Source organism: Saccostrea echinata, unplaced genomic scaffold (assembly GCF_033153115.1).
Source record: "Saccostrea echinata isolate AGI-Se365-2 ecotype Australia unplaced genomic scaffold, CSIRO_AGI_Sech_v1 ptg000001l, whole genome shotgun sequence".
In the NCBI taxonomy this organism is placed as follows: Eukaryota; Metazoa; Mollusca; class Bivalvia; order Ostreida; family Ostreidae; genus Saccostrea; species Saccostrea echinata.
Window position 1 is genome coordinate 27,120,952 of NW_026889750.1, and position 72,089 is coordinate 27,193,040.

The 72,089-nt window shown below is 33.1% G+C and overlaps 1 protein-coding gene across 2 annotated transcripts; it reads right to left on the reverse strand.

Annotated features, from left to right (window-relative positions):
* Window positions 1–6,163: 6,163 nt before the first annotated feature.
* LOC133188334 (thrombospondin type-1 domain-containing protein 7A-like) lies at window positions 6,164–47,793 on the reverse strand. 2 transcript variants are annotated; one of them, XM_061323724.1, is made up of 25 exons: window positions 47,778–47,793; window positions 40,464–40,563; window positions 28,284–28,467; window positions 25,544–26,234; window positions 25,154–25,405; window positions 24,371–24,477; window positions 21,503–21,688; window positions 21,142–21,341; window positions 20,192–20,396; window positions 19,228–19,414; window positions 18,386–18,501; window positions 17,994–18,203; window positions 17,244–17,438; window positions 16,864–17,032; window positions 16,455–16,579; window positions 15,796–16,256; window positions 15,271–15,537; window positions 14,915–15,032; window positions 14,600–14,745; window positions 13,453–13,566; window positions 13,082–13,181; window positions 11,981–12,178; window positions 9,019–9,228; window positions 8,710–8,791; window positions 6,164–7,732 (listed from the first exon to the last, which is right to left on the reverse strand). In XM_061323724.1, the coding sequence occupies exons 3-25, from the start codon at window positions 28,393–28,395 to the stop codon at window positions 6,217–6,219; spliced, it is 5,967 nt and encodes a 1,988-aa protein (XP_061179708.1). In that variant the 5' UTR covers window positions 28,396–28,467; window positions 40,464–40,563; window positions 47,778–47,793; the 3' UTR covers window positions 6,164–6,216. The 2 variants fall into 2 exon arrangements, with proteins under 2 accessions (XP_061179708.1, XP_061179700.1); XM_061323716.1 differs by lacking the exon at window positions 47,778–47,793 and adding an exon at window positions 45,020–45,194.
* Between the last annotated feature and the right edge of the window lie 24,296 nt (window positions 47,794–72,089).

Here is a 72,089-nt window from a genome sequence, read left to right on the forward strand (position 1 = left end):
ATTTGAACACAATTTACTTTAAATTCAATTAAATAAACCCCAAAGCTCTGCAGCTTGATAAGTTAGCATTTCAACATATCTATTTAAGGATCCTCTTTGCAGTATAGGAATATGTATTTTGGACACTGAGAAAATTATACTGTATACACTACCAGAGGATGCTTCCACATTAATATTATCAAGGATTGCTGTTCTTGAGAAGAGGAGTTTTAAATATTTTTTCCTATATAATCCCTATTGTGGACCCACCCTACCCCAGGGGACCATGATCTGAACAATTTACAATCTACACTACCTCAGGAAGCTAATTCACCTAAATTTCATCTTTTCTGGTGCAGTAGATTTTTCCTACATATTTCAATGTAAAACTTTGATTCCCTATTTTGGCCCCAACCTACCCCCAGGGAACATAATTTGAACAATTTACAATCTAAACAACTTCAGAAAGCTTTCACATAAGATTCAGCTTGTCTGGTCCAGTGGTTCTTGAGAGGAAAATTTTTAAAGATTTTACCTAAACATTTCAATAAAAAACTTTGATTCCCTATTGTGGACCCACAATACCCCCAGGGGACATGATTTGAACAATTTAGAATCTACACTACCTCATGAAGCTTTCACTTAAATTCAGGTTTTCTAGTCCAGTGGTTCTTGAGAAGATTTTTTAATGACCCCACCCTTTTTTGCCTTTTCTTGATAATCTCCCCTTGGATGGGGCTTGGCCCTTCATTTTAATAATTTAGAATTCCCTTCTCTTAGGAATGCTTTGTATCAACTTTGGTTAAAATTGGCCCAGTGGTTCTTGAGAAGTTGAAAATGTGAAAAGTTTACAAACAGATGGCGAACAACCGGTGATCAGAAAAGTACACTTGTGCTTTCAGCTCAGGTGAGCTAAAAACTCATTTAATTTATAATATGTATATATAAGTTGGTCTATAGACCTTGACCTTGAAAAGGTCAGTTTCATAAATTTTTACAGTTTTAATTAAAATATTTACCTCTTTAGGATTTGTCTGATCAAATCTTTTGTTTTTATTATTAGCTTAACATAAAATAAGTCAAGCCTTTATTCTGACAAGTCAAGTGAAGTCAGTCAAGAATATTGTTCACAGCAACATTTAGCTCTGCAAAAGTTTGATGAAAATACTGTATACAGGGTTATTTTCGTCCCGTGTTATTTTCGCCTTTCAACACTTGCAAACAATTTTGCCCCATTTTAAATTCGCCCAGTGACAGTTCTGTTTAAGAAATAATACTGTGTTTTTTTGAATTTGCCCCGTTTTAAATTCACCCGTGAGTAGGGCAAATGGGGTGAAAATAAAACGGGGGCGAAAATTTCCCTGCATACACTTCCTTAAACTTTGAAAATGGGGCAAAATGTGAAATGTGATGTGAAATGCCAGATATTACATGTGCTACATTCCATGGCCGTCCAAAAGCTAGGGAATAAAAACTTTCATTATTGAAAGACCACACACAAACTGTTCCAGTAAACATGTGACACTTGCTAGACAATCATACTTTTGTAAGGAATGAAATCCATTTCATTCTACATGTGTTGATACCTTTGCTTATTTACCTCAGTCAATATGGATAGAAAGGAAAATTAAGTTAAAATACTTTTGTATATTTTCCCCTTTCTCCATATTGACTGAGGTTTAGATTTTTTTAAGCAGGTAGGTTAGGTTTCTCATAAAATATCTTAGTGCACTTCTCTACTGCTAGTATGTAGGACATTATATTTGATTGTGGCTTAATTGTCCCAAGAACTATTTAGGTAAAATACAAGTACTATTATACAATGAACAAAAAATAAATAATAATTGTGTTTATCCCTTGTGCTGAAGTGATTAATGTGCAACACTTGAAAAATTATAATTGACCAACTGATCAACAAAGGTTAATAGTATTACAGTCAAACCTCTTTATCTCAAACTCAACAGGATAAAGATTAAAATTCAAGATATGCAAGAATTCAAGATAACAAAGGTAAATAAATTTAAGAAAGAGTAGTTGGGACTGCCAATGCATTTTGACATACCCTGATATTTGAGATATCAGTATTCAAGATAACAAAGTTCAACTGTATATTGCTGAGAAAACTGGGCTCTTAGCAAATCCGCTGTACTTAAGTACCTTGCTTAAAATTTAAAATACAACTAAACTCACAATCTAATGTTATGTTTAGAATGAATTTTAAAGTTTCAGGAAGTCTTTATGCCCCTGTAATTGAAGATTCCGGGGTATATACACTTTTTTTTTTGCCTTGTCTGTCTGTCTGTCTATTTGTCCACAAAAACTTTAACCTTGCCCATAACTTTTGATTGGTTAAAGCTATGGCTTTCATATTTCACATGTGTATTCCTTGTGACAAAACCTTCCTTTGGATACCAACATATTTGACCTCTTGACCTTCACGTTTGACCTACTTTTGCAAATCTTTAACCTTGGCCATTGCTTTTGAATAGTGGGTGCTCGGGTTTTCATATATCATGTGTATTCATTGTAACAAGACCTTTTCATGAGCGTAAATATTTTTGACCTTGACCTTTGAGTTTGACCCACTTTTAAAACAAGAGGCCCATGGGCCACAATGCTCACCTGTGTAACTTTGGTCTTGCTGTTTTTCACCTGATTTCCCCCTTTGTAATACCTTTTGTGGCCCCGCCTTACTCCCTGGGGTCATGATTTGAATAATTTAGAAAAGGCACTACCTCAGGATGCTTCCATATAAGTTTCAGCTTTTCTAACCCAGTAGTTCTTGAGAAGAAGATTTTTAAAGAATTTTTCTACATGTTTCAATGTAAAACTTGGATGCCCTATTGTGACCCCACCCTACCCCCCAATGTCATGATTTGAACAATTTAGAATCTACACTTCCCCAGAATGCTTTCCATAAGTTCCAGGTTTTCTGGCCCAGTGGTTCTTGAGAAGAAGATTTTTTAATGACCCCACCCTATTTTTATCTTTTCTTGTTTATCTCCCCCTCAAAGGGGGCTTGGCCCTTCATTTTAACAATTTAAACTCCCCTTTACCCAAGGATGCTTTGTACCAACTTTGGTTAAAATTGGACCAGTGATTCTTCAGAAGAAGTTGAAAATGTGAAAAGTTTACAGACGGACTTACGGACAATGGGTGATCAGAAAAGCTCACTTGAGCTTTCAGCTCAGGTGAGCTAAAAACTTTAACCTTGGCCATAACTTTTGAACAGTAAGTACTACATTGTAGGGCTTAAAAAATTCACAGGTATATTTCTTGTGACAAGACTTTCTTTTGCAAACAAACAATTTTGACCTTGACCTTAGAGTTTGACCTACTTTTGAAAAAACTTTAACCTTTGCCATAACTTTTGAACAGTTGATGCTAGGGCTTTTATATTTTGTAAGTGTATTTCTTATGCCAAGGGCTTCCTCTGAGCACCATAATTTTGACCTTGACCTTGGAGTTTGACCTTCTTTTGAAACTTTGACCTTCACCATAACTTTTGAACAGTTGGTGCTAGGGCTTTTATATTTTGCAAGGTATTTCTTATGGCAAGGGCTTCCCCTGCACCATTAATTTTGACCTTTTGACCTTGGAGTTTGACCTTCTTTAGAAAAACTTTAACCTTTGCCATAAGTTTTGAATAGTTGGTGCTAGGGCTTTTATATTTTGCATATGTATTTCTTATGACAAAGTCTTCCCCTGCATACCATTAATTTTGACCCTTTGACCTTGGAGTTTGACCCACTTTTAGAAAACATTAACCTTGACCATAACTTTTGAATGGTTGGTGCTTGGGCTTTCATATTTACCAGGTATATCCATTGACACAAGTCCTTTCTTTAGGTAACGATATTTTTCACCTCTTGACCTTGGAGTTTGACTTGCATTTGAGAAACTTGAACCTTCGCCATAAACTGTCATACAGGGGCATCAGCGTCTTGTCACTATTAGCTGTGCAATGTTCAGAAATACCAATGGCATCAATTTTTTATCACTGACATACATGTTAAGTTGTACATCTCAACATTTTGAAAATATCAGCTGCGAATAATGAAGTGGTTTCTGATATGCAAGGTTCATAAAGAAAAAAAATTGAATTCAGAAGGGTGAATTGGAATCCCAGGGTGTGGTCTCTTTAAGTTTTATACAAAGGAACATCAAGCTTTAAATATTGAATGCATTTTCTGAAGAAAAAAAAAACTTTAACTAAAAATTAATTAACCATGGCCTAACATTTTGAATAAACCTACTGTTCTTGTCTTCCAATACTCATTTCTGTGCATTTAAAAATGCTTTTAGCTTAAAAGTTTTCATATTACAGAATTTCAGATTCCATATCGTTAATCTATCCCTTAATTAGCATCTATTATCATTGATTTTTTCCTACTTCAGACAGGAAATAAATGATCTTCATCACAGTCAGACAGAAACATTTGTTTATAAGGCAGTAACCCTGGTTGTATTAATTCTTCCAACTTTCCTGAGATTTTATTGCCTAGACACATAAATACCTATTTAGGAATAAACAATAACAGCTGAACTTACTTAACTTCATTTCACAGATCTGTTCATTTTTATGAGTTTACATTTACGGAGATCATTAATAAGATCTTTACTTATATGATTCTGAAGCCCTTGAAGGACAGAATTGTGGTTTCCTTGTATATTTTCTCTCCAAATGTAATTTAAAAAGGGCAAAAATCTGATAAATGAAAAGGAAACATCTAGGAAAAGGTCTTCTATATTAATGCTGATGCCAGATGGTCTACGCTACCAAGGTTTATAAATGGATGTTCCATAATGGCGAACTAAGCTCTCAGACAGAGCATACACCTGCTCACTTGAATAAAAATTTTCTGCAATTATGAAAATGGTGGAGATAAAAAAGTAATCCCAGCAAATTAAGTATACCATATGAGGCAAAATTTGAAATTATTGTTGAAGATGAAGATTTTACAAATGGAAACAGTGAATTAAACAAAATAATGGACAAATCTCTCTTAGCAGATTAAGGGGTCACTATTCCCTATATGTAACATTTCATGCTTTTCTCCAATTTCTGTTAAGTCTCCTTCATCATCAAGCTTTATAGAGCAGCTTCAGATTTCAATAAACTGCTCATTTAATTTTTTTTTAATAAATTTAACCCATCTATCTATCTTTTATCTGACTGATCTGTCTTTGTCACAATAATCACAGAAAGATTCATGTTTTTTACAACTTTTCATGGCGAGTTTTAATGACTGTAAAATTTCCTTGATGAGAGTCATAACAGGTGTAACATAAAGGTTGGCACTTGTAATTTTGCTGAATTGAGTAACTAAAATTGACTCGGTCTGTCATTAGTTGTCTTGACTTATGGCTATGCAGCTCAAGAACATCAATACCTACTCCCAACCAAAATAGTCTGGGACCATCTGTCTTAAACACAACTTGAGAAATATTTTTTTCTGAAGTTTTTTTTTTTAATCATTGCATACTCTAAACAATTTGACAACTGAAAAGATAATTGTGCAAGTGTTACATAAAACTCTTTACACACAAGATTTATACTCATTCATTGACTGAAAACATGCAAGTATGCAGAATTAAATAATAACAAAAGTATTGCAACTGTTATCAAATATACAGTCAAACCTCATTATCTCAAACTCAATTGGGCTGAGAAAAAAAAACTTCAAGATATCCAAGGGTTTGAAATATTGAAGTTAAAAGTGACTGGGACGTTCAAATTATTTGGACAAATCTATGGTATTTAAGATAATGATGTTCAAGATACTGAGGTTCAACTGTACTTGCTGATGAGTATCATGCTTAACTGAAGTCTGTAATACTGTCATTGCAAAAATGCACATGCAAGTATACAAAAGTTTACAATAACTCAGTACATTTAATAATGATGAAAATGTTAGTTATGGGAGATCTCATATGGAATCACTTGTGAATGGTCTTCATACAGACTGAAACTTTGAACAATGGACCTCAAAATGAATTTCTTTCATGAACACATACATGTATGTTATGTTTTCTCCATGAAAATACTTCATATTTGACAAAATCATTGATTTTATATATATATATATATATATATATATATATATATATATATATATATATATATATATATATATATATATATATATATATATATATATAAATAAAGAAATGTATCCCAATTTTTGTTTAAAAATTTGTCAAAGACCAGATTTGGTGTGTGATTTGTAAGTGGATCTAGACAGGTGTAATTTTGTGACTAGATTTTTGGGACTCGACACCCTGAGAAGAACTTGTGTATTTAGGTGTATTGCTTTTCTTTACTAAATCCTCAACTGGCTGAGTGCCATCGTCATTTCCATGAATTGAGTTTACTGAATGATGGGAATTGCACTTTGGGGAATTTGATTCATGTGATCTGTCAGGAAACACATTTGAATTGTGATCACTCTCACTAGGGTCTTTTTCTTGGTCAATTTTTTTCTGTCTTGACAGTCTTTCTCTCCTCTGAGCAGTATCACTTCTTTTTATTTCAGGTCGTTTCTCTAATAGTTTTGTTTCTTCTCTATTCTCAGAGTTTGGAACAAATATAGAGTACCCTTTGTTAGAGACTGTGGAGTCTTGATCCTCTGGCAGGAGTTGCTGTAATTCCGCTTGTTCCTGGGAATTCCCCAGAAGGTCTTCTGATTCTTCTCTCCCCTGGTGACTTGATCCATCTGAAGAGAGGGACTGAACTTCTGGTTCTAGAAGCTGATCATCACCAACAGAAATCTCTTCGTGCTGAAGAAAATCTTCACTTTTATTTGTATTTTCATCTGATTTACTCATTGAATTCATTTTTTCCAAATAGTCATCCATGAAGTTTGACATACTTCCTTCCACAGGAAACCCACTGGAACTTGGGAAGGCCTGGGTTTCATTAGAATCTTGATATGTTAGATTTGTGGGTTTTGTTCCTAGCTCCACTAATTCATCCACAGAACTTTGGGTTGAAGTCTGTGTTGAGCTATGTTTGGCAGATTTAGAGTAATCACTAGATTTTGTTGACCTCTTTTTCAGCATTTTGCCCTTTTTCACAGAGGGTGAGTTAGTGCGTGAACAAGCACCTTGCGAGTTAGAAGTGGGTATAGAAATAGCTGAGTCTGACTGACTTCGTTTGACCTGAGACTTGGTCGAGTCAGGACTAGATGTCTCAGTATCTAACGAGTCACACTGATAATTGTCAGTATCTCGAGGCAATGTGATTACTTTAGAAGAGCGATGGTTCTCCATATCAAAGGTATTCACTGCCATGTAGTAGCTGGGTGTGTGCACAAGATTACTCATGTCATTAAACTCAGTTTCTATGGATTCATCTTTCAAAGAATCTCCTTCATGATTAATCAGTCTGATGTTCTCAAGGGGAACTTTAACACTAGTCTCATTAATCTTTTCATGCACATGCAGAGCATAAGAAGGTTTTTTAGACATGCAAGGGATTAAGCAGGAAAGTGCATGAGCGAAACGGTTAGCAAAGCTTTTACGATTCCACGAGCGTACATATGGACCTACATCATCCACCAACTGAATCTCTGCCCGCCCATTACTTGTGGTAACCATGGTGTCTACAGGAGCTGGAATCTGACTGCAGACATTACAGTTCTCTTTTCCCTGTCTAGACACACGTGTGGACGTGTCTGTGCTCTCTATGTCTACAGACTTTTTCTCCTCCTTTTGGTCACCATGAGGCCTTGGACCATTTTTAAAGAAATCGCTGTGCAGAGAAAGAAATGTACAACATATAGACGACAGAGAAAATAAAATGTTGAATATATTTAATGGGAGTACCAATCCTATGTATCGAAAAAACATATTTATACTGAAAATGCTTGTTGCTTATTTATGTTTACAAGAAACTTATATTTTTACACCCAGTACCAAAAAGTAATTCATTATTAACTGGATATAATGAATAATAGGTATAACAAAGAAATTTCAGCCATTCCTGGTAATTCACTGTATATGGGCTTACTTTATCATTAAGAGATTTCACTTTGTATTATTTATACCTACTTAATTTATTAGGTACGTGATTTTAGATTTATAAATGTAATATTCAATATTTCAAAAAAATACAGTTTCATTATATCATATAGAGAATATATTTGTAAAATTTCATGAGGAAGAGAATTTTGTTTAATATCACTTCAGGACCTCCCCCACCCCCTTCCCAAGATATTTAATTTTTACTATTTAACTTTATCAAATTTTGTTTAAATCTTTGGATAACTTTCAATTTCAATAATATCTTTAAATAGTAAATCCAGAGCAATCTTATTACAGTCAAACCTCATTATCTCAAACTCAATAGGACCGAGAAAAAGTTTGAGATATCTGAGGATTTGAGATATCAAGGCTAAAATACTTTATGAATAAGTGTTTGGGACTTCCAAATCACTTCAACATATCCATGGTATTCGAGATATCAGTGTTCAAGATACTGAAGTTCAACTGTATATCTAATTTTTTATTGCATTATTTTAGGGGGGAAGGGGGGTGGGGTGATATTCCCATTAAATTTAAATGAAACATGAGGTACGTATCAGACAGTAATAAAATTAAAGAAATTTTGTATTCAAATGATTTGTACTTAAAAACTACGAAAAAACATAAACACTAAGAAAATAAGAAGACAGAGCTGCAGAATGGGCAGCCACTAACACAGAAATTAACACATTACAACAGCAATACCTCATATGGTACAGAGCCAGGGCCACAAACACAATGAATAATGTCCCAGCTGCTACCACTGCATACATCCAGTAGTTAGTGACTGAAAGTTATAAAATTATAGCATACATTATTTAAATCGCTTAATTTAAATGCAGTTTACTTAAAATTACTATTCTGAGTCATTGTTTAATTTTTTTAAACGTAAAATTTTCATGAACTTTTATTTTGTTATTCTCATAAGAGGATTTTTTATTTCCATATCACATGATAACATAGTATATAATGTAGGGATTTATAACGTGAAACCCAGGATAAAGTGAATTTTACCTATTTCCTCTTCCTCAGTTTTCTGTGCCCCTGTCTGAAGCGTGTCATTCTGCATGATACATGCCACCACTAGACCCAGGGCATTGGTGACGGGGGTGAAGTCTGGCTCGCATCCACAGATATTTGTGTCATTGCAGATCATTTGTGGCCCAGTACAAGGGGGGTCACAGGACAGAACTGTAGGGGGGCGGGCAGACTCTACACAGGCCGCTAAAAAGAAAACAAATAAAGTGTACAAAATACCCCGGTAGACGACATCCATAATGTTAACAAAAGAACCCCCCCCCCCCCCCCCCCAAATTCCCCCTTTTAAAGTCTCATGTTTAAATGAAAAAGACAGTAGTCTTGTGATGGTAAAAAAATAAGTTCACAGAGTATACAATCTACATATGTAAGTGTATTAACCTGAATAATTTGCCTGCATCCACCTCATGGCCTAAATGAAAATTTACTTTATTGTGGCAAAAGAAAAATCTGCATTAACTCTCAACACAATGTGGCATTACAAAATAAACTACCATTTAAAAAAAAAAATCTTAATAATATTTACTACAATGCATCTACTTTGCTCTTCTTGAGGATAAGAAATAAATTCTTAAAATCCTTTTTAAAATACTGTAGATTAATCAAGCCAATTATGTCAATCATATCCTTTCTCTCTAACTTTCCTTTGCTCTCACTCTCTCTCTATATAGATGTATATATGTATATGTATGAACCACCAAAATTTCTGGATAAGAAAAGACATTTACACAAAGTCTTACCCATTTTCTTGTAATCCACTATTCACCATAAGGAAAATTTGTCCATAAAATACAAAAAACAATCACAATAACTGAAACGAAGAAGAGACAGAACTCCTCCACAAGATAGACATGTCGTCATTAATTGTACCCTGTCTATTACCACTCTTCCTGAATCTTTAATGAAAAAAAACCCAAACCATATCAACCTCTGATTGTATGCGGAGACACAAAATGAAAAAGTCAATCCTCTCTTAAGATCAATGAAAACAAGCCATTAACTACATTGGCTTGCTTTAGTATCAAATAAAGGACATCTGAACTGTAGTATAGGAATCTAATTAAAGTATGATAGATCTAATTGTGTCGGCTAAAAAACATGTTAGTGTAGAGCTGCACATCTGTTTTGTAGTCACTATTGATAAATCAACGGTTATCCCATGGGCATCTTACATGGCCTTTGATACCTAGTTGTATCTGTAGCGTAACTAATTCTACACTTTAAAGAATCAAAAATCAAAGGACTGGTATTAAAGTGAAGTACAAAATACTACATATTTTATTAATTAAACAGCATTTCTTTTCCTTGATCTCCTGGAATTTTTCAAGAAAAATAATGCAATTTTGGTCATTCAAATTAAATAAAATTCTGAGAACAAAGTCAATTCTTAATCATGGAGAAGTTTGCTGGCTAACAAGGAAGACTGAGCTAACATCAAGAGGAATACCTATACATGTAAAGTGACTTTTACCTGGTAAGTGATTGTTAAATAAGAGAACACTGTATAATGCAGGTCAAGAGGAAATTAAACAACAGTTTGTTACCTTTTTTTCAGTGCTACATGGCATCAACTGTATGTAAACCACCATACAATCCTTTTCATTTCTGAGTCTAGACAATTTTGTTTTTACATTTATGAGCTGTTACCCTGTGGTTCTGTGCAGGCTGTGGCCAATATAATAACACCACAGACTCATCAATAAAAAGATGGCAACTGCCCAAGTAAGCTTAATGGGAGTCAGGAACAAGACTGGTAAAATAATTTAATTTCCATTTACTATAATGACACTTTTTTTTTAAAGATTGAAATATATTGCATTATATTTTAAAATTTGGAAATTTGGAAGGAAAAAAAATTACCCCAAGTTTAAGAAATGTTTGTCATATATATATGTTTTATTTTAAATAACAGCATTTTATCAATTTCTTCATTTTAAAAATATCCAGAGACAGAAAGAATTCTCTAGTCTGTCATCTCAGCATTTTATCGAAATTGATTGAAAGACAATGATTTTTTTTTAAAACCATCACGAATCAAATGTTAAATGTATCTTCCTTAAAAAATCTAAGTTTGAGATAAGTGCATGAAGAAAAGGTTTCCTTATTTGACAAGATCGAATCCCATGGGTTAAATTCAGTGGATTAATTTTCATAAGTCTATGGAAAACTATTTTTTTTTGCAATTATTTACTGGCAACGCTGACACCAAACTGTCCCTTAAACACAGAGGTCTACCAAAACAATGGAAAAATACCACATTTCTGCAACAGTCAATGCAGAAGTCCATGAAAATTTAATAATGCTAACACTAGGAGATAGATTTTCAGAAAAAGTCTGGCTCATCGTAAATATAAACATACTTAAACCAGTGACATATTTCATTTTTATTCCTAAAAGGCTTATAAATGCGAAAACAAAAACAGCATTTCACCTGAAACAATTATTTAGCTATGATATACTTTATAATCTATTCCACAGAGTAATAGCATTCGAGATAGTGTGACATTTTTCTGATTATGGTGTGCAATTTTAGGATTGCTATTCTGAATTGCTTTATCTTGACTTGATTTTTTTTCCAAATACATGTTATCAGAATATTTTGAAAAGCAAAAGATAATTCCAAACAGTTTTTCTCTCTAGCATACATTATCTTCCAATTTAATATACCATATTCTAAAATCTCTGTTTTCATTAAAATCTGGTGAATGTCACTTGTTTCTATTTTGTTCTCACTGATGCCAAAACGACCAAAAAAGATGCCTTCTCCTGATGATAAATCAGAACATCATGGAAATGTATTCTACTGAAACATACTATAATCTGCTAAACATTTTCCCTTAACGATTGAGTTCAAAATCAAATGTTTAAGAATTTCATTCCATGCCATTGTTCCTGATTGTAATTAACCCTCCAATACAAAACTTTCTATATAACTTACCCTCATTTACTCTAATTCCGTAAGTTGTCTGACAGGAAACCTCTCGCATATCTTCATACCAAGGGGAGGCAACCCATACAAATTCTGTACACTCCATTGCAGGACAAGCTTTAGCTTCCCACAGCTTTTCATTACAGGGTTGAAGTCTGCTTTGGGAAATGATGGCTCGGGATCGACTGGTTCGCCCCAGTGTAGTTCCTATATATAGACTCAAAATATTTAATACTTGAAGCACTTAACAACGATGGATCTAATTCATTTTTGCAATAGATTTTTTATTCAAATTTTAATATGAGGTAAAGTGACTTTTGGTGAGTTGAAATCAATAAAAAAAATCATATGGTCATCAATGTAGATTTTTAATGGAGAGCGTTTCAAAAGTTGTTGATGGAAATCGATAATTACAGTAACTATAGGAAGTAATGGGGAATTGCCAGTGTAGGGTATAAGAGTGATCCTTGAAAAAATTTCTGCAATAGAATTTTTATTCATCTTAAAAGACAATGTTAACTAGACAATTTACCAGCAAATTATGCCAAAAAATAAATGGGTCATCAGCTTAGATTTTTCAGGAGGGGGCATGTCAAACTCAGGTGTAGGGCACATTTTGGGTTAAATTTTCAATGAAAATACCTTGGCCAAATGAATCATTAATTTATAAAATCAACAATTGAATATAAATCGAAATATTTACAATATTTTTGAGTTTGAATATCTTCAAAAGAATTAAAAATATATATTTTTTATCTTCTGCAATACATAATTAAGTCAATTTGATTCAAGGCATATGCACGGTTTTCTGCCCAGTGGAGCGAAATTTTGAATTAGGTCCGTCGTCCTTAAAGCACAAACACAAAAACCAAATAAAGCTTTATTTTCTATGCATTTTAATACTGATTTTGCATAAAGTTGAAAAGTGTGAAAATAACAAGCTAGTAAATTCAATTGAAATAATACTAAAAATTGCAGAACTGAAAAGGGAGTAAAACTACTTTTGTTTAGAGAATGTGAAAATAACCATTTAAGCAAAATCAAAGTAGAATATACAGGAATAGCCAAAGTGGTGAAAAAAGTTGTCTATGAGTCTGCTTATAGACTTACCAATAGCATAGTCAGCACAATTAATGAAGCACTTGCTCCACTCCGACCATTCAGTGTATGCACATTCCCATGGACACAGAACCTTACATTTTTGTTCACTCTGTCAGAAAAGAAAAAAAAAAACATAAAATTTTTTTTTTCTAACAATCAAAAAATAAAAAGCTTAATATTTTCAAATGCTTAAACATAACATTGTTAGTCTAGACTTTATACAATATATAAACTTAAAACACAAAGCATTTTAACCCCTTCTTGGAAAAATTTAATAGTGTCCAATTCAAAAAGTGAACAATTCTATACAAGAATTAATAGAGTGTGTAACTAAAATATTTCAGCTAAAGGCTGAAATGAATAAACCATGGATTATCTACCTTGAGGACCAGGATGTCAAGGTCAGGAGGACACTTTTCAGGGTCAGCTGGCAGTCCATCGTCCCCCAAGCATGAAACATTTCTTGTCTGTACACCAGCTCCACACATAAATTTCTACAAAAAAATCAGTAATAATATAGTTAAAGCTTAATTTAACTGGAATGAAATGAAAATGATGTATTTATGTTTGTGTGCTTTTTTCCTCATGTAATTACTAGGGAACAGATAAAAAAAATAATAGATCTTGGTACTGTGGAATAATTTTAATTCATGGGAGTCGATGTTCCTGGATAAGCAAAATTCTATTGGTTCATGGGGATGTTATTTCCTGTGTAACTTGTATATACAAAAGAATCAATGATCAAATTTGTTTAAATAAATTGTTTGTCGGAATGTAAATTCATGGGTAAGGGTAACCCACATACACTGGTCCCCCCCCCCCCCCCCCCCCAAAAAAAACAATGATGATTTTACAGCATTCTTTTTAAAGTACAAACATTCCTACAAATATTCTTTAGAAATAATTATTCAAGAGTTCTTCAATGGGCAGGATACCAGAGAACTTGAAAGAACAGGATTCATTTTAGTGCACAGTAATTATTTTGCTTATTCAAAATCACTGCTGAAATATAATATTACATTGTACATTAAAACAAAGTGTAAATACTTTTTGCTCTAAATAAGATGTATAACCTGTATTTCTAAAGAGGCTGAAATAAGTACATGTACAAATACAAGCATTTCATTTATGAAGCAGATCTTTAGTACAAGTTCATCCCGAATTATTCCATTTTCCCATTTCCACTATATGTGTCATCACTTTCATGCAGTGATTCCTTTTTTGTTTCTCTAATATGATAGAGAACATATATTATGAAGTCCTGTTGTGCTATGTAATATCTGTGTGTTTCATGCAGTAATAATGTTTGGATAGTTTTGAAGAATTTTAGTAAAGGGAGAAAAAGGTTCCATAATGTGTGCTTGTTTGATACCATTTTTCTCCATCTCTCATTCCTTAACTTTTTAATTGTCAATAGACAACAAGCCTTGTGTCTACTGACAATTAAACAGTTAAAAACTCAAGTTGGAGAAAATAGGTAAGCAACTCACACAACTTATGGAATCTATATTTCCATGCTTAACTGACCTGAGGCATGCAGGGAGACCAGTCAGAGATGTTCCAGCGATAACAGCCTTTGGGGTAACAAGGTTTTGACTGTACAAGGTCAGAAGGACATTTACGGCCATTTCCTGTGTACTGCTCCACTATGACCCGCTCCCGAGTACTCTTACCTAAAATATCAATCAAATGTAAGACTATAAAGTGAAGGAGTAATCATCTAAAAATCATTTAAAATTCAAAAAATTCAGTTTATGAAAAAAATGTGCATGCATGTGGATACTGAAACTTTACTTGGTATTTTAATCTTGTTCAATTAACTTGGAATAAAGGACTGATTACCTAGTCCACAAGTCTGACTACAAGTTGACCATTGGGACCATTCAGACACCAGACAATCCACATCACATGGGACTTCACATCTTTTCATCCTCTCACTCTGGTCTGGGGGGCCAATAATCTACAATGTATTTAGGCTTACATACAACATGTATATAAACAATCTATTCAAATCAGATGTTGTAAAACATTCAAATATTGTATTTCTGCTATCCAAATAATCATTATGTGAACCTGATGAAGATCTCTGAGAGTTCTGAAGAAATATGAATGTAACTATAGACCTCATGTCTTGCAATTTTTTTTCATATAAAGAGTTCAACAACTCCATGCCTTTCATCAACATGCACAGTATTTACCTTGTTACAAATGCGGTCGTCGACATCTTCCTCATTATGAGTTCTACACACGGGGAACCTCTCCTGAAGCCCCACCCCACAGTCGTCCTGGCCGTTATTAATGAGACAGGAAGTCCACGGCATCCATTCCCAGTGGTAGTCTACACAGTTAATGTCCTTGACACAGTCCTTGTACTGCTCCGTCTCACCACATCGGGAGTGGTACATGCTGGCATGACGCATAATCTTACGAGATCGGGACTGTCTGTACATACTATTTAAACAGGGCTGAAATATTTTAAATTCTAATCAAAATACATATACAGTTATCCCAATTCTTCTTGTTGAGAATATATTTTAAAATATGAGCAATGAAATAAAGTACACTGACTTTTTTAAAATGTTTTTTTATGGATCTAATTTTAAGTTCAGGAAATATAACAATATAAAATAGTAAATTAACTTTTTTGTAAGTTATAAATGCATTACACTGTAGCTGTTCTAAGAGGGACTGGACCAATCTACTTCAGATTAAGAAAAACTTACCCTGGGGCAGTCTGTCCACTCTGTCCAGTCTGACATAACACACTCCCCTATACAGGCCATCCTACAAGGCTGTTCACTGTGAGGCTTGACCTGTCCGGCACAGTTCTCCTCTGTAGTTATACCTGTGGTGTCTCCATTCACGTTAATGGTTACACAGTGAACCACCCTCTGCTGGGTCCCGTCCCCACAGGTGTGACTGTTGCTGTTACACATGCTCCATTCATAAGCCTTCCATATGTACTGTGAACACTCAGGGTGACAGAGTCTGGTCTGTGTTTCTGTCTGTGTGCTGTCCAGGCTTGGGCACTGTCGACCTCCTGCTGAATTTAACTGCTCTATGTAGCGGGACCGTTTCTGAATGCCTGGTCGACACTTGGAGGGGCATTTTGACCATGAGCTCCATTCTGCCATTTTGCAGTCATTAGGACATGGTATATTACAATGTTTAACTTCCAAACTCACTGTCAAAAAAATAAACCTATGTGAAAATTTGGATAAACTAGAAAAAAAGGCAAACCAAGCATTAGTCTGATAATAATGATCATGTATTCTAAAGACAAGAAACCAATAATCAGCTTATAATTTAATCTCATATAAATCACATATCTTTGAGCGAAATAACTATTGTACATGTATTTTTTGCTCAATTTCATTTTTACCTGCTTCTGTACATCTCCTGAGACTGGTTGCCACAGAGCTGGTCTGGCAAGCGACATAGCGAATCTTCTGACCCCACCCACAGATTACTCCCTCATCTTTAGAAGGCTCTCTATTTTCTCTTTTCCTGATTTTTAATGATTCATGTACATTCAATGACATACGGTTTAATGTCAAATAAGCAAGGCAAGGAATTAGAAACAAATACTTAGTTTAAGTTCAATCTTTTAACATCAGTGACTCTATACTTGAATCTTGGTGAAATGTCAATACTCCTAACAAAATTACCTTTGTAAAACAGTGTACTGTTTACACAAGTATTGCTTCTTTTGAAATTATGCAATGATAAATTCTTCACGAACATTTAGGAATCTACAGTATTATCCTGTGAAGATTCTGGAAAATACGTACGATGAGGATATAGGTCTGAGGAGTCCTGATGGGGATTTGGGAGGATCCAGGATGCACTCTGAGAAGTCTGCTGGTAACTCCTGGGTGATTCTGTCACACAGACACACATCCTGTTCATAGCGAGGATACCTCTTCAAATCACTACATTCTGGTGGTGCATTTCCCCCAACTGCAAATTTGAAAAATAATGCAAAAACCAAAGTTTTCTTCTCTTGAAACTTCTCAAAATATGATCTAAGAATTTTTAAGCAATAAGTTTACCATTTTTCTGAATCATTAAGGGAAAAGATCCTTAATTAGTTCAAGTTTTATCAAAGTTTTTTCACAATTTTAGATTTGTGCAAAACCAAGTTGGATATACTGTTTAAAACCTGACCTACCTTTTGGTCTCCTTTGTCTAAATCTTTTACTTCCACAACCCTGTAGACAATCTGACCAAGCTGTCCAATCAGTGAACAGGCATTCGTCTTCACAGGCGACATAACACGGCTCAGCTACAGCCGGCATCTGACCCACACTGGTTAAACAGTTACCTATAGGACTCACTGTACCATCGTTTTGCTGACAGGTCACATCTGAAAATGACATTACAATAAAGTACCTGTTAAGGTAAATAGTCCTTGTGAAAATCAAGAAGATACAGTCAAACCTGTATTAAGTAGTAATGAACTTGAGGAAATTTCTAAACTCTCTTCAGAGAGATGCTCTTTAAATGTAGATTAAACTGTACAATAATCATTCTAATGTTAGTGTAGTTCTTATACCAGGGGTATACAGTATAATATTTACTCCCAAAATTTAAGTATTAAAGAGATTTTTTTCTATATCTGGTCATACATCATACACATCTCCTGTTTTTGTATAAAACTGTATTATGTATCATAAAAAATATTTAACATACTGATACTATACACCTTGTCCACTGCATGTCAAAAAATAAAACCCTCATTTGATGGGCCAAACTTTAAACATCTGTTTTCCATTATATCAAGTGATTTAAAATTTTAAAACATGTATATTCATTAACCTACATTTAAAGCATGTATGTTTTGTGACAAGCATATAAAAAAATAGGTTAGTTCATCTTTCATTTTAAATTAAGACCCTAAGTCTCTGGTAAATGCACTTACTCCTGGCCTTTAATCCCCTGCCACACTTTTCCTTCCTGTGTAGGATACACTCACTCCATTCGGTCTTGTTCCATTGGTATTGGTTACAAACTGGGAGGTCAAAACACACCTTGATCTCCTTCAGCAAGTTGGGGCACAGTGCCCCACCATTTTTGGGGTGGATCAGGATATAGCGTTGGCGACTTTTTGATGGATTGGCAGCAGTGTTGGCTGAAATTAATCAAAAATAAGAGAAAGTGTTGGATTTTCTATTTGAATTTTTTGAGCTAAGATGCAGTCATGAAACATACCTTTGACGTATTGCATGTTCTGCCTTATAAATGCAATCTTGAACATTTTTTGGATAGTTTTATTATCCAAGAGAGGTAACAGTAAGAGAGATTGTTACTTACCTGAAGTACAGGTGGCAGAGCATTCTGACCAGGCAGACCACACTGAGACTTTACAGTTCTCTGGACATGGCACTACACACACCTGTCTGGCTGAAGGCTTAACTTCCATGGCACACCTGATATAGTAATGGAAAATTCCCATCATCTCAAATAAGATTCATTACAGTACATTCTGATACTACTTCATCAGAACTGATAGCTTAAATATGACAAATTAAAAACCAGTGTTTGAAACTCATGGTAGAATTAGTTAGGCATTCAGGGCTGACTGCTACTGAAAGTTGTCAGCCCTGCAAAAACTCTACTAGCCCTGCCAAAACTCTACTAGCACGAGAAAATTAGAGTCTTTTATAAATTTATTTTTTAAAAAAGATGGGGCACGATCACCATAACTTCCATCCCGAATCTATAGGGTGTTGAATTCTATCCCTTTGCTTGTTATACTTAGCTACCGATACTATTAGTTGATTTGACAGATATTTACCACATATATGAATATTTATTTATGGCAAATTATGGCAAATTTTGGCTAATTTTAACACGTTCAGCTGTGCATTGTTAATTGCAAATCTGTTCGCGTGCTGCAAAATTTGTGGGTCTCAGGCGGTTGGACGCACGGGTATTTCAAACACTGTTAAAAACGGAACATTGTACCTTCTTTACTTGAGGGGACCTAGCAAAAACTTAGATGTTCAAGGATTCAAGATATTGAGGTTATAATACTTTGATAAAAAGTGGTTGGGACTTTCTACTTACTTAGACATATCCATAGTGTTCAACATATTAATGTTCCAGAAACCAAATTCAACTGTGCTATGAATTGGTCTTTATGTTGAGCTTACTTGATGTCAGAGACAGAAGTTCTGTTGCTGTAACAGCCCAGTGCCCTGGACTGGACCCCCCTTCCACACCCCCTGCTTGGATTGTCCAGCTCACAGCGTCCCCAGGGCTCTGTCTGCCACATGTATGTGTCACACTCAATCACTGTAGGACAATTCCCTTGTTCTCGGAGTGGGGCTTGACAGTTTACTACAAAAAGCACCAAGTAATTCATCATATTAAAGTATTTCATCATATACAAATACAAATAAGTAATTTATCACATAAAAGTAATTCATCACTAAAAGTAATTTATCACACACAAGTAATTCATTCATTTAAGTAATTTATCGCACACAAGTATAACATCACATACAAGTAATTCATGCCAAACTTAGTTGACATGTAAACTATATATAGTAACTCTTATACATGTACTGTTAAGGAAACTCAAAATTAAAGTATTCAGAGTAAAAATTGAAGCATTTGATAAATGCCACTACCAAAATCCAAAGTCTGGAAAATTTTTGAGAGGAGCAGATCAAAAACAGTGAAAGTCATTAAATCAAAAAGGATTACAACTGACTTATACAAGTATTAGAAAAAATATGGTGAGTTATAAGATATCTGTGCATATATCTTTGTCATTAAACGATAAAAAATGCATTCCTTTGTCTATCATGACTGCAATAAAAGCAATATGGTATCTCTTTAACATGCATCTTGATAGCAAACATGAAATAAAGCAGAAATCTTTTTTTCTATCAAGTAACTGGATACTTGAATGGAAATGGACCCATTAACCCAATTTGACCAATTTAACAACCCTAACAATTTTAGAACAGAATTTCCTAACTAGTTAACAAATTTTTGATCCAGAGAATTTCATCAGAACATACCACTTTGTATCCTCTCTGCAATTTTGAACACAACCTGAGATACAAGAAAACATAATTACTTTAACCACTCAGATGGATGAACCCTGACCTTGTCCTGATGCCTGAGCGAGGATGGTCCTGGTGCGTTGTTTGAGCGTGGGTCCTGGCATCATGTTGTTTTGACAAATCTTGGGACACTCTGACCAATCACTCCACTCAGATACCACACAGTCATCTTCACAGGACACCACACACTGAACTTCATTGGGTGGCTGCTCCATCAGCTCCAAGCAACTTCTGTCACTTACCCGTGTCTGTAAGAAATATGGCTTTGAGATTTAATTATATGGCTATATAAAATCTACGTAATCAAAACATTTGTTGCCATCAAATACTTATCACATTCTCAAAGATTAATACCAAACTAATTTAAGAAATTTTATACTTTAACATCATCTGACTTAACCTTGACAATGTTTAAGTGGTTTAAGGTTATGACAACTTTGGTTATGACAATATCTATAAGAAGTATGAGCTTTGTACAATCCTTCACTCAAAATGGCCTAGATATTTTGTTTTATTATGAAAAACTGTGATCTTATCCAAATGACCTTGGCCCCCTTAAGGTCATGACACACCACAGGTTATAAGCAAGCTTTATGTTAGGTTTGATCTATTAGATGAAACATTTTACACTTTTGATGACCAGGACCTTGTCCTTATCAGTTTAGCATAAGATAAGGTAACATTTGCTTTATATCAAGATGAGTTTCTAATAGTTCTCCACTGAAACCATAAAATTTTTTAAACCAAACAATGCAGCATGTTGATTGGACAGAAAAGAGAGACATAGTGATTTGCTATGCACCACAAACTTTGTATAGAAAACACTAGGGCTAGTCTCTTTTTTTTTTTTTGTTTAATACACTGATCTTTTTTTTTTACATTGATACCAAAGGGGACAATAATCATGGTATTTGAATGAATAATCTGCAGAACACTGACATTCTTACAGTAGAATCAGTAGACTTTCAGCACATTATTAGGCAGTACACTTACATTGTTACGATTGAAGCAGTAAACACTTTGGTATGCCACACCCACACCACATGGAGGTATCTGTGGTAGACATTCACCACGTGAGACCTTCCATGTGTAACAGGGTTCTGGATCACAGTTTTGAGTTTCACTCAGATGAGGACAAACTTGTCCTCCTTGAACAGGTTCAGTTCTAATCTGTCGAGTTCTGTAGCGTTGTCCTTAAAAAAAAAAAGGTAGCATCTTATACTGTTTTCTAACCATTAACTTCCAACCACTTCTATTTTCAAATCACAAATCATAATCAAATTGAGTTTTTCTTGGAAAATATTTTATTTGACAGATACAATTTAATATTAACTTAATATAATTTTTTTTTTACCAGTTTTCTTGTTGTTGCGACGTCTCCGTGCATACATTTCACAGTCGGTCACTTTACACTCAGACCACCGACTCCATACAGACACAGTACAGTCTGTCTTACACTGGGTGGGGCAGGTTTGTGAAGTCAAGGGTCGCTTGTCAGGACTACACTCCGATTCATCAACAGGGGTCTGTTTTCCATATTCTACAAAACAGAATATAGAATTTGCCATTCATTACAGATTCATCAATATTGAGATACGAATTAACTATAAAAACAGCTTCAACTGTCCATGAGAAATGTCATCAGAATGTATGTACCCATGATAATAATGCTGTGACTATTTTATACCTCTTGCATGTGCATATGCAGGAAGTATGTGAGTACTGCCATATAAGACAAGAGGCCCATGGGCCTCAATGGTCACCTGAGTATCATGAGTTTTTCAGGCTATATCCACAAAATTGAATCTGGCATACCTCTTCTACCTGAAGATGCTTCTATATAAATATGAATGTCAATGGCTCTGTTGTTCTTGAGAAGAAGACTTTTAAAGGTTTTTCCTATCAACTCCTATATTAAACCTTGATCTCCAATTGTGGCCCCACCCTACCCCCATGCTATCTATGGCTTGCTGTTCTTGAGAAGATTTTTAATATAATTCCCTACCCTATTTATTCCTATGTAAAATTTTGATCCTCCATTGTGGCTCCATCCTACCCCCAGGGGGTCTTAATTTGAACAAACAGGAATCTACACTACCTGAGGATGCTTACATATAAATATGATCATCTTTGGCTCTGCTGTTCTTGAGAAGAAGATTTTTAAAATTTTTCCTATATATATTCCTACGTAAAACTTTGATCCTCTATTGTGGCCCCCAACCTTCCCTGGGGGGTCATTATTTGAACAAACATGAATCTACACTACCTGAGGATGCTTCCATATAAATATGACCATCTATGGCTTTGCTGTTCTTGAGAAGAATTTTAAAGATTTTATTAAATATATTCTATGTAAAACTTTGATCCCCCATTATGGTCCCACCTTATTCCCTGGGGCTATGATTTGTACACACTTGAAACTAAACTATGTCAGGAAATTCTAATAAAAGTTTCATTTTTTCTGGCCAAGTGGTTCTTGGGAAGAAAATTTTTTAATGACCCCACCCTATTTTTGCCTTTTCTTTATTATCTCCCCTTGGAAGGGGGCACTGCCATTCATTTGAATAAATCTAAATCCCTTTTAGCCGAGGATACTTTGTGGCAAGTTTGATTGATATTGGTCCTGAGTGACTCAGGTGACCTAAAAATGTGTCAACTTTTGCAAAATCAAATGAATTGACGGAACAATATTCCTGACATAAACTTTTCATCAATAAATACTTCCAATGCTCACAGAAAAATTACAGTCATATCCTATAAATCAATGGCACCAAAAAAACCCCTCAAAACAAACAAATGTATCATAATTCATAAAAAAAAGAAGTTCATAAGAATGGAACATTTGATTTTCATTTTCCCAGACTTGACTTAATTATCCCTACTTCCTTGGTACATGACAGCAATTACTTTCGAAATAATCAAGTGCATCTTTGCATATATGAACAACACCCAACATCAATAGGGAAGTACCAGGATATAATTCATCATTTATCCCCCGTTTAATTCATGACAATACAGGTTTTAATCTAAAATATGGATTTTCTATTCTTACTGCCTCCAGATATCCTGACAATCATAAGACATTAAATGAGCTCCAATATATTACACAAGATTTTGTTCTACCCTCCCTGCTAACAATAAATGTTCTCAAGTTATCAACTTCATCAGCAATAATTCTGATTTATTCTACTCAAACACCTTTTTTAATGACAAAAAATATTGTACAAATGAAATGATAGGGAGGCTTAAAGAAAATCAATTTGTGCATACTAGATACACATGAAAGTCATGGGGTACTGTCGTCATTTTTAAAGAGAGGGTAATGTTGGGGAAAAAAAAATAAGTTTTAAACATTTTGGTCTCTACTGGTTTGATTGCTTGGGATATGTTGAAATGGAAAAACTATGGTTTAATACATGAAGTTTTTTGTTGGTACAGTAAAACTTGTTGAATCCGGATGTTGTGCATTCCGGCATGTTGTTCAGTCCGGCGTAATATTTCAGTCCCGTGAATTTTCTTTATAATTTATGTTTAATAAATGTTGTTCAATCCTGATCTTGCCTATTCTGTAAAATTCTATTCTGTAGCATGTCTGTAGAAAAACTTGGAAACTTATTCATAACCTCCTTTCTACTTTCGTTTTGCGTGCACGACGTGCAATTCCAATTACTTCCCTTTGTGTCGCTAGTTTACAACGACCATAGCGACAGATGATTTTGGTTCAATATTCATTCCATGTATAACATTTGAAATTAACAAACACAGTGTCTAAATATTCAAACGTGTTAATTTTAAAAGAAAGAAATTAATTAGGAATCTGTCCCTAACAAAATAATATTTACAGCTACGATGAGGTTTTGGAGTGTATTTAAAACATTTAACGATTTTCAAATTTGATAAATGACCAAGAGATATTATATTTCGATACTGAATAAAAAACTTAAACAGAAATGAAAATTCTGAAGAACAAACAGAGTTCAAAACAAACGGAAGTAGACGATTTTTTTTTCAAATGAAGCGTTAAAATGACACATTTGATCAAGTATTTATTTAACCACTCTTTGTTTATATCTATGTAATTTTTAACTTGCTATAACGGTTCAATTTTCTCCAATCCGGATGTTGTCTAATCCGGCCAAAAATTTTGGAACAACTGTTCGCCGGATTAGACAAGTTTTACTGTAAATCATTATTCACAACTGAGTTGAATGTAGATACTTACGATCAATTTGGACGCAAATGATGTGCCGTTCCTGTATTCCTGTGTTACACTGTTGATGACCCTGGATTGGTTTACACTCAGACCAGTCAGACATTATCCACTGAGTTCTGCAAAAAAAGTAACAAAACATGCATAAAAGCAAGGCGTGCACCACACGTGCACCCCTATCATTAAAGTGTTATAAAAATAATAAGGCCAGTGACCATTATCATGACCTTTCTACCACTAACCTCCATCATACCCAACCTACCACTTACCCCTATCATGACCTCTCTACCATTTATCCAATCATAAATGTGAAAAAAGATTGTAAACCATATTTAGGGAATATATGTCTTGTCATTTATTATTTGTGACTGTTAATGCTGATTTAACTGTGGCAAACTGAGTTTTACCAGCGATGCTTCAGTGGAGCCGGTAAAACGGATGTTTGCAACAGATAAATAAGCATTAATGGTTGCAAATAACAAATAAATAGCTAGGTATTCCCATTCTAATTCAATTTACGCATGCTGTTTGATGTTTACATCTTATTTTGATGAGTTTTGTTTTTTTGTTATATGAAATATGTTAACAAAAGCTTTATGCATGACATATGTTTTTGCATATTCTATTATGATGTCACAATTAAAAGCTTTTACTATCATTGAACATCAGTGTATTAGCCAATCAAAATTCCTGCTTACCTAACACAATGAGTGCACTTCCTTTAGAACTATTAAAAAATAAACAGTTACCTTGGACAGTTGACCTCCTGTGTACCTATAGAAACTCGTCACTTACCTTGGACAGTTGAGCTCCTGGCTGGACTGTATAGGTGTATACTCTTCTAGAGGACCGCAGGGTTTGCCATCCCCAAGAGGGATCTGAATCACGTCCCTTTTCTTGTAGAGGTAGCCTGACTTGACCTGTAGGTTCTCTGTCACACAGGTTTGATTTATAGTGGTCAGTCCCTGCCACGGCCCTAGTATACAGTCCTGACCAATAATGCAGGATTGTTGATATGCTATGGGTTGAAACTTTCCTGTACATTTTCTACAAACAACAATTTTGTAGTATGTAACGATTATAGAATACCATATTGGTCCTTATAATTGGAACTTAAAAGTTTGCAACAAAGACATTCTTTGATCAGTTTTAAAGTAATCATGTAATGCAATTTAATTTACATACGATAATTCTTCTTTCTGACCCCGAATGTTGTAACAATCGAAGAAGCGTTCTTGATTTCCAATATGAGGATTATATGGAATGCGTGTGTTGAAAGAATCTGAAAATGCTTGACAGGATGTCCATGGAGTAAATGATAGGAAATATTTATCTGTACAGTTGCTGCAAGGAGACATTTCGGAAAATGCAGGGCACGGCTTGCCCCCGCTGTTGTTTGGCACTATGATACTTCTAGTCCTACTCCTATTTAGAGACTGACACTCATCACAGGAACTCCATTTGGAGAATTCCCCCACCACACAGTTTTGAGGACAATTGTACTCACAGGGCTGTCTTGTAGGTGGTTTATTCTGCATGAAAGATGCACACACTGAATCCTCTGTCCTTTCTCCAGTACTTGTGTAAGCACAATAAACTACCCGCGTTTGAAAACCGAGATTTCTTGCACATTCTTCCTCTTGGGAATCAACCTGACACTCGGACCACATTCCTGTCACCCATTTCACTTGGTAATCACCAATGGGGTCACACATTTTGTAACAGGACTGTACTTTGTAAGGTTCGTATCCTGCGTCCTTACAGAGGTGGTCAGGGACCACACGTACAGTAGGGTACAATTGTTCACACCACACGTTACGATGCTGGTTGCCTCCAGCTCCACAACCATATTGCTTCTCACACTCTGACCAATTATCTATTAAAACCATAAGAAAAATATAGAAATCATATAAACTATGTCTTGAATTTTAAGTTACAGGTTAAGAAAAATGACTTTTATATTTAAAAGAGTTGTTTCCCTTTGTAGGGTCAATCTGGGTTCAACCCATGTAAGGTACTGCTTACTTCTATACTATATCAACTACAGTCAAACCTCACTGTCTCAGATTTGATGAAAAAACCTTCAAAATATTCGAGAAGGTAAAAACATATGGAGAACAAGAAAAGTTACAAATGATACAGTGAGAAAAATGTTTGTTACACCGATTAAGGGAAATAACTTTTAATAATGTGAAAGTCATTTATTAGGCCAATATTTCCCTATTGATAGTATAGTTTTAATGGATGCCTGTTTTCACTGCGAGACAAAACCATTTACTTGTCACTTTTATTCAAAAAATATATTTAAAACAGCAAATTGAAAATAGAATGAAAACTAATTATTTGAGAACATACATCAAAAAGAAGGTAACATGATTGAGATAAATGTAAGTTTATAATCCCCCCTCCTTAAATGTATTTTAATTTTTTTTTTCAAGCCAAATTTCAAAATTTTAACATATGCACTTTAAGTTATTTTAGTTAAAACCTTATAATATTAATACTTTTTATCTTCAAAATACACTCTATATTTTCAGAAGACTCCCATTTCTTTAAAAGAAATGATTTACAAGCTTAATTTTCTCTTGTTTTATAACATATCCTGCTAACAAGTTTATGTTAAAGCATTTCATAAGATTCAAGCAATAAAATTCCTCACAAATGAGTGCCTCTCAAATATCTTTACAAAATAAAAATGCTATAAAACTCAACTTCATTGCAATAGTATACATGATATATCTATGAGTCTGTTGCTGGATTTTTTGCTATCCTGGTAATCCAACTGTCTTTGATTTAATACAGTGTGTACGGAATAAACTCAGAGGGGTTTATCACAATCAAAGTGATGCCCATCTTCATTCATTGATTAGATTCTCTCAGTTCCTATGTCATTCTGCCTCCCTTGCCAAGTTATATACACATTATATTCAGCATCACCTGAGCTATATATCTGACAGTTTAAACTTAATCTTGATGTGTGGTATACTCACACTCAAAAAGATTTAAAGACTTAAGAAAGAATTTATTTATCTGTAATGTATTAAAAACTGAATTGAAATGTACTCATACTTAATTCATTGTACTCAGGAAATTGATGTTAATACAAATATGTCCCAATACCAATTTATCTGAATTACTATTTATACAAACTTATACTAGTCTAGTAAGTAATAGAATGTATTGGCTCCTGGCACTCATTGTGTCAAAATTGACTCAAAACACAAAAAAGTAAAGATTAAGATGATTAAGATATTTGAAAAATGTTATGTTTTACTCTATTCAGGTTTGTTGTCTGACTGTTTATAATGTCATTGAAAAGCTGATAATGGGATTAAATAAATTTTACAAAAAGGTAAAAAATTGCAACAGAGAAGTATTGATAGATTTTGCAGCGGATGTAGCTATGTTACATATTCATTATTACTTCCTAAATCTTATCAACCATTCATCAGAACTGGGATTTAATGTCATGAAAGCAGTTACCTTATGTAAGCTGGCAAAACAAAAAACAAAAAAAAACAAAAAAAAACAAAAAAAAAACAAAAAAAAAAAAAAAAAGACTTGATTTACATGGCAATGTTCTTTTTTTAGTTTTGTGTAGCTTATTATTTTCATCAAGACTCCTCCCCCCTTCACCTCAAAACTAAATGTAATGATTGTTGATTCAACCTTGATTATCAAGTAGCAGTATTTATTACAAATTAAAAAGATTAAGTTCTTTTGTTTTTTCCCATAAAAAAGGAAAGTTTCCAATTACAATAGTATAAAGTTTCATGTATAATATGCATTTTTCATGTAATTTTAGAATCGATGTAGAGCAGCAAAACTTATGGAGCTCTTCACTTCCCTCCCACTATCTATTGGAATTTAATTTATCAGATATCAATCCTTTGATCTTATCCTTTAGTGACAATAAAATCCATACCTGTCCTCCATCTATACTGGCCATTGGCAGAGTTTGTCACTGTGACTAGGAATGATAGCAACAGAGAGGAATGTATAATCAGTGATGTCATTTGTGGCTTTCCATAGCCCATCTCCTGGGTCTATAACATTGGGGGGTTTCCAATCAAACCGGATACCAGTCAAGCAGCATCATAGATCACAACCTACCAAAAGAAACAGTCTCAAAATTACAGGTACTCCTATGCTACCAAGAGAAATGGATCTCTTACCAAACATTAGATCATAAAGCTGTAATTTTAAAATCTCAAACTTCTGGTGGACCTCACTGTTTGAGATACTGAACTTCAACTGCATATATTATACACTTGGTGTATTAGCTTAAGCATAGGCACACAAAAAATATATGAAAGGTCAACTGCATGCTTTTTATTATTGATCGCTGAGTAGTGTAGATATAAAAAAAATATAATCATGCAAAAAAAAGTATTACTGAAAGAACATTGGCATTGGAATTTTCTGAATAACTGACCAATGAGATTACACAGTCCTGCCCACACAGTGACCAGTCATGGTCTGGTATATCTCACCATATCACAGAAACTAAGCTGTTAAGAGCAATCCCCAACATCACTAATCCCATCTGAACTAACAACAAGCCCAGGTATGCCACAACGTAATGAAACAGTTCTCTGGCTTAATTGCAAAATCAAGACAGCACTGAGGATTCCCAAAGTTGTCCAAATACTTTTGGAAGTCACTGACTCTTTGTAGAGGATGTCATAATCAGGTTCCACTGATAAAATATTGCCAATGATTACCGACTTCCATCTATACTATTTTAACTAGCACATTGGTACATCTTTTTTTTTATTTCAAAAAATACCTCATAGAAAGATACTGTTAATATATATACACTACCTTTGTGCTCCAAACATCATTGAGAATTAAAAAAAACAGTGAATTTGTTAAAAGATCAAAAATACATATGTGTAAATTTATACATGTATTTAATATTTGCATGACATCAAACACTTGGGATAAGGTACAAGAGGAAAAAAAAGAAGCCTTAATAACACACATTTGTGTATTTAAGCCCCATGTACAGAAGAAGTGATAATTATTTTTCTATGCAAAATTCTTTAAATATGATGCATTCAGTTTTGTAATTCCACATGCAACTCCCTATGTAGATCCACCTTTCAAACTTCTGAATGAAAAATGAGCCACTATGCTTTGATGCCCCCTCATCACTCCCAGTTCCCTGTCAAGGACGGACTTACTATGCAGAGAAATATTCCTTGCAAGTCTTATTTCAAACTTATGGTAGGATTCCTTGGGAGAAAGACAGGACACAGATTGAGAAAATAAAAAAAAAAATAGCAGTCTAATCAACTAAACATTACCAGATGATTTCTTTCCAACATCATGAAAATACTTTTCTTCATCAAGAAAAAACGCAGCCATATCATAGGATTAGGGTCTCTCATTGACACATTTGTTTGATTTGTGTAATTTCAATTAATATGATTTACAGCCATCCCATATTGATGTAATTCACACAGTGTTTTCGATGGGAGAGAACAAATCTATGAAATAAAAAACCAACAAATTGTGTAAATGCTTCCATATGACTGGCAAACTGACGCAACAGTAAAAAAAATCCAATGGTTGTGTTATTGCAACAAAGGTTCTTAATTGCGATCATGCTGGCAGACACTACCTTCTGCACTGAAGAAATACACTATATATATCAATAAGATTAGTACTGCTTAATTAACAATGAACAATACAGAGCACAAACACAGTCACCTTTTAATACATATGTATGTGCTTGCAATATATCTGCATGTTTTGTCAACAGATATATGCACCCTTATGAGAGAACAATACCCAAAGACTTGATTCTGACAGATTTCTGTACATTCTTTATGATAAAAATGTATTTCCCTGTTTTCATATAGGGAGTGCAAGTTTTTGTCAAGCTTTAATGTTAGAGAGTTTTGCAATACATATATAAGCAAAACAGAAATAATCCAAGTGACTAGCTTTTTTCCGAAAAGTAATTATCTTCTGAAAGGCCTATGAAAAAAATATGCTTGTTTACAGCATCATCTCAAGCCATGGTCCGGAGTCCGCATATAGCTCTCTCCTACCCGTGGCTGCTTGATCACAAAAAGAGTCGTAATCTTGAATATTTATGCCTCTATATTGTGATGTCATGTTCACCCAATGACAATATTTGTTTCCATCGCAATTGAAATCAACAATTGACATCAACAGTATACAAGAAATGTTTCGCATACTGCGATTGGGTATTGAAAGGTCGTGTTGAAGTTCATTATCCGACTAATATGCTTTACTTGCGATGGTCAAGATTTTAATGACCTATGAAATATTCTCTTATTCAACAAACATAATTTTTTCTTAAGCCTAATCTGACTGCATTCATAATTTTTAAACAATTTTGTTTAATTTTGTTAAGTGATTACATAGAAAATCAAGGATTTTCCTATCATTTATCAGGTCTACAAAATAATAATTCAAAGATTCATATCTCACTCATTTATTTCACAAGAACAAATGAAAATCTCCAAAAAATTGGTCAAATCATGTATCAGCTGCTTCTATCATAGCTGGGAATATTTATTCCAAGATACAAATATTTCTTCATTCGACTGGTAAAAAACATCAATTAATTTATTTGCCTTTATCAGTCCCACTGTTCATGTGATAAAAAAAAACATATCAAACAAATCACATTATTTAATCAATAAGCATAACACACTGAGATAAATATCAGACAGGATCTCACACAAGCCTGTAAATATCTTCATGATTATCACATACTAAAAAATTCAAATATAATATTATCTGAATCTTTAAACCTCACACATTACAACTCAGTCTGCTTATACTCAGGATGTCCAAGGAAATTCTTCCATCCCAATAAACATAAAGATTCCGAAGAAATTACATGCAGAACAGATTAGATATGCATGACTATATACCATCATGTTTGGACCTATTACTGATAATGTTCCATTAATGGCCATCTTGATAAATATCAAGGAACCAATATCTGATACAATTATGTCTGTATCTGCATACCACATCTGAGACATGTAGAAATGACCAAAAAATGAAGCAACTGCTAAAACGTGATATCTTAATCGATTAGTTGATGGTTACAGGCTTATTAGATAACCATCAATCAAATTGTTGTCTTTTATTGGGGATTAACAGGTGATGATGGTTTGCTTGTAGGGAGATATATTCTCTGTGGAAAAACATATTAAGACTTTGGTAAACATCTTGCAACCAATGATTATTCTCTTGGGAGTCCTGCTCAGTGAGAATAAAGAAAACACAGGACCCACAATGGAGAATTATTACTGCAAGAATTATCAACAGGGGGACACCAGTAAGCATTTAGGAGAAAATTTGATTATCTTCTAGAGAAAGAATGAAGAATCCATAAATAATTTTCTACTTGAGCACAATATTTTTTATGCCTCTTTAATATTGCTATGAGTTCTTTTTGAGATTATGAGCTTTCTTCCTTCATTCCAACCTCCCCAATGGCATTTGTAATTGCCTGACCAGCATTTTCAAGGATCAACATTTCATATAAGCAACATATGTATTAATTGGTCAGTTAAGTCTTTTATCCAAATTGTCTGTTGTTAATCAAAGATTTCAACAAAAACAATTCCAAATCACAAAGCCATGCAGTCAGTGGATGATCTGTTATATCTGGTCAAGTATTTACCAGTACATGCTCTTTCCACCTCTGCTCAAAATCATCAGCAGTTATTTTTAGTGAAAGATAAGCTCTTTCAATAAATCACTTGACCATGAGTATCATGGGAGGTTACTCCTACCTAAAAAAAAGGTCATATGTACAATATCAGGGATCACTTAGAGCAGGAATCATTGTACTGCCAGATAAGACCAACAAGCACTGGGTACCACCTTCTCAGGTTCACAGGCATTCAGTTCATTGCAGACTCCAGAAGGTATTGCTAGGTAATTATTGTGCTGCATAACTTGGAGAAAACTATGGGTTATCCAAATCATATCACACAGTGCCATACCAGATTCCCCCCTCTCTGGTTATTCAGGGAATATACTCAATGAAATTCCTAGAATCAAAATATCACTTTGATTGCTCATAACTATTTAAAGAAAGGATTTGGAATCAATTTATGCATATCCTAGTGTTTTTTAATTGCTTTCTGGTATTAACTTTACTGTAAATGCACTTCATCTTTCAGTTGAGAGAATATTGCCTTCAAAACCTCAGATTTACTCCATATGCAAGAAGATGATGAATTTCACATGTCAGAAACATGCAAACATATTGACTTCTATTGATAAACACGAGAAAAAGGCTGGTTAGACAACAGAACAAATGTTGCAGCATGTTACTACCAGATCCATCAATGCTATACTAAAGGCAACCTGGCCAATATTCCTGCTATCCTTGAAATATCACTCTTGCACATGAACACAGCACAGACACACACACAAAGGTCAAATCACCCCAATGTCACATGGAAAAAATCCATTATTTTTTGACAGGGCTCAATTTGTTTTTAACAATTACCAATCAAATCATCAGCCAGAATGTAATTTATACCACCAATCAAGGTGCAATTTGTGCTATCAATCGCTAAGTATTTTACATGTAGCCACATTGCTGTTTACACAGTAAGTATGACATATTAAAACAGTCAGTATACTGTAAGAAACTCAGTGACTTTGACATTCTGTTACTACTAAACACAATGCTATTTTCAAAGAAAATGAACTTTGCCATTCATCGTGTCAATGGCTAAATCATTTGCCTTACCATTTAATATGATACATTCAAGGATCAAGCACAATGCTATAGCTACTAGTCCCTATGCCACTAACATGATGCCATTAACACCCATTAACTTAATACTATCAATCATTATGCTAAACTATATCACCAGTTCACTTTGCCACATTTCATCATTGCTATGCCATTTTACCACCAACCACACCACTAATCATCACTTTGCCACATTTAATCATTGCTATACCATTTTACCACCAACCACACCACCAATCATCACTTTGCCACATTTAATCATTGCTATACCATTTACCACCAACCACACCACCAATCATCACTTTGCCACATTTAATCATTGCTATACCATTTACCACCAACCACACCACCAATCATCACTTTGCCACATTAATCATTGCTATACCATTTACCACCAACCACACCACCAATCATCACTTTGCCACATTTAATCATTGCTATACCATTTTACCACCAACCACACCACCAATCATCACTTTGCCACATTTAATCATTGCTATACCATTTACCACCAACCACACCACCAATCATCACTTTGCCACATTTAATCATTGCTATACCATTTACCACCAACCACACCACCAATCATCACTTTGCCACATTTAATCATTGCTATACCATTTACCACCAACCACACCACCAATCACTATATCATTTACAACAGAATTATTATGTCCCTTATTTTTCTATTTATTAAGCTAGTGAAAGGTCCTCACAAATAATTATTCCACTTCCTTCATCAGTAACTATGCCACTTCCACCAGCAACCATTCTTCTATCTTTGCCAAATACACCAACAACAATGATCCATTTTGCATCATCAAAATCGATTCCATTTGAACAAGTGCCCAGCATACCATTTAAATCATGTATCACAATGGCATTTAGAAATTACCCATGCAATTCTACCACCAATCATAATGTTATTTGATCATTTTACCATTTACCACGATATCTCTGCCATTTATAGGGCCATTCTGAGAGCTCACTGAATGAGAAGCTTATACAAAACTTAAAAACCATCTTCAGATGTCACCAAGTCAAAATGTTCCAATAATCACGTCTTTGACTGTCCATCAAAATTCTCTAACAGCTTGCATCAATCATGCTAAAAAATGGGTGCATGTAGTACAACTGCCCAACTGATTCCACTCCACAGTACTTAAACCAGGAAAGCCCAAGTTCTTGTGAACTAATGCTATATGGAGTCTTTGGTTACCACACTTAATGATCAATTACAAACAGATTTTCTACTCTTATGATTTCTGTGTATTTGTTTCAAGTAATGCCATCAATATCCAACAAAACACTGTTTCTTAACCTATTTCTAAGAGTCTATGATGCTTCAAAAAACATCAAGATGAAAATACAGAATAGGTGTTACAATCAATGGTAACAAAACACTTCAGAGTCATTTACATTTTATGAATAGAGTGAGCACTTTTATTTGTATATATAATGGCAGATGATGGCTCCATTCTTAAATGTTACAGCTATGATATTCAATTAACATTCCAATATTAAGTTCTTTTCTAATTATTTTCATCAAAACAAGCAAAACAAAAAAGAATCTTGCTGGATAACCAGGAAGACAACATAACTCTGAGATTGGAAAAGGACATTCAATGTATGGCTTAAAATTGCAACTATAAGTTTTTGTTCATAAAAACAGTTTCAGATCATCTGAATTCGGAGTTATGCTGTTTGATAAAGTAAAAAATTCTGATCTTTGTGAGAACCGTTTTCTTCAAATAATTTTAAAATAAACCTACACACATTGTTTCTCACCTAAATAGAATTTTTGCAAAAAAAAAAAAAAAAAAAAAAAAAAAAAAGAAAGAAAGAAAAAAAATAAGCATCATTATCTGTATGTTTTATCTAGTTAGGATCTTCACAATTTTTATCTTGTTTTTAACCATAATGCAGAATTCTTCTTTGTACACATTTTTACATCAAAATTAAATCTATTTATTCACTATCAAACAGAGAAGATGGAGCAAAGTAATCCTCTTATTTACATCTTAAGGAAGCACCATTTATTAACAAACTTAACTTGAAAAAAAAAAAAACTGAGGTGAAAACAATATATTGAGCTTGTTTTAAGCCATAATCTGTCAATGTATATCTACCTGACAGCTTTAAATTGTCTAACTGCATCTTTGGTGGGGAGGCTTGTTTGCAATTTTAAATTTACACAGTCGACAGCTCTCATTTGCCATAATTACTAAAGAGAACAAAAACTTGCCCATTTCCTTGCAGCCAGGACATAAATTTCCATTTTTCTAAATAATCTCCTCTCTACCAGTCTAATTCTGCCATATCTTCACTAGTCATTGATCATTATACAAACTTTTCACTGAAACTCCTTATTTACATTCAATTTGATTTAAAACAAAATGTATTAACTTTCTCATCTGTAACAGAAGCATTTGAAAACTTGCATGAGGTCTATCCTTGGAGCACCTGTTAAACTGTACTACACCTGAATTGCATCATTTATCAACAAGAGGTCCCAAAGTAGAAAAATAAAATGTTATTTGGATAAACTTATTAATCCCTTATGCTCGTTCTGTGAGTTGTCTGTAATAAGCTGCTGGGGATGATGATTATGGAGTTCAACACTGAACAAACAGAGAGACCTGCAGGAAACTAGTAAAAAATACCAGGAACGGCATGAGGTCTTCTGAACACTGAAATACATGACAAAGTGACCCAAGAGAATAATACATTGTACATATGGAAATGTGTATTCTGTAAATAGCCTTGTTACATACTTTACACATCTATTCTAATTGCACTTGAATCAAAACATTACCAATCCTAAGTTTTTCCCCACTCTTACTTTGAAAAAAAAAAAAGTGCATCCATTATTGCATTGAAATTGTGTAGTTTACACAAAAGCTAATCAGATGGAAAAATTATCTTATTAAGGTCAAACGTCATGTTCCCAAATAATAGATAATTTTTCCCAAGAATTTGTCATTGAAGTATTGCTGAGCACTTTAGAAAGATTCCTCACAAAAAATTAAGGTACCTTACCAGGCATTTGTGAAAGATACTAGAAGATGTTGTTTACTATATAACCCTATTGGAAATCACTAGTATTGGCAACATCACAAATTTTTGGTGTCTTTTATTTTTAAAACAGTTTAGAAATCACAAACAATGATAAATTATGATTAATTTGTTGTATATTACAAAGAGATACAAAACAGATATTTAAGGAACGTGTCGTGAGACCTTACACATATATTGTTTTATTTGGCATTAGTGACATATGATAAGGATTTTTTGTAATGAAAACAACTGCAAATTTTTTCTAATTTCTAGAACGGTAGACAATGCCATAGTTAAGCTCAGCATTCATAAGTTCAATGGTTGAAAATACAGAATGCTGACTACCGTGAAACTGTCAGATGAGCATTATTGTATTTTCTGACCATCACAGTAAATGACCACTCTGATTAGCCCTGACAGGGAATTATGGTCACTGGGGGGCAAATACAAGGCCAGCCTCCGATATCTCACAGTTATCGCAACTCTTCAGGTTCCTCTCTTGTCAGATTTTATTTCAAGTCAGTGGCATTTCAGTCCCAGGATGCACATAAAAAAAAAAAAAAACCATTTGCAATAGGTGCAGGGTCATTCAGGTGAAAAGGAACAACTTTTTTTTTGTACTTCTTTTACTTTCGGAGAAGATTATCTTGTAACTTTTTTCATCTTAATTTTCTCTTCATCCTTGCTTTAAGTTTGCATAACAGTACATGTAGTGATATAAGGCATTTTTAGAAAATTACTTTGTTATAGGTACACTGCATGTCCAGTGTAAAGAAATAAGGTAGATGGGAGACCAGTGCAAGATGACACTTATTTAATGGGAGTCCAGACAAGATGTGTAAGTGCAAGATGTCACCAACCTAATGTGAGTCCAGACAAAAAAGTTTCCTTAATGTCTCATCTGATATACTGTGGTATAGTAGATAACTTGTATTCTATAATTTCTAAAGTTCCATAAATAATTAATAAAGAGGAAGACTTGTCACAAATATCAATCCTGTCTTTAAAAATGTTTAAATACTGAAGTAAAACAATCTTTTTAATCATGTGCTGAAAAGTTGAACAATATTTGTGCATATATTTTGCCCACATGAATGTCATACTTTCTCATGAAATCTTTCTACTGTAAAAGCCAAAACATTTTGAATTTAAAAACAAGGCTATACACTTTAAGAAAATTTTTCAAACTTTTGCTGGCATTTTTATGAAAATCCTGAAAATGAAAAATCGCTTATAAAGCTAGATATAAACTGGTTGAATACTGAGATCTAAAAATCATGGAACCCTGTATTATGGCTGGCTTGCTCAAGGTTACAACAAAAAACGCAACCAAACAGTACATAAAAATATTCAATACATATAGACTTGTCACCACAAGTCATGACAAAACCTGCAGTGGTTGTGTCTGTTCCGGGATATATAGATAGTACTGATGTTAATGAATGTTGATGTTGAGGCATAATTAGCGTACCAGTACTTCAAGTAATGATGGAAAAGATCATCTCCAGATGTCCTCTCACATGAATTATCTTTAGGGTAAGGTCCATGCCCTCAACAATTAACTAAACACATAAATCTAAATAGTTTAGGCCCTTCCTTCATCTCCAAAAAAATATAACAGTATACCACTCCTGTAAGAATCTTCAGAACTAATTAACAAAATTAACAGTCTGTTTGGTGACTGAAATCTTAATAACTTCAATATCTTATTAATTATCTAACTCACAAAAAAAGAAAGAGAAAAAAAACCCCTTCATCAGACAGATTAATGAAGTGAAGTTGCAATGGCAGTTCTACAACGAGATGGCTATTCAGTTCTTTCAAACATATCACATTTCTTTCAAGTTCCTAAGATTTTAAATGAAGAGAAAAAAAAACAACAACAGAAACAACAAAACAAAAAGCAGGAAAGATTAATTAAACTGTGATGCATGTATTTGCTTTGGGAGACATTTGTAGGGATTCAATAGGAGATAAAATCATGCATCATACTTGTGTTTCTTCCTAGATCATTACATCAAACAAATGCAAAGAACATAAAAAAAATCTGCTGCATGACCTTGAAGACTTTCAACACTAGACTCCCAATCTGCTGGATGACCTTGAAGACTTTCAACACCAGACTTCATTGTGTATGGGGCATTAAGTCAGCTTCCCTTTCCACTCTGCAACATTTGTGTAACAATACACCATTGTTTTTGTATCTTTTATAATGTGTAAAGTCTGTTGGAGGTCCAATATTTGGATGAAAAACAATTCACCAAACTATTTTGCCTACATTGTTTCCAATGCAAGATATAAATGCCTCAAATTCCAAGCTTCCTATGCACCAAGTCCCAGACCTTACAAAACTGCCAAACAAAATCAACTGATAAAAGTGCACTGGAAAAAGAAAAGTTGGGTGCATTTTCAGACATTGGGCCATATGTACTTCACATATTGAATAATGGCTATCTTAACCTGCAAATGATTATAAATGATTTTAAATAACTTTAAAAAACTGCAAAAGAAGACAAGCCTTATTCTGTCACATGCTATTTCCTTCCAAACATTAATTCTTGGCAAGGTCTGTTACCAACATCTGATGTGGAGTGCCATAACATAATATTATTACATATCTGATGTATAAAGAATCCAACACCAAAAACCTCCAAGTCACTGCAAACAAATGTATATTACCTCCATCAACGGAACCTACACAATATGCCGTAATGTTAGGTTATGTAAAATAGATGTTCTGTAACTATGTCTGTATAATTTCTTTAGCTGGATATAATGATTGCCACATGCCTGAATCGCATCGTTTATATTACTGATACAGATTTAGTTGTCAACTTTTTTTGAAGTTATGATTACACTATAAAGATCAAAATCCAAAGAGAAGAGTAATTGTTTAGATGTAATTGAGTGTAAAATATCAAAATTACTTGATACCACAAACCTCACTCAATGATACACCAAATGAGATACATGAAAAGTATAAAAGGGTGCCAAAGAAATATCTCTTATTCAAACAGCTCTCTGTTGATTACACATTGTATTCTAAATCATATCCCAGGATCTCCAAAGAAAAATAATGTTGTGTAATTTAATAATCAAAAAATATTTTCGTTTCTCTGCTTCCAGCAAATGGTCATAACTGTGTTCTCTAAGTGTTTCTTATGAATCACTCAATGCTTGATAGATTATTCAATTCGAATTCTATTATTCTATCAGAGTATGGGTGCTAAGATCGGAAGGCCTTATCATGTATAGAAGACACCAGAATCCTAATATTGCACAGATGTAATGTGGTTCAAAGCTCTTCAAAAACACCACTCAATATAGGATCCAAATATTTCAAAAACATTAAGCCATACACTTTTTGTCTAACTTGTTTGAATTTTAATAAAAGTTGGTGTTTTTTTCAATATTGCTTAGAGGAATTTGTTCAGACTGTTTGTAAAAACTGTCTCTTTTTCTTGACCTTTTTATTTAACCTATGCTTGTAATGTGTAGAGGGTGTACATTAACTCAACTTAATTAAAGAAAACGAAATAACCTTGAATAACTGCATGTTGCACATTTGCTTTGATCTTAATGGCATATACAAAAAGGTTAATTCACAAGTGGGTAATCCCTAATGCAAGAGGAGTTTATATTATATCTTCAAGATTCATCTGTACAAGACTTGTGGTGTTTCATAATTCAAGAAATTGGGTGTTTATTAAAAATGCTAAATGAACAGCTATGTAAACAATTTTCAATGAACTGAGAAAAGTTCACAACTCCCAAAATAGTTGTTCCAGAAATTTACGTGTTAACTTCATATCTTTAATCTGGAAGATTAGTGAATCAATTTTAATAATCTGGATATATTAAAGTCCAAGAGTAACAAAAGATTCAAAAAGCAGAACTTCGCAATTACAAATGTACTTTGTAATCTTAAAAATATTTCTGATAGTGTTGTATTTCTTTAAATCTTTATTTTGTGTCAATTTTATGCAGCTCTGTTGTACTAATTATTAAATAGTTAGAGTAAATGAAGTTTTTCTGAAGAAAGTATTGTATTTATATCAACCAAAAATAATCCAGCAACTTCAATTTTCTAAACTATTGCTGCTTGGGATCAATAATATCAGGAGAGTTGTAGCCAAAAATTACAATTCATTTCTTTTATTGCACACATTATTTAAATCTTAACTCAAAAAACCCAGTAAATTTCTTCTCTTCTTTCTAAATATTCTTTCCCCTTCAATACTATTCATATCAAGTAGTACAGTTCTAAAGTACTTTCTCACTCACCTTTCCGTAAATGAATTTAAAATCCCTCAAACTGATTTCTCATGATAGCAGACTGTAGTCCAGAAAATAAATATATGTCTTCTTCTGTTCTGTTTCTATCCTAGAAAAAAAAATATTTTAAGCATAAACATCTCTGACTGAATTTAGTCTTCATGTTTTACACTGTAGACACACCTTCTCGATTAGGAGTAATATTTTTTTCCAATAAAAACTGCGCATTTTTAAAAACAAACACATTAATATTGTTACTATTGAATACTCTATAGCCATGTTCCCACACACTGCATTAAAAATCCTAGAAATCAAAGCATACTTCAAACACAGCATAGTTTAAGTGCTATACACTGAAAATACTGAAAACTAATGTCTATAAATACTTGAGAGTCTCAGATAGATTTGGAATCAAACTTGAAGTAATGACTAATTGTGAAATAATAAGGCCTTGAAATAAATCAATTCATTGACTGTATCAATTATTCAAATCTGTCAGTCACCCTCACTGCCATCAAAGAGCATACAGAAATGGGTCCCCACTACCAAGTTTAGTCTTACACCCACTCTGACACCTTTAGATTTCATCAAAAACAACTTTGTCTTTATCTGGAAATCATAAAATTGAGTAACAAAATGCATTTCGTGCAAAGTAAAGCATTGTGTTACCAAGTGCAGATGGTTTGAAGATTTTAAACAGAAATCTCTGGCAAGAATGTAGCTCTACTTTTTGATTTAAAGTTGCTTAAGTCAGAGATGAATATGTGCTATCCATTGAGACTTTGTACCACTTTTGTGCATAAGCTGGCTATAAATGATTTTTTTTTAAATGATGGTTTACTTGTAATAAGAACTGTTATTTCAGAGTCACAAATGTATCTGTCAACACTATTTCAGCAAAATTTTAAAGAATACCAGGTAAAAATTACTTTGAGCAGAACAGTTTGTTATGTGTTGTATTCATGCATACACTTAATTTAACAAACTGCAAGCTGATATGCATCCTTAACTCTGCAATGCAGGGTTACATAACAATTCCATAACTTCATTTCTTTGTCATTCTTTTTCTCATATCAACCCCATAACAAATCAATCTTAAAATATAAAAATATGTGAATCATGAATGCTGGGTGCTGAGCTATCAAGTGCGAAGGTATCCCTTACAGAATACTCTGGAATATTCATTTACGAAATGATTTGACTACCACTGTCAAGATTTTTGCAGGATTTTTCTTTGCATAACATTTGTTGCTCTCATTAAAAGGTCCAGCAAAATCCTAGCATGTTCCAAAAACTAATGCCTCTTTTCATCCACTTTGTAGAACCTGTCTATCACAAAGCCTTCCTTAATTAGGGTTACGTAGATGGAAAATTACAATGTCTACACCATGGCCCTTGAAGTTGGAAGTTCTGTGCATAATTAACACCTTTGCTTTTTGTACAAAACTGACATTGTTTTCAAAATAATTTACTACCCAGGGTTATTTGCAAAAATATCTGTATTTTCACTATTTTAATACACAAGATGTGGGTGTAAAACATTTGTTTTTTGTCACATAGTCATGTCACTCTCTTGGTACAGCTGCACTATGCTTTCATAATACTGAAGACATGGAGTACTGCCAGAATGATTCCAAAACAATAGTGAACACAATATGTAACAACAGAATCAGTGAAAACACACTGCAGAGCCATGTAACAGACATTTAGCAGCCTCCCACTGAGGCTTACTCCGTGAACACCACCATTGCAGACATAGCACAAACAAAGCTTTCCAGATCTTATGGTCACTTCCATTTAGTCACTCATATTTAATCAAGCTAGTTCCTCATTGCATCTGCTGAGGGAACTGTTTGACTTGTGTTTTTCTTTATACCAGGTACATGCACTTGCACCTGCCCAAATCTGCTCAAAATACACATTCTTTAGCTTTTTCATTTCTCCTAGCTCTCACCTTCCAAAGTACTGGTAAACGATTAAAGCTATAATGTACTTTAACAGTAAATGAGTTGTTCATTTTTTTTTTTAAAATATTAAAACATTCATGCCAAATTGCACATTTTCACCATCATATTCTAAAAACAAAATCCTTCCATTGAAGATTTTTGTGAATTAATATTCAAACAGGGCAGAGTGTATGATAATTTATATATTACTCAAAAAAACTACACAAGGAAAAACTTTTACTTGATAAAGACAGCATGAAAACTTCAGTTGAAAATCAAACTAAAACCTACCTTTCATATGTAAAACATGTCCTTGCATTGGTAATAACACAAACCATTAATTGAAAACTTACAATAGCTCTTCCAGCTGACTATAACTGAGTTTGAAAATCAAATAATGCCAGCATTACGATATAAAGATTTTATATTAAAGGTGTCAAATATCCAATTTTTATTATTCAGAAATATTCACGGCTTTTGAATATGTGCACCCTATGCTAATGAGTAAATTTCTCCCACATATGAAGAAAAAAAAATCGTAAGACTATTGACAGAAAACACAATTGACAAAAAATATTTTGCTTAAAAAAAATTCAAGAAAATGGCACACACAAATGAGCTCATTAAATTGAAATGCCTACCAAGACAAACTGATGCTTAACATGGATGTCAAGGTAAAGCAATCCAGTTCCTGATGTAATAGGGAAATGTAAGGTAGCAGAAACTAACCTACTTTAATTGTATTATGTAACCTAATTAATTAAATCACTAACTTTATAAAACAAATATAATCTTCACTCATTAAATGTCCTTTCACATGAACACTAATCATTTTAAAGAAGCTTTGTTCAGTACGATGGCCGATATGGGCCGGACAAAAAGTAACCACGAGTTGTGTTCGATTTGCCGGCAATTCTTAGATACAGGCAAAAAGTAACCACGAGTTGTGTTTGATTTGCCGGCAATTCTTAGATGCCGGCAAATCTTAGATACCGGCAATTCTTATTTTAAATATTTAATTAAAATACTAGAGGTCTCAAAGGTAAAGTTATCTTAATTGGGAAAACGGTTTGACAAAGAAAACAGTTTCACTCGATACGTGGCATTATTTATGACATATCAAAACGAAGTGAAGCTATTTAAATGGCTAGAAAGCAGCATCCCCCTCCCCGAAAATTAAAAAGGGGGGGGGGCTATTTCAACACTGGTCTGGGTTTCGTTCACTGTCTTTTTACAAAATGTTTGAAAATCAAGTATATTAGAAAAAAAAACATTTCTTGGGTAATGTATATCGTGCCTCCTTTATATATGAGGTCCTGCAGATATACATACGCAAATCGACAAGTGTAAACTGCTCTTCATCCTCAGGGAAACAGAAGTTTCGTTTTCCGGTTTTTCATAATATTTCATTAAGATATGACAGGGCCTAGATTAAAATGGACAATACAAATTCAGAAGTTTTCTGTATTCTCATTATCACCCTCCTAATTGTTTATGGTAGTTTAATAACCAGGCAAGTTTTTTAAAACAGCTAATCAGTTGACTACATGTAGCTGGGCCGTCAATCAACAGGCAGAGTGCACAGCGTTCATTTGGTATTTGAGGAAACAATGGCTTTGATATTAAAATAAATAACACAACTATTGAAGATCAAATAAAATATGGGTTGGTAATGAATTTAAAAGATATTAATATACGTTTATGTGGAGTGCACAGGTCTGGAAACCCCTTAAACATTGTCTGTATGCGGTTTTCCTCCTCACTTTTCTCAGTACTCTGTGTTTTGTCAAACCCTTTGTCCTGTTAAGTTAACTAGACTTCTGTGACCTCGATATCCTCTGGCATTTTAATTAAATAATATATATAAGAATTGCTGGTACCTAAGATTTGCCGGCATCTAAGAATTGCCGGCAAATCAAACACAACTCATGGTTACTTTTTGCCGGAATCTAAGAATTGCCGGCAAATCGAACACAACTCGTGGTTACTTTTTGTCCGGCCCATATCGGCCATCGTAGTTCAGAGAAAAGATGGTGTAACATAAGATATTAAGAGAACTTAAATTCATTTACTACAGCATGTGCAACTTCAAAATGATCGATAAAGAAAAAAAGGAAACAAACTATAATGTCATAGCTAATTTGTTCTGAATTGTTCTTATGGAAGAGTTGTGCAAGTGTGCAACAGACAATACTCCCATATCATAGAAATATGTTGATATAAATCAGTATTATCCAGCTTTGATGAAACATTTGATCCACACAAAAACTACATGCATCTCAACTCCACTGCATGTTTCTGCAGTGAGGAAAAAAAATTAGGCATAATAAAGAACATCGCATGTAAAAGACGAGATTCTGACATTAAGGATGTAGCTTAGAATAAGGCTTATAAATAGCAGCACCTGTGCATCTTGATCTGATTTTTATCTTGTATTTACCAAAATATTTTGTTATAATGGTATAAACATGCATTACACTTCATATTAATGTTTTACACAACTCCTTTGCCATCAACACGGACAAATCTTTACATATCATGTAGCTCAACATTCATTATCTAAAATCACATTCTGTCAATATTTACAACCGTTCAAATTATAATTAATTTTTTTTTTACCTGATGGATTAATTTAAAAATTCCTCAAATAAAACAGGCAATCACCATAAATTAACAAATTCCAATGTAAAGTCAGCACACGCAATAGAAAAATAAATTGAAAACACACACAATATAGAATTAGTAGTAAAATCCTTTGAGAATCGTTTTAATTTAAAACTCCTCTGATAAAGGCCACTGTAATATTTGTGTTTCACCTCTCTGGTACCTAACACATAAAGTGACTGCTCACAATATCTGAGGTAGGTATAGAGTAAGTATAGCAAGTCATCTGCCACGTCCGATTACTGCATGGGGAACTATGTCTGCATAATTACACACACATGTAAAGTCTCTCCCTCATGGATATTTTTTTCCGTTCCTTCAGTTCTCACACCTTAATTAACACTTAATTCTCCACACGCTAACAAATCGAGTATTTATTTTTCCCAACTGATGTAATATAAGCAAAACTTTTATTTTAATGGTCTTTTGCAATTTAAGGAAACCTTTTCAGAATATACCTGTTTTATTGGCAAGAACGCCTTTTGACAATAATCCTGTGGAAAGAAGAGAAAGAGGCTCGTAAAATGTCCCATTAATGTAAAAAATCACGCTGTTGGATTCAGACAAGTTCATCCCCCAAAACCATATTTTCCAATAATATTTCAATCAAACCTACATCTTTTATCATATCTTTCAAGAAAAACACGTGAAATAAAGCCTACCCAAAACCCACTGTAACAATCAGAAATCACTGCCTAAATACCATTCCAATACTGCATGAAGCTTATCGAAATGCATCGCATCTTTTCAATGCAAAACACATGAGAATGGCTTAACTCTTCATATATATCTGACACAGAAATGATGCTATATGATTTGTTTCCATTTCAACAAATAGCTATCTTGATTACATTGTGATAATTATAGAATAGATGAGACATCAAATATCAGGAACTGGACAGCCCTTGAGAGATATCTACATCTTCTTCCAATATTATGCATTACTCTGACCGAATTATCCAAGTGCTTGTTTGCATACCAATTACCCTCTGCAATCAGAGATGTACATCCATTGGGAGACATTAATTTAGTATTAACATGGAAAACCCATATTCAGTTTTATGTAGTGCACATCAAAGAATTAAAACTTCAGACTGAAATTTTCATACTCAAAAATAAAGACTTTAAAAATCATAAATAGCTAAAAGGCAGTGGATTTTTTAAAATGTAGAATTCATTGAAAACAATTAAAGAACAAAGGGACTTCAATATACATCTCTGATAAAGGTTAAACAAATTTACAGTAACATAAACTTTGATTATAAGTCTATCAATCTAAAAGATTTTACAGTAAAACTCATTTAGTACAAACACAAACATAGCGAATTTAAGAAATAATTCCTAGTATACCCCGATAGTCAAGAGATTTTGTTGGCAAATAAAAACTGAGCTGGAGGAGTGAGGTTTTTATTTGTCAACAAAATCCTGAGACTGAGGGGTATTTTCTCCAACAATTCCGCTGAGAAGGGTATTATTTCCATTCTGCTACAGTGAAGTTTTTAGCTGCTATATAGAAAAACCGAGAAGTTAGATGTCAATGTCAACATAAGTGCCTTATTACATCACAACTGAATGCTACTTCTCGTTCATTTGAACTTCATGCATTAGAAAAAGTAGGTAATCCAAACTCAAAGTAAACTTTTACCAACTCATTTGCATCAGAAAACTTTAGTTCTCCAATGTAAGTTTTGTACCTAATAAGGCTCTGTATTTGGTAGGCATACTTGAAGGAAAATATGTATATTGCTTATTTGCTTTATATACTTTAAGGAGTTATACAGCTACAAAGAATTATGATAACAAAGTAAATTTACATGTCTCCAGGGCTTTGCTTTAACAGAGTTTTACAACACCTTAAGTACTGAAACAAGATAGTATGAGCAGTCAATTTGAAATTTAAATTATGAAAAAAAAGTAGCCTGCTATAGAAAAGTCTTTTATAATTTAAATTACATTGTATTCACAATTACATTCTTTTCCAAATACAAAGAAAATACTATCCTTATTGTTGCTATATATTGTCATTCTGCCACACAGTACAACTTTGTCATTTTGCCAAATTAGAACAAAACATCCCTGCATGTGATGAAATGTTTCTAGAACTACCTCTTCTTGATATGTCTTCAGGAACTTGATTTTTTTGTTATTTCTTTTAAAAACACCATTGATCAGTTCTCTCCATAATCATATAACTAAAAATATTTGATGACTTGTTTGCTGTTTCATTTTCAGTATGTCACACTTTGCTAGAAATAATACTGTAACAATAGCTCACTAAAATCGATTATGCATGAATATCATTTTTATTCTATGATTTGCAAGTTTTGTCAGAATGGATACATTGAAAATTTAAAATTGTCCTAAAATTCTCTAATTTGTTAATAAACTATTCAATGTGATGAAAAAAAAGTTATCACATGTTCAACACAATGTGTTATATGGAATATAGCAATGCATACTGATGATCTGACATGAAAATAAATGCATGTCCAGCTAAAATGAAAAGTCCATCACTTCTGAAGTTTTACAGTAGTACAATGTAAAAAAAAAAAAAATTAAAATGCTAAAAAAAATTTCAATTTTATGTAACTCTCATTCCTATGAATGAATTTTATATAGAAATACAAACTTAACTCCTCCAGACCAACTTGAATGGACTTGTTTTTTTTTGTTTTTTTTTTTGCATTACAAATTAAATCATAATTAAACAAACCTTAAAATTAAATGTTCTTGGTGACCGTGGTTCTTTGATGCTTTCAGTTTCCAAATGAAATATTTATGTAAGAAACTGTCGAGCCATTGAGAAATCGTCACTCTAAGGTTGTTATATCACACATCAATAAACACCGAAATATTTACCTGCAAATGTGGGGAAAAAACATTATGTACAACAGCTCAAATAAGATTAAAGGATTAAGATTAACAATGATAGATGGATTAAACTTCTAATCACTATGCGCTTCACTAAAGCGACAACCTCCCATGCTCTGATTACACATCTAAAACTGCTTTTAAAATATAAAAACTTAATCTTTGCTGTTGATAATTACTGATTCTAATGAAAGAGGGGGTTAGCTGGGAAGGGAGTGAATTATCAGTAATAAACTGCAGTTTTATCTTCCCTAATCCACAGACAATTATCCACCTTTTAGAAGATTTTAGAGAACATGCACATTTTAAAAGATACATAGAAGCCTCCTATCTCAAGAAAGTAAATGTTGTGCAGTACAGTGCATTTATGAATTGCACCAAAGGGCCATAATCAAGAGTTTTTCTATCAATAACAGAGATAATGTCTGCCTATAATATTAGAAAGATATAAAATTTTTATCCTAGAAATTAATGCCTTTATGTGAAGCTGCATCTGCGCAAGTTACACTCTTGCAAGGACACCTTTTTATTGAACAAAAGTTTTTCTCAATATTCTATTACTGCAAAATGATCCATATGCAAAAACTGAAACCCTACCTCATTATTTCATTAAAAAAAAAATGAAACCCCCCAGATTGATTCTTATTTGCTTGAACAAATATGATGGAGGTTGACATAAGTCCTGTGAAACAAAAAACAAGCCTAAGATCCACCTTTTGTCCCTAGTAGCATTGTCGACATACTCATGCTTTCATACCTTGCAAGACTATAACCCATACCATGAACAAAACAGCATGGTTAAAAAAAAAACCTGATGCCAAAAGAAATTATGAAAATTACATTACAATGAAATTAAACATCACAGAAAACAAAAGCAAAATGATGAGATTTTGGCAGATTTGCCAGGTAAAACTTTGTTAATTATGATCCATCATAGCGAACCAAAGGCAGCACATATTATTTCTACCTTAATGCAATAATGCTCTGACGCAAAGCAATTTCTTCAGATGCCCCCCATTTTTACTCAAATAACTTATCTTTTACTGAGTTTTTGTTTCCACAATATGATAGCAATAAAAACGATAAAGAATTCACATACTGTAAAATTTGTACTACAAGAGTCTTAATATCAATGTATTCACCTTTAGCAATCTTCTGTGTAAAACCAGGATCACACAAAATGGGGCAATTCCTTAAAAAATAATTACATGCCATTGTTGTAGTTTGTGGAATTTCATGCTAGTGACCTTCAATAAATTTATTAAAATTAATGAAAAAATGTAGAAATTATTATGCATACATTCAATTCTATAAATGATTTAATACATATCTTAGTAATTTGCACAACGTACTTCTTTAACCATTTATTAAAAACAATCAAGAATACATCCATTTATCTCAAGAATTGTTCTACTGGGCCATTCCATTGTTACCATTTTATTAACACATTTTCCAGAGCCCTTTATTCACATGAATCCTTTAACTGAGTTATGCACAAAAACAGAACTAAGAAAGAATGAAAATGAGATAAGAGAAAATCCGAGTATTTATCTCTTCTGTTAGTTAACACATCTAAGTGTTAATGTCGACTGAAAAGATACTTGTATTAATTACTTAGAAAAACAAGCTTTTCATAGGTCTTCTGTTGAGAGTGTTGTCTTAGTCAATATTTGCGGGACCAATACTTGCACTAATTGAAAGTCAATAAAATTTAATTCTATTGTCAAACACTTCACAAATGTTTTCAAATGGAAGTACAGATTCAGTTTCAAGATAGATTTTATCCAACATCCTACAACATCCAACATCTACAATGTTCTGCACTTTTGAAAATTCATCTCTGTCCAATACCAGAGCTTGATCATGAAACAGTATAATATATTCAGATCTAGAAGAGGAGGCTTGTTTACATCTGTGCATATAATATTTTTAAATCTAATTCAGCAGCTAGGAAGAAAACATTACAATCCCAAACAAAACCTGTGTTTTACAAGATAATATCATTAGCATCTGTAGATGATCTACATGATAAACCATGCATAGCTTATTTGAGGTGAAATGAAAAATAAACAAGTAATCAGCGATAATCTTCACTGTGATGCATAAGGTGCTGAAAATTTCTCCCACATCTGCAAGAAGCTGCTTAGAATAACTACCCATATCCCTCAAATTACCTAACAAATTAACTGGAATACTTCATAAATCTTCATATCATGAAAACACTCCATTATCTGTTACATCACATTCTCTACGCCAGACATCTAGATTTTTCTCCTTCAGTTTGGTATAATAGTTATCCTTCTTTATAACTTTATATACCATACCTACACAAGGTGATTGCTGCAATCCAATTAAACAAATTTCAAGGAACTGCAGAATTTTCTTAATTATGTTTGTAATTTGCAATATCCGGATACCAAACTGTACATCAGAATTTCTCCATAAATGCATGGGGGAGGGTGTAGATATACAAGAGTACAAAGTCTTTGTAGACATTATCATTATATTTTACCCCTTCTTCCTTTTGCATTATTGCTATAAAACTATACATCATTAAGATAGTAACCATCTCAAAAGACCTCACTTTTAATAAAGTAAAGGACATTAGGATGAAAGGGACTTGAAGAGGACAATGCGGTGTGGACCACTTTATACTCAGATCTGATAAGGTCTCCGAGTCGAAAAAAAAAAATTGCTATTTGTATTGGTACATAAGTAAAACAGAAAATGAAAATATTGATTTTGCACAGCATTTTAATCAGTCATTGACCAACAGAATTATATAAATGAAAAAAAATCATATCTAAAAAGAAAATCCGTTAGAAAAGAAATGGTATGATACTGTAAACTTGGATATATATGCAAGTTGTATTTACATGAATTAGAAGCAAGACCATTATGTGTGTTTTTTCCCAAAATATTGGGATTTATAATAAATAAAAATTTGTAAATTTAGGGCATTGGTACTCTGGGGAATTATTTACATGAAAGCTTTCTTATATTGTGTATTTAGCTTAAATTACCCCACATGAAAATTTCCATGTACATATACAGTATGTAAGTTAGGAAACAGTATTTGCAATAATGCACTACTTATCATGTCTTTTTCACAAAAACACAGAATTGGTGAAATACAACAAGACTACCCCAAGGGGAGAGAATATATACCAGCCCCTACAAGGAGTTTACACAAAATTTTTGACCTTTCACTTGGCTCAGATGGCCATCATGGGTGAAGTATGAGCCACACTGGTTCAAAGGCACAAAATATATATGTTTCAGGCAAAGATTTTATTAAATAAATTAAGGTCTGCTTTGATGTTGAATTCTGACCTTTTAAAAATATGCTTTAACCTTAACCTTAAAAACTTAGTTTAAGGTCATTGCACACACTTCACTCAAGTCCACCCTTTATTACCATTCTATTACCAATCCTGCTGATTATTTTTTTTTTTTTTTTTTTTACAGATCTCTGACAATGAAATATATTGTATCATTTTCATATTCTTACATATAACGGACCAAGTAGTTTGATTATACCAAAATTTCTTCATAAAATTTCATTCACACATCACTTTTTTAACAGCAAACATTCTTTGAAATAAACTCCATAAAATGCATATTAAACTTGTGACTATAAAATACTCACAATATATTTGCCTTTAAGTTCTCAATTTCCAGATAATCTCCCCTTACGGTGATCTATCTTCCTTTAATACTCTTCAGACATAGGAGGCCCTTTCATTGATGTAACACTCAGCCACTCTATACATCAAATTTGGCTTTTTATTTGGCCTGTTTGCAGTCATAAATGGGTTATTGATCTTCACACATTTTCACAGTTCTCCGGAACATACACTTAAAATAACATTCCTTCAAATTCCTTAATGTCTACATGTCAACTTTTAACAATATCAGAGTTCACCCTTGTTAATTAGAAATTGGTCCCTTGTCAATCAATTCTGATTGATTGCAAAAGCCATTAGGTGACAAAAACAGATATACACTGGGACAATATGCTATGATCAGATTGCATTGATTGTGCACCTCTGTTGCAATATAAAAAATATTTCTCCCTTTTCTGGTTTTGTGTCCTTCAGACTGATAAATGCAGAGTATATGCACACACAGTTTAACTATTAATGCATTTTCATAATCAAATCAAACATCCTACATTTGACATCTCTGTTTGGAATTACTTATAAAAAATTTAAAATAAGGTGTGTAACATTTTGAAATAATTTTATTAACCAGCTCTCATTTGACTTATTTTTCAAGCGAAAAATAGTGACATTTAATCATTTTGTGCAGTTTACTATAAAAGAAGAACATGACATCAAATCAATCATATAAAATTTTTCATCACAGGTCAATTTCTCTGAATCATGTACACACCAGTATTTCCTTTTATATTAATCCACAAATCGCATGAGAATGCAAGACCAGAATCACCAAATCACACCACTAATATCTCATTCTGGGCCAAATCTATGAGGCAAATGAAGTACTTATTAAACAAACCCGCATGTGAGTACCAAAGCAATTTCCAAAAGTAAATAGGCAATAGGAGCAGGCAATGATTAATGAAATCAAATCCTTGAGCTCCAATTATGGCCTGTCATAGAGAAACCTGCATTGGGTTAAATTCGAAGGCATTCTGCATTAACACAATATGTACTACTGCACCTATTTTGGATTTCAATCTCACCACCATCAATATATTTTTTTGATTTTGAAAGATTATTTAACAAAAATAAATTGGATTGTTTTGCAATTCTACAATAAATCATTTAAGGCACAGTTTTATATTAAAAATAAATTAATTCCCATGATTTTAAATATTTATTAAAAAAAAAGAAGAAGATTGAATCGTTTTACAATTGCACTAAAATCAGTCAAAGACACTATTTCATCAAAGTAAATTCTTGTTGCATAGGGTTTCACAAAATAAATGAGAGAAAAAACCCAATGAATATGATTTTAGTACATTTTCACGTTCATGAATCACCAAATATTGTAGACTGTCATACAATTCCATTATACTTTCAATTAATAGAAACTACCTAGTGAATCATTTTTGTTTTCTGTGACTTTCATTGCACTAACGACATAATAACTTTGCATCATTGATTGATATACCAAAGAGGGAGGGAAAAGCTAAAATGAATAGTAATTAACAGATGTTTTGTAAATTACCAATGTAAAAATCATTCAGAAAATTCTTGTTGAACTTTACTGGCCCTGAATTGTGGGCAATTTGTTGGTTAATCTAGAATTAGATATACATAATTGACTGACAATAATGAGTCTCCAAGATGACATTTGCTTAATCACCGGTAAAAAAAATTATAATATAAATAATTTCATAATTGGACAGGTCTTTTGATAAGACAAGGATAATTTAAGAATGAAATAAAAGTTTAAAAGCATGCAGAACATATGTTTTATTTCCTACTGAAAAATGTCGATAAATTGTTGTCCTAAATAACAGGCACCACCATTGCTACCTTTTATTTAAAAAAAGAGAAAACTCACCAAGCTTTTCTTCTCAATAGCAGACAGTTAATATTTATAATTTCCATCTATTGGAAAATCATATTTTCCCAATATTACTTCCTTCATTCTAATCACAGTTTCACACTTTGTAAAATTCTGCCCCCAAACTGCATCGATTGTAAAAGACTGTATAGATCACAAATTGGCCATTTCATCTTATTGACATGGGCTATCAAGTTAGGTGTAAGATTCTCATTAAGTTAACCCCAGGGAACTATTCATAAACCAATTCTTACACAAGTCCCTTAAAAGTAACGCTAATCCTCTCCTACCTTAACAAAACAAAAACAGACAACACCTTACTGGATAATCATGTCTATAGACCCCCATGTAGGTGTGTCTAATTATTTAAACACCCACAGTTAAAGTCAAACTGACACCATTCAATTTAATTTCCTTACAATTGTATTAATCAATTCAGAGATTGCTTACCTACATATTTTAACCCCAGCAAAATTGTCATTTCAAATTCCGTTATAAGTTGCTGATGGTCTATTAAAGTGGCAACATGTAAATGCCTTGAATCACTTTATATAAAAAGAACACCCATACAATGAGAATTCTTTGGCCGTTTGTAATAAATTTCTGAACTGCTGACAAATGTAAGGAGGCGAAATGTTTTTTTTTCTTTAAATGGTCTGAGACCTCTACTGTGTGGTAAAACTAAATCCATTAGCACCAAATACTCTGTTTGATCATTAGGAGAATTAAGAAATGTTAGCTAGGGGTCAACAAGATTGGATAATTCCAAAGCAGTAACAACATGCCTGTGTCAGTTAAACAAAACTCTGTGTACATGTATAATATCCATTTAAAAATATTGAAACTTTAAAAGCATGCCGGCAGAAATTTTATGGTGTCAATACACTTTGATTTTCTGAAACCTTGTTTCTAATATTTTCATATTTCTTCATATTACTACATTGCCCATTTCATAAAAAAGAATACATAAGATAAATACATCCATTATTTCTAAGAAAACGATAACAAAAGGAACATATTTTCATTTCATGATATAATTAGACTAAAGCAATCTAATTTCCCTGGATACAAGAATTGTGAATTGATAAGTCCCCATAGGACATTGTTTGCTCACACTTCACTATATAGTTCCATTTCATAAACTGTGCACGAACTAGAAATAAAAGCAAAATAATGCTTTTAAAATAAAATTCTCCAATTAGAATTCAAGCCTTTATTTCTGCAATCTACAAATTGGATTCTTTAAATGAGAATAAATAAATGCATAATCAAGAAAATGACAAAACTTACTTACCAGAATATACAAGTATGGTGTTATGCTGAATCTGTTTAGCTCTTACACCATACATTACTCAAAAATTCTGTCAACTCCATTAAAAGCCAATAAAAACTTTAATGTTTTTGCAGTGAAATAAAATATTACACAATCTATATCAATCAGAGCTTGTCTCATTAAGCTACTGAATACAGAATTTATACATCTGTTTAGGGTTATTTTGATAAAGTATTAAGAAAGTGTAAATATTGTTAAAATAATATAACCATCACGAATGGTTTGTTATTCCTTTGTACATGGCAAGGCCGCCCTGGATCAGACTTGAACAAAGCACAAGTTACCCAAATACCATCTGAAAAACCTATTGCATTGGCTACTTTTATTCCAGGAAAATATTTTCAGAGCTAGGCTCCAGAATGTGTAGGGGAAAATAAATCAAGACCTTTTAAGTCAGTCTATGTCAATCTTTTGCAAACAGCAACTTCTAAAGAGCACCCCATTTCTTTTTCTGTTTCCAACAGATTAAAATAAGTGTTAAAAGTGTGCATCATGGTTGAGGTTACAAAACTGCTAGGACCACAGGAATAGAATTAATGCAAAGAAATGCCTAACATTTAAAATATTTTGGCACACTTTTTGAGTTATCAAGAATATATACAAATTAAAGATCTTTCTAGAAATTTCTAGACTTCCTCCAAATAAAGAAGAGCAAGATGAAAAACATTACCAATAAAAATATGCTATGCATGCAAGCACCTGAAAGGGATTTTTTTTCCAAGAAACATCAGAATTGAGATATATTTTTTTGGAGGGGAAATGGCTAAATGATTTAATGACATTTTCTCTGAATGCATGGAGAGAAAAATGGTCAATTTCAGTTGTATAGAGAAAGGCATGAAGACAATAATATGACTGTATAGCTAAAAATCATTATTCTATTCAGCAGCATAATACATTACAACATCATGTCAGACAATACTAAAATGGCATTTTATTACTGCAATGCATAGAAATACCCTTTTAAATTTGAACAAATACCACAGCTTCCAAGCAACTCCAAAAAAATAAATTACCATACAAAGTCTCAATGTGGTGGATCAAAAAATTTTTCTTGTCTTCACGAGTTTCATTAAAGAGCTACCGGTACTAGATCTGTATGTGATGAAATTGAATTTTACAATATACAAGCACTTTAGACGATTCTTAACCGTTCAAAACAAATTCCTTTAAAATTGACCATTGATCAAGTTGACTTCTTATCATTTTACCAATACAGAAAAATGGTTATGAGGAGTACTGTACAGTTAAGAGGGTTGTCCCAGAAAAAACATGAACATTTTCAATATCTTTTGTTTCACTTAAATACTATAGAGTTAAAAATTGGCATACACCATAATCAACATTTTTTGAAAGATGCATAAAAATGTCAATAAAATACCTCTATAAATAAAATTTTTCTCTCAGGTAAACTTATCTCAGAAAAAAGCTGTCGGCGCAACACTGACGATGTCAAAACGTTACATGTAGCATTTGTGAATTTATTATGGAAACCTGCGTCTGATAAAATTCGTTTGAAGCATAAATTTGACACTATATTTAATTTCAGTTTTAGTTACCAAGTTATTAATCTCAGATATTAGCGTTTCCAAAAGATAACAGAATTAATTCTTTAAATAGACAATTTCCCAACCCGGTCATAAGTTTACCTAACTGCTTGCATAGTTAAGCGGCCGTCACCACGTATGACGTCAAGCTTCTGACTTTTCAGTCTGTCTTCATTTTTGTTGGTCAACAAAACGTTTCTTCCATCAAATAACCAGTCAAACCATCCTCAAACCTCTTGAACTAGGTATAAATCTGTGTCCAAAATATATTTTTGTGACCTACGTTCCATCATTTACATTTCTTTTCCCAGCTGTATGGACAGGAGTCATATCCTGTTCAACAGTACTTCTCGATAATTTGGTACTCAGCATTACTGCCCGACATCACCACTTTTGACAATATCTAAGTAAAAGCGTTTTGGCATCTCAGGTCATTTTTTTGTAACTTGTGATACCAAATTAATGAATTTTTACACATGAGTATTCCAGATCATAGAGTTTTTTTTGGAGGTATTTTTTTTCACATTATATTTTTGCATAGCCTGGTAATAAAGAAAACTTCAACGACAATGCTATTTCTAAAATTCAAAAAATTGCTGTGTGCCAAGCACCGATATTTGACACCCTTTAAATCCTATTTTTATATGCATATGACATTACAACATTATAATAGCAAGCGCAGCGAGCTCAATAGACTAACGTGTAAAAACAGAGGAAATTCAGAATGAAATCTGTACATTCATCAGGCAAATTTTCTTGTGCAACATTCCCAGAATTCCTTCACTACCAGGATTCCATGCGAAATTATTACAAAACATACAAAAGACCAAGGGTAAATGTTCCTTACCAAGAGATACGTTTACTTTTCTTTCTATGCAGAGAGCTTAAAAGAAACAAAAAAATAATTGCATATACTCTACAAGGTATTTCACTAAATATTGCTCAAGACCTGTAGTCTTGTTCAACCAGATGCTCGGCTGTCTCCGTAAATTCCGACGTCATGTGATGTCACAGTCTAGACTGTGTCTCATGCAGTTTGAAGTTTGAAGAGGCGGATCAACGTTACATGTGCAACTGCGCTCACCCCAGTGGTCACACCGTAAAACATAGTATTTTGTCAAAAAAGCAAAAATTTCATTTCCCAACAAGGTGCAAAAAACTATTTATTTTGGTCCAATAGTTTTTGAAATATTCAAAAAGTTCGCATTACTCTGGGACAACCCTCATATAAAGAAATCTCTGATATTGGGAAGTTATCCCAAATATTTTTACACTTAAATAAAAAAATAGGCATTAGCAAGTTAGGATGTAAGCTTGGAAATAAAAAATGGAGTTGACATAAAAGGATCTCAAAAACTTCCTTACAAGGAACTTTTACTGTATAATCAAGGAAGAGTTAGAATTTGGAAACAATGAATACTATAAAGCATTCTAAGTTAGTAATATGTAAGAATTTCAAAAAATATTTTACAACTTTTTTTAGGAACAATAACCAGAAAGTTTAGTTTTCTTAAAACTAATAAACAATCTATGGAAAGAATTTACAGATCCAAGTACCAAAATTATTTCAAAAATTAACTTTTTTCAATTTTGTCTCTATAATTCATTATTGAGTGAGGTGGTAAATAAATTCAATATGTTCAACAATTTACAAGTTCTAACTAAAAATCATGAACATTTTCACCTTTTTACACTGATTCTCCAGACAATTAAGTATTAAAAAAAAAATTACCGGTAACCCATGAAATATGCCTCTGCTCATTAACAATACAGAGCAAGCACTATAAAACAAGCATAGTATACATGAAATAAATATAGCTATAGACATCTATAGATATCTGTCAGAAATAGAACTTTCCTTGTATGAAATATGAATTATTTTAATTTAACTGTCTCTTTAAAACTACTATGGCCCATTTTGCTTTACTTTTTGTGCCTCATTTGTCAGAGGATATAGACCATACATATAACATAACAGAATTTCACTACTTAGTAAAGCATTTAACAGGATTGCACTTATCTGCTACATTTCTTGGAGGTAGGGGAAGTTTGATACATTTATAATTAATTACGACTATGAGATGATAGACAAGAAAATGTATGATGACAAGCATAACAAGTATGACTCTACTGTAGAACTGGCTGGAGAAACTCTGATAAGTTTTTATGTTTACCCTAATGTAGGGCTCATTAACTTTACGATTAGTAGACTCTTAATATTTCAGGGTGTCAAGATCAATGACCAAGATGCAAACACAAAAAAAGATTCCTTTTTTTGTAACTTTGTAATGATCAAATCAGGGTAAAAAAAAAAAATAAAATGTAATATAATGTGTAATTAACAATAAGTGGCCAGTGAATTACAAGCTAATAATGAGTACTAGCAGTCTTTCATGTTATAGATCTTGTTATCACAGAAAAAAATGATTCACAGACAACTTCAATAGAAAATCAATGTGGATTTCCGCTTTTTATTTTGCCTTAGGATATCACACATCCAGCATCCCTGCCATACACTTATATAAAGCAAATTACCAGAATTTGTGGTGAATTAACTCCCTTGGTTCCTCATAAAGTTGTAATCAATAGGGAGTGATGCATTAGCTTAACTTACTCTGTCATATGAAATGTATAAATATGTACACCCTATTAAAAGCAGAACAATATTTCCATTTTGTTCAAACTATCTCACATCAGTTTGACTTAAAGTAATCAGAAATTATGGTGTTAGCTCACTGAGCTATTGTTAGTCAGTCAATAAAATATATGCATTCAACAGAGTGCACCAAATGGTAATTTACTGTTGAAAGCTCAAGCACCAAGATTTTGCCAGATATACTTATACTGCTTAATAATAAGACAAATTCTAAGCCTTAGTTCAAACAACAATTTATCCAACCAATGATGCTAAACTTCAAATAAATAGTTGCTCAACTTTGAAGGTAGGCAGACTTTCATAATTACTGCAATTCAAAAAGGCATTAATTTGATGAGGGAGTCAATCAAATGCAGGGAATGATTCTGTCAAGTATTTCCTATGTCTCGGCAACAAGGAACCATAATTCCTTGTATCTTTGATACACAACCATTAAGATCACAATGTACCCTGTTCTGCTGTAGAATCGCTATAAAACGTAGCAGATTAAAGACTTACGAATTAACATATGACATCATCAAATTAGAAGTTGTTTTGCACATCTTAAAATACTTTAAAATTATATTGCAAATTACAAGTCAATGAGTCTATTTGTGCAATTAATCCAAGAAAAAATAAAACAAATTGCAATATCATCTCAAGTAAAAATGAATCCAGTTTGATTGTATGTCATATAAGATATGATGCTATTAAGATGCAACTCTATTGGTTATACTTCATGCAGTCTTAAAGAAAATATGGGTACACAGCCTTTCCCTTATGAACATTCCATTTGATGTAACATCACTTAAACATTTAAAATCAGACAGAGAGAAATAGTATGTTACAGTATTTTACCCGGTAATTCCTTGACTGAGTAGCACTTTGAATAAATTTTTAAACAGACAAGCTGACTATATTAAGGTACATAGTTCATTGTTATTGAAATAGCATTGTCAAAACTATTTCATAATGCTTTTTCTTGTTTGTGTATGTGTTTGTATAATTTCACTAGAACACTTTGTACACATGTAGGGTACATCTTGATGCATGATTCTGTGTTCATTAGACTATTCAGGAATTTATTCATGTCTTCTGCTAAAGGACAAAATAAGTGGGTGAAAGATCTAAAAAAAAAAAAAAAAATGCCGATGGAAGAAAAGAGAATTGACCTTTGCCTTTCATCTTCTGGCCTTAAAATAAAAAGGGTCCTTTTTACAGTTAGAAAGATTTATCACCTAAGTTTCATTGCAAAAGCTCAGGGAAACTTAAAGTTATCAGCTGGAGAACACTTTATGTACGGTAATAAATGAATTTGTGATCTTGACCTTTGACCTCAAAACCAATAGTTTTTTTTTAAAGTCTAAAGGAGTTATAAAATTTCATTGCAAAAGTTCAAACAAAAATAAAGTTATTATCTGCATGGGAACAATTTTATGCAAGATACGATGAAGTTGTAACCTTGACCTTTTGATTTCAAAACTATTGGTGGTCTTTTTGAAGTAACAGTGAGTTATGATATATAATTTTATTGCAAAAGCTCAAGGACTAAAGGTATCATCTAGAACCATTTTATGCAAGATACAAATTGCAGGGAACAATAAAAGTATTCCTTAGTGTTGGTATACGACTTGTAAGGTACATTATTAGGTTACATTCAAATCAGACAAAAACTCTTTATCATTATTTATGAAATAATTTTAGAGATTATGTTATAGCTACAGTTGAACTTCGGTATCTTGAACATGGATATCTCGAATACTATGGATATGTTAAAGTCATTTTGAAGTCCCAACTGCTTATTCCTTAAGTATTTTACCCTGGATATCTTGAATCCTCTGTTATGTCAAAGTATTTTCTCAGTCCCTTTGAATTCGAGATAACAAGGTTTGACTGTTTATGGTTTTATGAAATTGGAAATTATTGCATGGAAATATTATTTCTATGTCATCTACAATTGTTACATGATTTATCCAACCACAAAAGAATGTTAGGAGTGTCATTTTGTAATTTAGATAGATGATTCTATTTTAGTAATAGTGCCACAAACTTTCACCAAAACTGTAAATCAATGCACAAAAATATGTACCTTATTAAATTTAGTCTAGAAAATTATCAAGTTTTATTCAAATCAGAAAAACTGTTGGAGGAGTACGTAGTTCTCTGAATAATACAAAGAAATTATTCTATTCTAGTACAAATATCTGACAGCACAAACATCATCCCAAGTACTTTGATACATATTAGCCTTTAGTAGCCTACAACTGTACCACACTTTATTTGAATCAGCCAAAAAATGATAAAAGAGTAGTAAAATTGTAAACAGCTAGATAGACAGACCAGACAGCTAGACAGACGACTTTATAAAAGCTCTTCTGGTCTATCCTTATTAAGGCTAAAAAAAGCATTTACTCTATAATAATTGTGCATTAGGAAAAAAAAAGCTTCCTAGCCTCCATTTAAAAAAAAAAAGGGGGAAAAAAAACTCACCTACAGTTGTAATTTACCTCTTTAGAACAATCATATGCAGTTTCAAGATTTTACATAAGTGGCTCGACTTTCAGAGAGGAAAAGATAGCTTTGAATTCTGATGACCCGTACCTACAATGCAGATAACCTAGTACCACAATTCAAACCTTTTTCTCTGTTTACTCTTCAAATAAGTTATATCCTCAGACTTTATTACCAGAGGGAAAAAATCCAAAATTTCAATTACTAGTGGTAGGATTGCTTGGTTTTATGAAATTGCTAGTATCAGTTATAATCTTTTTAAGGCCCAACCTGTTGCACTGTTTGATCCATAAGGTTAAATATCCAAATGAAAAATCATATACTCTTGTTTATTTTTGTTTTATGAAAGTTAAATTTGTAAACATTTTTCAATCCCTAAGTCAACCTGTTGTCTACACAGAAAAAAAAACAGAATGTTTTACGTGCAGCAAAAAAGACCATGTCTGTTACCTACAAAAAACTTTGCTCAAATTGATACTACTACTCATTTAATTGCATATGTAAATCTTTCTGAAATTGAGCAACATCAATAATGAATCTATAATCAATTTTAACATATTCAATTAGCAACAAAAGCATTTGAATTCATGCAAATTTAAAATTCTTAAAGGCTTAAATTTCATGTGTAAACACACTATAAGAATTCAGAATGTTCCGACAATGGAACATTTTACCAAACAAACAAAACATGGTTTCACTGGGGCCAACTGAACCTCGAACCTACAATTATTTACCTTTTGTTTGGCTGCAAATGGATTTTTGCACATTTATCAAATCTTGAATAGTTGTAAACACATTTATATGGAGTGCAAATACTACATAGATAATACCAAGGAAAAGTTTTTTAAGTTCCAGCCGTCTTAGGGTCAGAGTACACAAAAATATACCCTCCATGTTAGAAGGAGGGGGTCCAAACTTGAAGGAATCAAGTGTACTCTTTAAGTTTTCATTGTGTGAAATAATCTAAATCAATTATTTTGAAGGTTTTATGGATGAAATGTTCCATGACTTAATACAACCTGACATGAACAAAAATGCTATGAATTCATGCATGATAAATTGAAAGTCACAGCAATATTGACCATAAATTTCTAAATATTTCATTTCAACTTTTCTGCTGAAGTTTGCAGAACGTAGTTATTCATATGCAAGAATCTCTGACTGATCACGCTTTCAATGATTTATCATAATTTTAAAAGTTATATCAAAAGCCCTCTTTCACTCCATACAATTATTAATCCAAAAAACTTTTTGTTCCAATATATAGACTTTGAGTCTGGCATTGCAAGAGACAACAGAAATGGCCAGCTAATATTGGGGGCATGTTATGTACTGACAATGTCTTGATTATGTTGTCTCTCAATTTAACAGTCTGTCATTTTGCAGTCTATTCTCAATTCAAATCTAGTAACCTGATGCACCTTTGATAGGTTGGAGAGGGACATCTGGTTAAAAGGAGAGGAATTCACCAATAAAGATCTGATTAACTTGGTAGGGGTACACTCTTCATGTCCAAAGTGACTGAAAAATGACTGTTAATCCAATCAATACAAACACTTGAACATGATTTGTGTTAAATGTCATCAGTGATATTATGGATAATCTATGACTGATGAACGAGTCTAGAGTGTTCTAGTGACTTACAGGAACCCTGGGGCTATTCTGAACTCACAAATGATACAAGTGCACTGAAATAGCTAAATATGGAGGCTTTCAAGCTTTACTTATCAACCCAGGACTAGTCACTGTGCCATCTGTGGTTTTAGATGCTGCAACAAATTCTGTTAAAGAGCATTGCTACTCTAATGAGGAATTGTGATCAGCCCCCGTCATATTACAATAGAAGTACTTACATGACTCAACTGATTAAAGCAAAAACCATGGCAAAAAATAAACTTTTAGAGTATCTGGGGACAATGGTTCCCAATACTGGAGGGTGATTACTTTAATGCTTCAATCTCCCTACAATTGAATATGCTGAAGTGGTTGACACAAAAAAAGAAACTTGTTTTCTCATGACGGCTCTTGCGGCCAAGTGAAATACAATGATCACAGAACTTTACTCCATTACATTTCTCTACTATCTGCAGCATTTATCATATTTGCTGGAAATTAAACTATTTAAAATGTTTTCAGGCATTTTGGTTTTTTTTTATTCTGCAAGAGATGCACTGATCACTTCCATTAAAGACTTGGAGTGGCAGTTAGTTTAATGATCGATTAATCTGCCATCATATCTCCAAATCTATTTTTCTCTGTCATGTAAAGAAATCTATAAAAAATGCTTTTAAGTATGTCAATAAGCCCTTTAGACAATAGAACCACTGAAGGAGAGTTATTCTGCAGTAATATTACTCATCTTTATTTCTCTCTGTTATTACACAATAATTTTAACTCAATTTCTACCTAAAATATAATGTGGATATAATGAAGATAGAATGATCTTTTCAATTCTATAATCACAAATGGCTCAACAGTGTTTCGACTCTGGATACATGCATGGCAAAGCATCAATAATTCAAATTTGGCTTTTGTTGATTATTCCAATATTTTACATGTAATACTTACTTTTGTAAGAGTTTGAATATTTGTCACACTTGCAATATCTACCATCATAATTTCTAGAGAACTTCCATTACAGAAGTACGTTATTTCCATGCAGTCATGAAACATATAACAGAATGACATATTTTCAATGACTTTTTTCCATTAATGAATAATAATTGCTGAGTCACTCAGGCATATGAAAAATCAGTCACTCATGCAAATGTGCATCATTCTGTTGTCTTTGAATGGTAACTGTCATATATAGAACTTAAGTGAAGTGTAGAGAACTAAATGCCTTAAAATCATTGAAAAACTTTTAAAAAGTTTTTAATCAAATAACCAAAAATATTTTCCCATCCCTCTTTTTTGGGAGAAAAAAAAATCAATATTCATTATTCAACTTAACCCCCTGTTATCTGGAAACAAAATCACATGAAAACATGAAACAGATCCATATCAGCGGAAAATAATGATGAATATTTCATTAGCCAGAATCTCATATGGATACCCAAAAAAAGATTTGTTTAGAACTCAAAATGTACAAAAAGTGTCACAAATATTTAGATGTTTATCTTAAATATTTTTATGGCTAACTGTAAACCACAAAAAAGCACCTAATAAAGCATACCCAAACTCCCCAAAGAGAAACCATATATACAAAAGAGACCATACAGTGTCCTTGTTGTTCAAAAGTACACTAGTCTTCCATTTCACAAAATGTTGGGATTTAGTATCAAGTACATTGAGTACTTTCCACAAAGTTACAGAATTTTCCTACCTGCATATAGACAGATATATGTATAAATCTTTAAATAAATACCTACAAGTGACTCTATTCAGTCCAGCTAGTGGAAATCTCATCTGGTGTTAGTGAAGCATAGATTTATAATAAAGAAAGGCTGGTGTGAGCCATGCACAAATAGGACAGCTGATAGACTTATTGAAATTCTGTCAAATAAATTAAATTCTCAATCAATCTAATTGATTCAAGGTACAAACAATATCTGCCCATCTCCCTGACACTTCATGTGACAAATGATACGACTTTTAGGTGAGCTTTTCAACAAAAGCATTTAAATTGCCCAAGTCAATTCTTTCCTTTTTTTATATTGAATATTTGTGAATTTGAATAAAACATTGAAAGATTGAAGCTAAACAAATTATAATCCCCTTCACGTTTGTGCACAGTGTAAGACCTTGAGGTATGACATAATCCCGTCGTTGATGTCTTGCTGCCGTGCCCGTATAGACAATGATACAGCAGCTGCCGAATTCTTGAGATCTATACAATATGACAGGCAAGCTTCACTTACAAAACAATTGCTGGTGAAAAATTCCCAGAAAACAAATGAAAGCTCAAATTGTCTTGCACAAAGGCATAAATTGCATTCCCAGAATAATATGTCAATCTTAAGCCAAAATAATTTATAGCGTCCAAAACCTGTAAATCTTACCAAAAATACCTGCACATTGGAGAGGGCAAAAAATGTTGAAGTGCATGTAATTCATTTAACAAAGTGTTTTCCATAAATACAGACATACTGAAATGTTGCATCTGTTGTCTATAGTGGTAATTATAAGCTCTCTTTATCAAAAGGTTGTTCAATGTCATAACATCTTTTTTTTGCACTCTCTCAAGAAAGGATATTTCTGTTCAAGTTGGACAATGGAAACCCTATATTGACATATCCATCTTATAATTAGGAACAAATATATGAGAATCAGTGTTGAAAAATGATAACAGCTTATTTATAAATTGGTACCTCATGAGCAATCTTAAATATTGAGATAATATGTCACATGTCAACCAGTTGCAAAGATCGAGTTACAATTCTATATGCTGAGAATGCAAGACTGAGGTAACAGATGACAAAGAGAATTTATAATCAACCAACAAAAGGAAAATGGAAGCAAGGTTTGTGTTTTGCCATTTGAGATGTACACCTTTTTATTCTGATAAAGATCCAAAGGTAGCAACTAAAAACCTTAGTAGTTTCACAGCAATTACAAAGGATATAGATTTCATGAAGTGTCTCCAGTTTTCTAATTGATGATCTAAGTTACTCCTTGTCTAAATAAAAAGGCCCTGATTCATTGAGGCAGATTATTTTGTTGGGAAGAAAGGTTTGTTATGTTGTTACTACACTGTATTTAATATCAAATCTGCTTCAAGTTAGTAAAAAACACAAAACCTTTCTTTCTCTCTGATATAATTTGCTCTCTTTGATCATGAATCAAGATCCAGTGGAGAAGACATGCCTTGATGAAACCTTTCTTTCTGGTTCAGTTCATAGATATTGGAACACATGAAATGACATTTTATTTGTCCTTAATCTAAGAGAAGCTCATACATCTATTTTATTAGACCCTTGTCAAACCTTTAAAAAGGAAATCCCAGCTATCTTGTCATTAATGTTTGCTCCCACAATCCAATTTTTTGTGCAGTTTATCAACCATCAGACTAAATATGAACAGTCTCTTTCAATCCCTAGCCAAACGGATTAACCATACTGAACTCCCCAGATGCAAGCATCCTTAAAAGTCCAGATTCCAATAAGTCCAACTCCAAAAGAATTCCAGCCAAAAAATACAGTGCATCAAATCCCTAAAGTGTGTAAGGCTTTCAGTTTGTCCTCAAATTAGGATCTGTGAGAAATGCATACAAAAACCAAAAAGCCAAATCTCACAAAAATGTTTTAAGTTACTGCTGTTTCAGCACATTATCAGCTGTTCATATTACCCATTATGACATATTACTGTATAATCAATTACCCTAGAGAAGTCTGGGCCCTGTATTGCTTTTCTCAGAATGAACCATATTTTTTTTTTCTCTAGGATTACAACTTAGCTAAAGCCCCAAATCTGTCCACCAAAAAAGACTTGATGGAGCCAATCAAATATCTGGGGCATTGAAGCTGTCCTTTTTGAGTGCTTAAATAAAGCAGAGAAATGCCTAAAGAAGGTTCCATACTAAATCATGCAAATTGGTCACCAGTGCAGTGTGTATGTTTTCATAATTAACTAGTCATCTCCAATTTACTTTCCTTGGACTATCTATTCAACTTTAAAATCTTTATTTAATATACATATTCACTCCTTAAGAGATCAGTTAAAATTCCATTGTAACTTAATTTTAAACTGAAACATGGAACATAGTAATTTGAAGTAATAAATGAAGTCAGTAATAAACTTTGAAAATGGTGTATTTCAATCCAGGTATTCAAAAGAACTTCATACCTGAGCTTGTTATTATCCAAATCAGATGGACGCTGGTCATTTATGAGATGCGATGACAAAAAAGATTAGATCTGACCACCTCTATGTCACTAAAATGATCAAAAAACTTCCATCCTATACAGTGTCATAAAAATCATGTAGCCTCATATTTGTCACTAATTACATGGTCAGTTTACTATGAGAGTGGTCATTTCAAAAGAATGGCCCTGTTAGGACTTCAAAATGAATACACATACATTGAATTTTTTACACATTACCTTGTCTCATTAAACAGACAGACCCTTAGAAAACAGACCAGAGACAGCTTGAAAATGCTACTTCTTTATACTGCTCCGTCAATACCATGTTTACCTATGGCTTAACTTATTTGCCTTTTTGCTACTGAATGCATACAGTGGTTCTATAGGCCAATATTCATACTATAAGTAAAGTTTTGACAACATAAGGGCTTTTTAAAGGAGTTTGATAAAGTTTAATGCACTTTTTAATTACTTGGCATATTTACATAAAGCCCACAACAAGTATCAATATAAGTCTATGGTATAGCTTATGATTATCAAATCTTTTAAGCACTGGAGACACTGCAACCACCTGATTTGACAAGATATCATAATGGCCAAATCATTTTCCATCTCCCCTGGGATCTATCATATCAAATGTTACCAGGTGAAACCTGTTAAATATGTTGGACTTAATTTTTCACAAATTTTTATCCTCAAACAAATGGACACACAACATTATGATACTGTATATTAAAAATGATTCATCAAATCAAAAGAAGACACTGTATAAAGGAGGGAGAGACAGGATACAGGATATGGTCAATAACAGCTGGTAGAGGTGTATGGTAACAGTACGTACCTAGAACCCATAACCTTTATCATACTCTGAAAGTGAATTTGGCTATAGATATAAAGTTTGGCTATTTTCACACCTAAATAAAAATACAGGTGACTCTCGATGGCTCGAACTCCGATCTCTCGAAGTTCTTGATCTCTCGAAGTGAACCTCCGGTCCCGTTTTTTCCCTCTATATAACTAAGCAAATTTACTCCTGATCTCTCGAACTCCGATCTCTCGAAGTTCTCTATCTCTCAAACCAAGACCTGGGTCCTGTTACACATATTTCATTGTTTTTTACTCTCTATCTCTCGAAGTTTTGATTGCACATGTATACACGTCAATCAAGCGTAAAATTAATTCAGCTTGGACTTAACTGGATAACAGTGAACGCCTAGGGCTGGGATGGACGTGTTAATTGGGTGTTTACATAGAAGATACTACACCCGTGAGTCGTCCTAGTGTTGATATAATTAATTGGTTAATTGGTAAATTAAAAACAAATCGCTTCACAACTTATTTTGACTGGACGAGACGATAATTTTGAGAAAATAATTTAGAGACGTGTCAGTAATTTTCAATAGATTATGAACTTTAATATTAATAATGTCTACAAATACCAGTTTGGCAAACATTGCACAAGAAATCCTATCTCAAGAATTGTATACCGATTATGAGCAATCTTGTGAAGGACCGATAAAGCCCATGCCCGGGGGTTAGCAAAATCGACAATTGCTAGTCAGGTTTCATGTAATCATGTAATGAGAACAAATAAAAATTGAAACTTAAATTAATCATTTTATTTATTCAAAACACGATCATTGTTGGTGAAATCAAGTGAATTACCTGTAAAATACGAATGAATTATGAAAGCGTGTAATGACATTATCAACGTATACTTCTGGTATGTATAACAGTAGAACAATGATGATTGGAACTGAAAATTTCGGATTTTATTCACTTTCTATCTCTCAAACCCCCCGATCCCTCGAACTTTTCTTATGGTCCCTTGAACTTCGAGAGATCTCGAGTCACCTGTACTTTCAAAAAAAAAAAAAAAAAAAAAAAAAAAAAAAAATGAAAAAAATAGTACATGTGCAAAAAACTGACTGAGCCCTCTTCCCCTTCTTTCAAAATTTTTGCACACTTAAAAATTTCAGGTATTTTAAATTCATTTCATTAATTCCAAAAGACTCAAAAGTTCTAAAAATTACAAACTGTGATGGAGAAATCTGATGATGAGATACAATGGTATGTTTCAAAACCCTTGGGAAAAAAGGTGGAGGTGGGGTGGGAGTGGTTGCTATTTGGACTACCACTGACAGATTCTGTGGCAAGAGACTCTGTCTCAGGTTATGTAAAATAACTACACCTCTCTCTCTCTTCAGCTAGTGGTCAAGTGTAAAATAAAATTATACTATGTGAATCATTTTAGTAGACCACACAACCAGAAAATAGAGATGTAAAGATTTGAAATAGTTGCTTTTTTTAAAAGTTCTTTAAAATTCCTAACTCAGGCCTTGAAGATACATCAAACAAATTCATCTCTTAAGAGGATACAAACACTGATAACCTAAGACCGATTGCAGTGCGGTAATGCAGGTATCTGTCACAATGACTGCAGCAAAATCGAGACATTCAGACAATCCACATCAATAACAATGCATGGATTTAAAAACAAAAAGGAAACCAAAAATAGACAAATTCTTTCACTTTATTGTAGACCAGACAGGGCACTGGCAGAATCTTTTATAATAAACTGATCAGTGTTGTCACTCAATGTGTTAGCATGTGTAAAATACATTTACATTTAATCATCCTAAGCTGGTATATTTAGACAAAAATTTTAAAACAGCTTATTTACAACGTATCTCTACTGACATTACAGACACACGCTAACGTAATATTATCAGCATGTGTCTCTTTAAATTTTGCCAGGATATACCCAGAATTATGACCAGAACAATGAAATATGCCACTTCCTAAAAATAATGTGGATATTACTGAATTACTATTGAACAGGTCTGTTACAAATGTAGCAAGGAAACAGAAAATTGATGAAATGATATACTTCTTTCTACAATCTTATAAATTCATCAGATAATACCTGCACTGTAACATTTCTGGTGTGCACTGACAAAAAACAGATCTGTAGAAATAAATCAGAGAAAGACACACCCTAATTATTGGTGAACAAGAACCAATTACATTGATCCTGCTACTTCCAGTATCTGAACAACACCCTCTTACTTTTACTATGACTAGGGTGATCCAGGCATTTATCCCTAATTATGGTCTAATATTCACCTGATGATTACATAAGACTTCACTGATAAAAAACAAATGTGTTTTGTTTCTACCAAATTAAACCTGTGAATCTACTGCAATAGACTTTCTGATACAGGAAAATCAATTATTAGGATAAAATTTCAACAATTTCGGACAATTTTGCACTCTTAATTATGTTACTTATGAAAGAATTAAAGTTGCTCAAGTCATGACCATGTACAATATAAAGCTTTTAAATAACAGCAAAAATATACATGTAGGAGAAAACAGCTTCTCTAGATCATGATTGCAGCAGGTGAGCTGAAAGTGTAATGATGGCCAACAAAAACCCCCTGATCTACAACACTCACCATCAAGAGTCCCTGTACTATACCTATTCAGTAAAATGATAGATCAAACCGACACAGTTAGTCTTCACTCTTAACAATCACATTTACAGATATTTCAATATACAATTTTAGTTCGTTTATTTTTGGTAGGGTAGTTGTTTCTTGATGCAATCAGTCTCATACATGGCCATGGTTTACCATAAAATGTGATTAAAAGCAGAACAAATTGAAACATAATGCATATGATAAACCACTGATAGCTTCATCTTAACTTTATTTACATTTTTATTTTCTTCTCTCTGGAACATGGTGTCTATGAAGCCTTGGAAACTTAAGAAACAAATTGGAGTTATTAGTTCCAAAAGAAGGCCAGTATATTATTTAGAAATTCTATTGCAGTATACAATCCTATACATTGCAGGATACTCATTTTACATCTGTTATCAAACATCAAATGAATTGTCTATCTTCCCTAAGAAACCTTTGACTTTCTGCCTTCCTGTTATTGTGGTGATGATATAACAGCATTGTTACATGCTGCAGCATTCTTTCTGCACACTTAAATAATTAATTTGATAAAGTCTAGCCACATCTACAGACAATCACATAAATGTCAAGATCATTTTTTCCCCTTTAAGTCTTATTCTGCAGGGTGCATTCATTAAAGGGATATCTATTTCCTAATACACAAAACATCTCTATTCAGGATATTATGTTTCCTCTGTCTTCATAAGAAAAGGCTTTGACATATGAAACATTTAAGATGACCAAAATAACAGGAATCAGACAGACAGAAATATTTCAACATTCTACATGAATGGGATAATTAAAGTTAGGCCAAATATCAACTTTTTCTTCAAAATCTTTGGAACAATATGACAAGTGACATAGGGTGACATGCTTTGAAAGTGAAAAATAAAAGGAAATTAATTTGTTCAAATTAGTCTACATGCATTTATTGATAATTAATTATGTTACTTTGTTCAGGTGTTAATAAGAAGAATAACAGCCATACGAAAATCTGAATTCATTCACCCTGTTGTAAAGGGCTGTGACAATGAATGTCAAATGTTATCACAATAGGCAGGTTGATTGAAATATTGAACGAATTCTGTAGAACTTGGGTTTATATGAAGTTCATCATTAGATAAAAACAATGAAACTCATTATAAATGATTGGTCAGTAATTCTTATAAACTCAAAAGTGCATTTAAATTAATAACATGCAAGCTATCTATCCTTGGAATTCTATATCGTTTAAGTTTCTTTATCAAAGGTAATCAATAAATTAATTACGTATACTACTTGGCATCAAATTCGAACTTTAAAATGAACAGATTATTCAGTAG

Bases quoted from the DNA above. Each gene is read 5' to 3' on its own strand.
- LOC133188334 (XM_061323724.1), bottom strand. From the start codon at position 28,395: ATGGGCTATGGAAAGCCACAAATGACATCACTGATTATACATTCCTCT. The intron at 16,257-16,454 runs GTAAAAATGAAA...TTTTTTTGACAG, and splicing joins CAGGAGATGTACAGAAGCAG to TGAGTTTGGAAGTTAAACAT. The intron at 7,733-8,709 runs GTATTGCTGTTG...TTCTCTGCACAG, and splicing joins CTGGCTCTGTACCATATGAG to CGATTTCTTTAAAAATGGTC.